The sequence below is a fragment of the Lucilia sericata genome, unplaced genomic scaffold (assembly GCF_015586225.1).
Source record: "Lucilia sericata isolate MDLA Ls3-8-SP2 unplaced genomic scaffold, ASM1558622v1 Contig002105F_arrow, whole genome shotgun sequence".
NCBI classification, from domain to species: Eukaryota; Metazoa; Arthropoda; class Insecta; order Diptera; family Calliphoridae; genus Lucilia; species Lucilia sericata.
Window position 1 is genome coordinate 1 of NW_023995955.1, and position 70,540 is coordinate 70,540.

At 28.5% G+C, this 70,540-nt stretch overlaps 1 protein-coding gene, 1 long non-coding RNA gene and 1 pseudogene across 2 annotated transcripts; all 3 read left to right on the forward strand.

The window, feature by feature from the left end:
* Positions 1 to 2,205: 2,205 nt before the first annotated feature.
* On the forward strand, positions 2,206 to 28,754 carry LOC119613395 (serine/arginine repetitive matrix protein 2-like; the record flags this gene model as incomplete). Its single annotated transcript, XM_037969427.1, has 8 exons — positions 2,206 to 2,544; positions 2,616 to 2,678; positions 18,791 to 18,941; positions 21,974 to 22,038; positions 22,099 to 25,365; positions 25,424 to 25,537; positions 28,379 to 28,474; positions 28,568 to 28,754. Coding segments are annotated over 8 exons (4,129 nt in total), but the record flags the coding sequence as incomplete, so codon positions are not given.
* Positions 28,755 to 37,655: 8,901 nt separating this feature from the next.
* LOC119613396 lies at positions 37,656 to 38,678 on the forward strand (annotated as a pseudogene).
* A 22,963-nt stretch (positions 38,679 to 61,641) lies between these two features.
* Positions 61,642 to 64,975, forward strand: LOC119613397. The gene is made up of 3 exons (XR_005232232.1): positions 61,642 to 61,840; positions 61,926 to 62,027; positions 62,203 to 64,975. It is a non-coding gene; the product is annotated as an uncharacterized LOC119613397 (long non-coding RNA).
* The last annotated feature ends 5,565 nt before the right edge of the window (positions 64,976 to 70,540 follow it).

A 70,540-nucleotide genomic window follows, 5' to 3' on the forward strand; every position in this document is an offset into this window, starting at 1 on the left:
AAGGCCCTATCTACAAAAATATTTAAATATATAAGGTAAAAAGTCCAATTTATTTATTTTTATATACGCCATTGTCAACTATCATAACAATTGATAGGTTTCACTATTAAACAATTTTTTTATTACTACAAATAAATCGCGTTGATAGAAACAAACTTTTCAATTTAAATAGTTTTTTGCTTCTCCTGTAAAATTTTAAAAATGTTAGATAGGGCCGTTTGCGTTGTAGGTGACGATATGTACTTATGAGGGTTTCGTCAAATTTTATTTGGTTAAACAAAGAGGGATGTTGGCCGTACATTCCGTACCGAAATAATTTTTTGTTTGGAAAGGAAAAAGAATATTAATTTATTTCGATAAAATATGTATTTTTTATTACGTGTGGCACATAAATGTGCAAGTCGGACTAAATTATTTTGAATGCAATGTTTTTTCAGCAAAATACAGAACATGAGAAAATAAAATACACTAACCACCATTTTCTAAACCAGGTTATTTTTAACCGTTAAAATTTGAATTGTCAATAAAGTTTTAAACATTATTATATTGATTGTTAGAAAAATAAAAATTTATTAATTAATAAAGTTCAAAAAGAAAGCAAATACCATATCGTTAGCTTAGTACGCAAACGTAACAAGTCCTCTTTTGTACATTTTATAGGAGAAGCAAAAAACTTCATAACTTTTCCTTTATTTCATATTTTTAAAATCTGTAAACGCAGTTTTTTTCTTAGATTTCTCCTTTTTTAATATCAGTTGTGAAACAATTTAAAAATAATGATGTTGAATACTTATGGCGTTTTTTTAGGACTTAGCACCTTTTCTATTTCTGAATTTTTATTTTTTGCTGGACATATCACATTTTCTTATAACTTTTTCCTTATGTACAGGTTCTATTTCGCAGATAATTTGATACAAATGTTTTGCTGTGTCTTTCGGACGAAGTGTATAAAATTTAATAAGTGTAGATTCACGATTTCTCATGATCCCCATACAAGTGGCTCCTCGGAAAAGATATTAAACAGAAATAAATATGATGAGTAGCTAGTAATCCTGATCAAATTTGGACCCAGTTATTTTTTGGTATTCAAAAAATATATAGTAAAGAATGGGGGACATCGGGCTTTATTTGATCCTAGCCCCCATATAAGATCCCCTTCAGCAAATTATTTTAATGCTCTTAAATGCATTAAACATACATATCAGTAAAGCTTTGAAATTCTATATAGACAAAACTTTAATGAACATAAATCGCTACACTAATTTTTATAAGTATCGGTCCATATTTGACCATCGCTCCCATATAAAGTACCCTTGAAAAAAATACTCTAACGCTTATAACTGTATTTAAAATAGCAGAATAGTGATGAAATCTGACATAAACAAGATTTATGGGACCACAAAAACGATTTACCACATTTTATGAGGATAGGGCAATGTTTTACCAAACGCCCATTGACTTTAAAGCGCACAACTGGCTTAAAATAACAATATGCTATTCAACTTTAACAAGTTTTAAATGAACCAAATTTCTTTACTAACTACTATGAGATTCGGTCCATAATTTACACTATTCACAATATCATCCCTCTTAAGTAAAATCAGTTTTTTGTCAATATTTACTTGTTTTATTTTATTTTAAAAAAGTATTCCATGATTTCGAACTCAATCGAAGATTTTACAAACTATAACTATTTTATAGACGTTGATGTACAAAATGTTTGATATTTTTTTACATGACTAATGAATGCCTTTATAATAGCAAATTGAAAGGACTTAGCACTTTTTCTTTGTATATTTTTATTGTTTTGAGGACTTAGCACGTTTGCATACCACAGCAAAAATACATGTTTAAAGTAAAAATAAGGTAATTTCTTGATTGTAACATGTGATTTTTTCTTTCGAATCGAGTTACAGAGTAATTCCCCAGTATATAATTGGGTCTTTAATAAAAACCAGCATAGACATTTTTTCAAAACTAAAAAAATCTTCCAAAATAAAAATTGTAATGCCTTCTTTGGAAAAAAATAAAAAATCAATTTTTTCATATAAATGCGTTTAAAAAATTTAATGATATTTTACATAACTCTATTTGAAGTTAAGACACAACCTAATTTCAATATTAAAAGTTTAACCGACCGAAATATATATTTTCGACCAACTCTATTGAATATAATATATTCTTTGAAATCTTTTTTGTTTGCAGAGTTCGCGATACCCATCAAATAGCTGAAGCTCAACAAGAAAAAAACGCAAAATTACGTGAAGCCTTTAATATATCTGAATATTTTGTTGAGGGCTCTAGCTTTGATTCCGATCGTAAAGCAAAAGAAGATTTAGCCAAAAGCTTGGCTTTACAAAAAGAGCTGGACGCTCAACGTGAACAAGCCGCCGCTGCGGCGGCAAATGAAAGAGAATCATCTAAGCGTTATGCATTAGTGCGTACACCGTCCATTGAAAGAGATATTTCTTCAGGTGGCGTTGGTGGTGGTGATAATGATGATCATATAAATAAAAAGAAAAAAAAGAAAAGAATGCGTGAGAGGTAAGTTTTTAATAAATGAACATTTACATCCTAATACTATAAATTAATTTTGATTTTGATTTACTTTTCAGTTCTGCAAGTCCAGAACGAAGAAAAGATAAAAAGAAGAAGTCGAAGAAACGGAAAAAAGAAAGGTAAGCCTTAAGCAAATTATTGACACGTAGCATCTCGTAAATCTTAGGTTTTCTAGGTCACATTAAAAATTAGTTTTTCTGTTTTCATATTTTTCGTTGTTTTTTGATACAAAAGAAAATAAACCTAGCATTATAATTTCTGTATTTATTTATGTAGTTTTTAGTTTTTAATTATCCTTATTTAATCATTTTATTTAAAATTTTTGTTAAAATAACTTTAACTTTTTGATGACAAAAAATTGTTAAATGAATTCTTTCTTCTTTATCAATTGCTTCATATTTTTATTCTCTACTTTCTCTGCATTTTTTTCAATTTACGAAACAAAATCTAATCAAATATATCAAACTTAAATCAACAAAACAGGAATTCTTACGAAAAAGAAATTAAAAAGAAGAGAAAAGATTAACTAATTTATTTATTTGTATTTTTTACAAATTGAAAAGTATCATAAGTTATTTTTACATTTACAATAATTTATTATTAAATAAATATCGAAAAAATAAAAAGACACGTACAAAGTATATAAAAACGACGTCTTACGAGAATAAACTTTATAAATCAACCAAGTTGTAACTATAATATAATGATAAAACATTAAAAAAATATAAATATAAAAACGTCATTAATACTCTCTATATATTTCTCCCCAAAAATATTTATTAATTCATTATATCTTTATTATCTTATTATATACATTAAAAATTTATTATACATACAAATATTTTTTACAATGTTTAAAATTTTTAAATACGAAAATCCTTGGCTTAAACCATTTTAAACATTAAAAAAATGGGTAAGTATTCAACTTTATTTGCAAATCCATTTTTATACTTTAATTTCATACTACACATACATATATTTAGTTTCCAAACACATATTTTAGATATATTTTTATTTTTATATTAAACAGTCATGCTTATTATATTAAAACAGATTTTCCACATTAAACTTCCTATTGTAACATCTGGGCCTATAAAGAATGATCGCTAATTACACTACTCATTAAAAATATTTATTATTTAAAAAACTTTGCAATATTTCGTACACTGAAAATAATGTTTAAGTTTACGAAAAACATTTTTCGTAAATTTTAGCGATATAAACATAATAATATTAATTACATTATCATTAAATAAAACTATAACAACACAAAATTTAAGAAAATGTATAATATTATTTTCATTATTTTCACAACAGAAGAAAAAAATCGTGTAGATGGTAATTTGTTAACTAAAATCAGACAAATTATTTTAAAATTATCAGAAATGTTTGCATAAATTAATATTTCGTAAATTTTACGATATTTATTCTAAATTTACATTTTACAATTTATGTAATTTAATTTTTCTAATATTATTTTGCATTATACTAAAATATTTCGTACAATTTCGTATATATTACGAAACAATTTTATGGTGCAAAACAGCGAAAGATTCATACAATTTACGACATTTTTGAGGATTGAGGAGTGTAATTTTGTAGATTTTGATTTTACTCTCTAGTTGTAACTATTTACTGGCAAAATAAACTTAAAAATGTATTGTTGTCTAACCCTAAAATTTTTTGTAGTTTAAAAAGCTGAAAAATTTTCAAGTTCTGCCATTTAAAAAATTGCTTTTTTAGATGGTAAAAATTTTATAACTGAATTTTCGACCAGTTCCCTTAGCGCGAAGAGATTCAAATTTTGCACATATTAAGACAATATTGTGTGCGAAAATTCAAAATTAAGTTCGAAAATTCGAAGTAGTATGTTATTATGATTAAAAATTTTTGTTGAATTTTGGCTTATTAGGGTCATAACTTAAGGCAGCTGACTTTTATTTGTTTATTAAAAAAGTGCTTGGGTTGTGTCAAAATAAATTAATTTATTTTTATTCTAAAAAAAATTATATTTGTGTTTTCAAACCAAAAAAATTTAAAATTTACATTTATGAATTAAAATGTTCATAAAAAGTTTTCAAATAAGAAAACTCTGATGAAGAAGCATTAAAACATTGTCCTGCTGCAGATACAAGCTAAATGTAACGACGGTTTTATAGGTAATATTGTGAAATACACAAAAAATATTTCTTTCCAATGTTTGTTATTTTTCAATTTTAGAAATTTCATTAACCCAACTCTAGGCAACAAAAAAATATTGTGTTTGTTGCCGAAACGCTCTCACCTTACTTATTACATCATGGTCATAACTTTTATACAATTTTTAAAAATTTTCTAATCGGCCGTATCTATTCTACATAGAGTATAAATAAGAACGTCGAAAAAGTTTATCACATTTTCCCGAGCTTTAAAAAAGTGTCCGCGATAAATGCTTTAAAGTTTTCGATATTACTTTTTTATATAAGCATGTGTCTGATTGTCCCTCGACATTCACAAGGATTAAAGCAAATAACTATAAAAATATTTTTTTTTTTTACATTAAAAATTTATTATGTACTGTATTAACTGTATGTATGATAGGTTTATATAAATTTTCGCGTTTGTGACCAATTACAATTTTGGAAGTATTTTTGAAATTTTTTATTTTTTAAGCAAAAATAAGCCCATTTTTAATTAAACGGGCAAGTTATGTAAAAATTAATTAATGGCAAATATTTCCCAACAAATTGGTCTAATTTAGATTTATTACGTTTTTCTCAACACTTTTAACCATTTTGTAAAAATTCGAACCAAAAAATTATATTTTTGAAAAAAAAAAAATTAAAGAGAAAATTATATTTAAAAATGAATATTTTAATTAAACGGGCAAGTTATAGCGAAATAAATTGATTGTAAATATTTCCCAATATTATGGCCCAATTTCTGGTTTTTATATTTTTCTCAACACTTTAAACCAATTTGTTTTAATCGTAACTGAAGTCTCTAAAAAAATTCAGATATTTTTTTAAAATGTAAATTTTTAACTAAACGGGAAAGTTATCTTAAAACTAATTGATGGTAAATATTTTTTCTATATTTTTCTCAACACTTGAACCATATTTGTTTTATTCTTAATTAAAGTCTATAAACAAATTCAGATCATATTTTTTTAATAATGTCGATATAAACGGGCAAGATATATTAAAATAAATTGGTCGCAAATATTTTCCAACCTATTGGTCTAATTTTAATTTTTTATATTTTTATCGACACTAACCATTTTTATTTTATTCTTAATTAAGGTATATAAAGAAATTCAGATCATATTATTTTTAAATAACGTAAGTTTTTAACTGAACGGACAAGATACATATATTAAAATAATTTGATGGCAAATATTTCCCAACATATTTGTCTAATTTTGATTTTTTATATTTTTCTGAACACTTTATCCATTTTTGATTTATTCTTAATTAACGTCTATAAAAAAATTCAAATCATATTAGTTTTAATTTAAAACTTTTAAATAATGTCAATTTTTAACTAAACGGGCAATATATATGAAAATAATTTGATGGCAAATACATATTTCCCAATATTATGGCCCAATTTCTGGTTTTTATATTTTTCTCAACACTTTAACCATTTTTGTTTTATTCTTAATTTAAGTCTGTATAAACTTGCCAGGAATGGTGCGATGAGAGGGGAAGATGAAATCGACGCATTTACTGATATCTGTCTTACTACCTGTGAGCTACTGGTTCAGACTGAACTATATGAAGTGGCTTAAATAGGTCTCGAATATAACGACTACTGTAGAAGTTGTAATAATGAGGAGGAAGAGGAAACAATACCTCACCTTCTCTGCTATTGCCCATCATCTTGTTTGGATGAGTTATCTGGAATATGCTTAAAGAATATCCTAAACTTTGTAAGTCAAACCGGTTGGTTTAAATCTGGAAGTAGAGACTAATAATCAAATGAACTCCTACGACCACTAGAGTAAAACAACGGGACCGCAACTAGGTGGACCCATGTGAGCCACTCTTGATTGATTGAGTGGCTGCCCTTCTTACCTAAACCTAAGTCTGTATAAAAATTGGAACCAAAGAAAATATGAAAAATCAAAATTAGACCAATGTGTTGGGAAATATTTTTAGTTTTCTTCAACATTTTTAAACATTTTGTTTAATTCCTTACTGAAGTCTATATCGTTACCTGATATGGCGTAACAACCAAAAAATATTATGTTCGAAATTTGTCATAAAATAATCTGCTAAAATTTTGTGTAGAAGATGGTATCAAGGCGAATTCAGATAAAATGGTGGCAGTTCTGCAAAAACAAAATTTTCCATGTAATTTGTTTTTGCATTTGTTACGCACTGATTTTGCAAATGAAAAATTTTACTCCGGCAGATAAATTTGCAAAACTTAAGTTTGTGTCTAAATACCTCATATGGGTTTTGTTATAAAAAGAGTTCTGGAACAGAACTTAGTTAGTTAATCACGTTATTTACACAGTGTAAATATTAAACAATTTATTAAAATTTAATAAATCTGAAAATTTCACCATAACGTCGAAGACAGCTGTCGCCGGTCGGGTAAATATTTGTTTACAAAATGTTTGGTATTTTCAGATATTTTACATAAATTATTCAAAATACTAACGAAGTTTTTCTCTGTTTTAAGGGAATTTTTAAATATAAAAATGTAAACAATAACAAACTCTGACATCAGTGCGTGAATAAAAAAATAGTCAACTGATTGAAATAACACTCCTTGGATGGGATCGTCTAATGGACTCTGATAATAATACAAAGTAATTTAGAATGCAAAATATTATTTGGAAAAAAATAAAACATAAATATTTTGAATTTTATTTGAAACGAACACTATTTTAGAGAACCGTCACACAGTGATTCGTTTTCGTATATTCATTGGACAAAAATAGAAGGACTTATTGTAGGGTTTCGAAATTTGTTGTAAATAGTTATGATGAAATAGTTAAGAAAAATTCGAAGTTTAGAAAAAATTGGTCCAAGGATCCATATACTTCCCATATATCCTAAAATGGAAAATAGCGATATTTTGCACAAAGTTTGCAATAAAATTCTTAAACTTTCTAGTAATAATATATAAATAATCAGGATTCAATATGTTGGTTTTTTCATAATTTGGAGCAAGGACTCTTATAGCTGTCATATATCCTTTTTACTAAAAACGCGTTAAAATCTTTAAACCCTAAAATTTTTGTGTATAATTATGTTTTTGTGTATAATTATGTTTATCGTAAAGTGTACGAATAATATGTAATTGTATATACAACTATTCGAATTTTTTAATAATTGTCATTGCATGTGTTAATTCGCTATTTTTATGAAAAATATTTATTTTCAAGTGGTCAGAAACGCCAGAAAACTTTCGCAAAAACTTATTTTCTTAATAATTTCGTTTGTGCAAAAATATTGTAAAAATCATGCGATCAGCTTTTAGTATTATTTTGACATTTTGATTTTAATTAACACCAAAAATAAATCGTTGACATGCAGTTTTCTTCCAAGAATGAAAAAAATAATTTATAAATAGAGTTTCAATATATTTATTTATTTTACTCGATATTGTAAGCACAATTCAAACTTATATATTAATATGTATTAATAATTATTTTATATAAATGATAATTATTCCCTAACACAAATTTGAGTCTATTCTAAATATAATTGTTAATAATTACATGTTGGTGATAACAATGAATCACATAGTCTAAATATGATCCATTACAAAACTAGAAAATTGTTTAACGGACTTGAAAAAATGTCTTTCGCTATATGGTATAATAGCATTCCATAACCGAGCCACTCTCAAATGAAATGATCTTCTCATAACCAACAAATTAAAACTTGGTATTTTAAGTGATGATGTTCTAGCTTCCCATATATCCTAAAATGGAAAATAGCGATATTTTGCACAAAGTTTGCAATAAAATTCTCAAACTTTCTAGTAATAATATATAAATAATCAGGATTCAATATGTTGGTTTTTTCATAATTTGGAGCAAGGACTCTTATAGCTGTCATATATCCTTTTTACTAAAAACGCGTTAAAATCTTTAAACCCTAAAATTTTTGTGTATAATTATGTTTTTGTGTATAATTATGTTTATCGTAAAGTGTACGAATAATATGTAATTGTATATACAACTATTCGAATTTTTTAATAATTGTCATTGCATGTGTTAATTCGCTATTTTTATGAAAAATATTTATTTTCAAGTGGTCAGAAACGCCAGAAAACTTTCGCAAAAACTTATTTTCTTAATAATTTCGTTTGTGCAAAAATATTGTAAAAATCATGCGATCAGCTTTTAGTATTATTTTGACATTTTGATTTTAATTAACACCAAAAATAAATCGTTGACATGCAGTTTTCTTCCAAGAATGAAAAAAATAATTTATAAATAGAGTTTCAATATATTTATTTATTTTACTCGATATTGTAAGCACAATTCAAACTTATATATTAATATGTATTAATAATTATTTTATATAAATGATAATTATTCCCTAACACAAATTTGAGTCTATTCTAAATATAATTGTTAATAATTACATGTTGGTGATAACAATGAATCACATAGTCTAAATATGATCCATTACAAAACTAGAAAATTGTTTAACGGACTTGAAAAAATGTCTTTCGCTATATGGTATAATAGCATTCCATAACCGAGCCACTCTCAAATGAAATGATCTTCTCATAACCAACAAATTAAAACTTGGTATTTTAAGTGATGATGTTCTAGCCGAATTCAAAAAATCAAATCTTGATGCAAGATATGAAGGTGTGTTACATTTCATTGTTTTATAAAACAGTGTAAGTAACTATACTTTAACAAAATCATCAAAAGTACAACTTAAAAAATCAATTACATGCGCTGTTACATGATCATGAGATCCAAGATGATACACATATCTCTCAATACTATTAAAACATTTCTTCAATCTGCAAAAGTTATTATCGCTTGTTAAGGAATATATCTCAATATCATATAACATTAAGGGCATAAGCAGTGCGTGTGCGATTCTCTTCCTCACTTTAATTGGCAAATGGTAACTAAAATGAAAAAAAAAAAAAAAATAATAATAATAAAGCATTTATCTTCTATTACCTTGTTCCGATACATTTAAGCAATTTATGGATGAAAAACTGTTTTTATTTTATATGGGGGCTAGGGTCAAATATGGACCAAGCCCTATAAAATTTTGTGAATATATTTATATTTATATAATATTTGTTTGTGCTGAATTTCATCGCGATATTTGTGTTTATAAGTTAATTTTGGACAATTAAGTAATTTTCTGAAGGTGACTTTGTATGGGGGCTAGGGTCAAATGAACGTGATTTGGTATATTTTTTTCAATTTTTCCTAAAAATATGTTCACTAACATGCTGTTACAAAATTTAAGATTTTGCAAAATGTAGGAAAAAGTTGGTTCTGTTCTCAATTTCAGCCTTCAATAATGAGTAAAAAAATTTAAAATATTTACTAATTTACTAACTTTTTTAAAAAAGTTAAATAATAGTGTTTGTAACAATTAAAAGATCATATTCAAATCAATGTTGCAGATGATATTATTTTGGAAAAGAAAATATTGAAAAATCTCCTATGGTTAATTTGTGAGAAATATTTTAGTGTTTGCATTTAAAAAACATAAAAAACTTTTTTTTGGTTAAATATTACTAGATTTCAGAGCCCTCTAGTGACCGCAATTCGTATTACAAAAATATAATTTGTACTTTTTTAAGAAAGAAATTTTATAAGTTTTCAGAAAAATCTACAATTTTTAATTTTACTCTCGATCATATATTTGTCGGAACTAGTTCTATGGAGGCTTTAGAGAACAAATACAGGAACAGCTCTAAAAACACTTTCATTTTATTGATTTTTGTTTGACGCACTGAAGATTATTATATTCGCCTCGAAGGATTATTAAGTTAATAAAAATTATCGTTTATGAACCTAGCCCAGAATATATGTGTAACAGTGTTAAAAAATCTAAATTTACTCAGTTGTTTAATATGACTAACTACTGTTACAAGAATTGTCTGGAGTGGTAGCAGTAGTATTTGTCTTGTTTAGTAGTCGTAAATTTTTAAAACTACATACATATGTATGTATTGATTAATACTTATAATAAAATACAAAAATAATGAATATTACTTATTATATTACTATTGGATATTAGGCACACATTTTTAGATCTATCGGTCAAGAGCTCCGGACTTAGAGGGGGTCAAAGTTGGACATTTTGGTCATTCAGGGTTTTATTCAAATGAGTCTAACTTTTCACCTATTGGTCCCAGCAAAAATTTTCCAAAGAAGTTCAGATAGCTATTTCTTCATTGTTTTCAAAACAAAAAAAAAATGTTTTAAAGTTTTTGCTCAGTTGAAAGCTTATAAAATTTCCTTTAAGGACTTAATAGTCCTATAATAGGATGCGAGTTGGATATCTATAAAAAAAGTATTTTTTATTAGATATATTGGAGGTCAAAGGTTACCAATATCAGTTTTTTTTACAAATATCTCGCTTATTTTGATCTACGACTACATTTCTTTATAACAAACAAATAACAAAGTTATCAAGCGAGATATTGTAAAACTCTGCCGCAAACCCCTTATTTTCATTTATTTAAATTTCTATTCATATTCGTAAATTATGGGAAAAAACGGTATGTATTATATTCATTAATTATATTATATTAAAAGGAGAGAAATGTGGAAAGAATTTTGGATCTATTTTGTCGAACGTTACTGCATATATACATTAGAGATGTTAAAAAATATCGTTTTTGTTTGAATGGGTCTTTTTTTGTTCATTAGTCTCTAAAACTAACTGGCGTTTAATTTTTGTCCATTCGGATAACGAGAACCCGAAAATCGATTGATAAACTGTATACTCAGTTTTCCACTTACTGATCTTTTTTAATTTATAAAGGACATCAAATTGTTAAGGGTAAAAACATTTAATGAAATATATTGTTTTCATTTTCAAGTTGAAAAATGGTAAATAATGACCTTTTATTATTCCTTCAAATTTCTGTGAACTTCCAATATACATATATACATACGGGTATGGGTAATTTCGTGTCAAGTGATCTAACTCAAAAAATCGATTTAAATGGAATTTGCACCAAGGTTAGCACTATTGGATCAAGAACTGCCGGAGTTAAAGGGGCCAAAGTTGAAAATTTTCGTCATACAGGGTTTTTTCAAATGACTGTCCTAGCTAAAATAGTCCAAAGAAGTTTAGGTAACTATTTCTTCACAGTTTAAAAAAAAAAAAAAAAAAAAAAAATTATTTTAAATTTTTTTGAATTGTTTTTTCATCCAAAAAAATCTTATACAATTTCCTTTAAGGCTTTATAGTCGCTTAATGGGATGGGACACGAAATTGCCCATATATTTTTGTAAAGAATTGAATTTTTAAATTTATCATTTGTTTCTATTTTTTAGGATGAATAAAAGTAATTTTAATTTTGTTTGTCCTGATAAATAAATAAATAAAATTATCAATTTAATAAGGATAACATTTTAAAGGGATATTTCCATTTTTAGAGATCTACTTAATTTCACGTCCAGTAACACAGGGATACAAATATTTGAATAAATATAAAAAATATTATATCTTTAAAAGTTTATGTCCTTTAATTTTTTTTGCTATTGTAATAAGCAGAAAATTTAAAACTGAGTATACAGTTTTTGTATATAAGAACTTTACTTTCAGTTGTATTTGGTTTTGTTAAAGTCTTAAAAGTAATGTCCAATATTTTTTCACGTTGATTACCGTAATTGACAAGAAATTATTTGTTTGATATTGGAGTAATAATATAATTTTTTCTAGGGGCTAAAGTTTAGCCACTTTAAATTTTCAAAGGACATTATTTAAAATATTTCGTAATGAATAATAAAAACAAAAAATAGATTTGATTTCCGGAGATTGTACCCATATTGACGAAAATTATTCAATAAATATATTTAATAAATATAAATATATTTAGATTTTTTTAGTAATGAGTTTATTACTTTTCAATATAAGTGTTTGCTGGGTAATGGGTAACACGCGTTGTACGCGGCAACGCGTTATAGGTTTCTTTCAAAAAAAGTTGAAATTGTGTAGTTTTATTTAACAAGTTACATATTGTAGTTTGTAACGAGTCTGCTGCGAAAAGTTCAGCAACTTTCAACTTTTGACGCGTCGGCAGTTGATCAGGGTTGTATTTTGTTTTGTGTATAAACTAAAATGAAATAAATTTCTACAAAAATGGAAGAAAAATATTAAAAAATATACAATAACTTAAAATTTTGATTTTTAAAACAGTAATAGTCTTAAAAAACATTAAAAGAAAGATCAAAATGACGCGTGGTGTGTAACTTGCCGCTTATAAAGCGCGAAAAGTTTAAAGTTTTAGTTTGTATGAGAATATTTATTTTTGTTTACAAAAATTAACAACAATGTGAAAGTACAAATTTATTTATTCACTATTCATTTATATGTGTAAATTATATTTAGATAAAAGTTATTTATATAGAAGTGGTTAATAATATCAATTGTTTATTAATTCATTACATTCGATAACAAATATTACAACAAAACGTTTGTTCAAACTGTTGCAATAAAAATATTCAATTTCAAACATATATTACCATGCAACCATTAATATATATGATCAGAAACAAAGTATAACAAGTAGTCCGACTCTCATGTACACGAAATTCCACCTCCACATTTACGGGTGCTGTGTGAATTCAACACCTTGGTGAGAAATATTATTGTGTCAAAATACTTCAAATCTCTACTTATATTTTCGAATTAATAGCGGGTTCTACGCGATATTTCACCTATCCACATAAAAAGTAAATTTTTTTAAAATACTTTTACGAAATTTTTTCTTTAAAATTCCGTTTATTTTGAGCAAACTGAAAATTTTATTTTTTATTTATTATTGACATTTATTTTTTGTTGTGGTAGAATTTTAATTTAGAAGCAGAGTTACATTTTTTTGTATTGAAAATTCAAACAAATAAAATTTTATGAATTTTTATAAAACTCTGTATGTCTGGTGAAAATTTTAAATGCTCAAATACATGTACATTTTTGTTACTAATATCATACTAACACATGCTTAGAGTTAGGTACTACTGTCAAAGAGTCGGACTACTTGTTATACTTTGATCAGAAATATTGTCAAAATTATTGGTGTAAAATTTTAGGCATTTATCTCTAACAGATAAAAAGTTACAGATTTATGATCAGAAAATGACAAAAAAATCCCCACGGTACACTGCTTTGAAGCCGGTAATGAGCTTTAGAGTAACTTTCTGAAGGTTGGTAGGGTCAATTATAGACCGATCCACATAAAATTTGGTTAAGAGAATTTGGCTTGCAAGGAACCTACTTCAGTCGAATTTCATCGCTATACTCGTATTTTTATGCCAGTAATGAGCGTTAACAACATTTTCTCAAGGGGATCTTTTATGGCGGGTAGGGTCAATTATGGACCGATCCACATAAAATTTGGTTAAGAGATTTTGGCTAGTAAGACACTTATGTCAAATTTCATCGCTATACTCGCATTTTTAAGCCAGTAATGAGCGTTAAAGTCATTTTCTAAAGGGGACCTTATATGGGGGGTAGGGTCAATTATGGACCGATCCTCATAAAATTTGGTAGGGAGATTTTGGCTCATATGAAACTTATTTATGTTGAATTTCATCGTTAAAACATTTATGATCGTTAAGACAATTTTTCGGGATGGCTATCGGAAAACGTGGATCTTTATAGCCCATTTTCAATACCAAACAAACCTTACCTATAGAAAATATTTGTGGATAATTTCAACCCTCTAGCTCATTCCGTTCGGACTCTATCGTGTTTTCAACAGACAGACGGACGGGTCTATGACCAACATTTCGATGTGTTACAAACGGAATGACAAAATCAATATTCCTTCCATCTTTTTTGATGGAGGGTATAAGAACATTAAAATGGCAGCTAACTCTCAGCTTAAATCGTAATCTATGTTATAATTAGTGTGCATGATATGTTGGATTACGCATACATTGCACTCTAAAGGTGGAAGTACACAACACGCGTTGTACGCGGCAACGCGTTATAGGTTTCTGTTGAAAAAAGTTGAAATTGTGTAGTTTTATTTAACAAGTTACACATTGTAGTTTGTAACGCGTCTGCTGCGAAAAGTTCAGCAACTTTCAACTTTTGACGCGTCGGCATTTGATCAGGGTTGTATTTTGTTTTGTGTAGAAACTAAAATAAAACAACAACAATGGAAGAAAAATATTAAAAAATATACAATAACTTAAAATTTTGATTTTTAAAACATTAAAAGAAAGATCAAAATGACGCGTGGTGTGTAACTTGCCGCTTATAAAGCGGGAAAAGTTTAAAGTTTTAGTTTGTGTGAGAATATTTATTTTTGTTTACAAAAATTAACAGCAATGTGAAAGTACAAAATGTATCAGAATACATCATACCCTACAACGTTGCGAGTAAACTGCAATAAGTTATACATTAGTTTTTAATGTATAAGTTACTTTTAAGAGATTGATGTCTGATTAAGTGTATAAATACAATATTGCGGCTGCGGAGACGGTTATTTTTTATATTGAGTTTTGACAACTTAAATTGCAGAAGAAACCCGCAACAAATTAAAATTTATTTTAATTTGTTTACGAATTTTCTCTCTTTTACATTTATTGTTACCATGCTATTCATACTTTCTATGAACAAAAACCATGTGTTGAATAAATATACTATGAAATACAAAAACAAAAAACATTTAATTTATATTTTCTCTTGAAACCAGAAAACACATTCGCATCCATAATCTTTGAATACAAAGCAAAGAAAATTATTCGAAACCGGTTCTTAAAAAGTGAAAAAACTGGTTATTCGATATTCGAAAAATCAACATTTAGAAAAAAACCGACACTGGTAATGCAGAAAATTTTCGAGTCTATCGAATAAACACTCAAATTGATTAGAATGAATTAAGCAATGATTTTATTCATAAAACAAAATGTACAAATTTGATTTATTTAAAAGCAAATTTGAACTCTTTTGCTGAAACATTTTTAAACATTTAAATAAAAATACACAAAAATACAATAATTTTTAAGGTGTGAATATTTGTCAATCACCCATTGCAGTTCTCTGTTAGATACTGAAAATTTAAGTAGGCTTCAAATTAAAATCAAATTTTGGTACTGTGCAAAAAATCGTTCCTAGTTTATTATATAATGTAAATAAATTGCGTTAGTCGAAGTAATCTGTAAAAAAAGTTTATGGTTATTGGTAAAAACCGAAAAGAAAATAATTTTAATTTAAAAATTATTGTACGTTTTAAAAATGTTAATAAATGTAAAAAATTTGATACCCGGGGAATTTCAAAAATTTTCGAACAGGTTTTAGACCTTACCCTTTCCGATTTTGATGAAACTTGGCACACACTTTATCTGTATAAATACGAAGTTTAAAGTTCCCCAAAATTATCAACAAGCATTAAATTTGACATCGTGTATTTTCTAAACTATTTATCCGATCTTAATCGATTTAGTCCCTTGCTAAAGCCTATGTCTTGTAGTTTGACAATATTTTATTTAAAATAGCATAGTTTTAACATAAGGATAATGATATCAAAAAACGTCCTTAAGTCAAGGATATATCAAAAAAGGTACCTTCCATTTTCTTTATTCCTTCTCATAAGATTGTTTATAGTGTACTCAACAATTGATAAAAAATTCAGAATGGGAGGAAATCTCAAGTAAATCAACTTTTAGTAAAATTATCTACATTATTTCCATAGACATGCATCATAGTGCCAAAACAAAATAAAATGAAAATGGTATGATTACACTGTGTTACAAAAGTGAAGAAGAAAAATGCAGGGGTTCTTATATACCAATTCCATTTCGTTATAGTCCATAGAGTACGAATATATTTTTCCCTTCGTTAACTTACTTTTTAAAAGCAAAAGATGTGGAAAATAGCCTTTTTTGAAGTTTTAACTTTGAAAAATCATAGTTAGTTAGTTAGTTAGTTAGTTAGTTAGTTAGTTAGTTAGTTAGTTAGTTAGTTAGTTAGTTAGTTAGTTAGTTAGTTAGTTAGTTAGTTAGTTAGTTAGTTAGTTAGTTAGTTAGTTTGAAAGGAGGATGTATATACATCAAATCCGAAGAAATACACCTAGGCCTCTATCGGGCCTGTTGTGCGCTCCTTAACCAGTGCCTCAGGTGGGAATCGAACCCACCACCTCCGGTCTACCAGACTAGAACACTAACCACTAACCTACCGGAGGCCACTTGAAAAATCATAAGTTTGGTAGTTTTCAACCGATTTTCAAATCTGATATTTTGTTTTAAGGATACAAGTCTTGTCTTTTAATCCAAAATTTATGGTCAAATGTCTGATGTCAAATGCCGTTTAAGTAAAAAAACTCAAACTTTTTTCATTATCATCATGCTCTACTTTAGCAATGAGGCAGTAAGTTCACCTTTTATTACCTTCGTAAAGAATCACATAAAGGATGTTTTCCAAAACTTGTCATTTCAAAATAACGTAGAAAAATTGGATGATTTATCCTAAGTTTTCTCATGTACAGTGTCTGTCATAAGTATTCGAATTTAGGTAAATTATGAAAAGAAACCAAATTTAATAATATATTTTGTGTGCAAAAAAAAAAATAATAAATTAATTTGTTATATTGTCTAGACAGTCCTTAGATTTGATATCACGCTTTTTAAAACTTGAAAAATTTACATTTACTTAAATTAAATTAGCTTTTTTTTTAAAAAAAAAGTCCATAAAATGGCGATTTTTTGTAATTTTTTTCCAGAGATAAAACCAAAATTTGATATTGGGATTTACCCTTGGAGTATCTAAAAATTTTATTTTTTGTTACAAGAATCTGTATTTATACGATCCAAGATATATTATTGATATCATTATTCTGTCGCTAATTCAATATATTGGAACTTAAGTCCATTTTCATAACACTAGGGTCAAAAATTTTCGGGGAAAGTTTTCTTGTATATATTCTTTTAGATATCAGCTTTTATATATTTTAAGTTTTCAATGTATTGTGGAAGTGTACAACTCCAAAACATGCCTCGAAGAAACACCATTCAATATGGTAGTATCATTATTTTTATATACCAATGACCTCCAGGCTGCATGCCACTATATCATTATGGTCTAACTCAAAAATATCGATATCTGTTTAAATATTGATTACTATGATCAAACATAAGCGTGAAAGTTACGAATAGTAAAAACTGAAATCTACTGTATAGGATGACGTTTTGTAAAGGCATGTTTTGGAATTGTATACCGATATAATGTATTGAAAATACATGGGAAGATATTGAGTGTTAAAGTATGAACTTTTATGAAGTAATTTTTTTTTTTTAATTTTGAAAAAAGTTTTCATGCATAGATATACGAACTAATTATGAAAAACTATATATATATGCATAATCATTCAAATGGACTCTAGTTTCATGTATTTATTTACTTTTCTATGCGCGAGAGTTTTTTTAAATTTGCAATATCTCCCGATTTTGATCCAACGTTTCAAAACGGAGTATGCCACTAGATTCTACGATCGAAAATTAAGTTCACGTGTTTCGCCGTTTTTCTGTGTCTTTTTGAAAGTTGAAATTTTACGTACAGTGTAATTAATAAATAAACAAACTGATATGTAGTTATAAAGAATGTATATTTCTTTACTAAAAATTAGGTGAAATTTGAAACATAATACATACATTTTTTCAGCTAGATTTATGAGAGTGATTTCTGTTTAAAATATTTGGGATAGTTAAACATAAATTAGCATGGCTTTATAATTCACATCCATACCTTTAGATTAGTATGTATAAATTAAAATGCAAATTATTGCAATGAAATAGGTATTACGTGGATATATTTTAAAACCAATATTAAAAAGTAAATATGTATTATTAACAATATTGGACATTTATTTAAGAGTTATTAAAATTCATAATTCGATTATGATAGATATTTTCTAATATAGTAAAAATTTCTTATATATTTAAAATCTGTATGGCCTAATACAAAAATATTTATAAAGTTTCTTATATCAATATTTTTCTAAGAGCATATAATTTAAGCAAAGATGTAATATAATTCTAATAATTTAAACAAAATTCTATTTGTAGTAAATCGAGGAAATCAAAGAAATTGCGTAAACGTAAAAATAGCGGTTCGGAAAGTAATGTTGAAAATGATAAAGATAGTATTGTTGATGACTCGGACTCAGATAGTGAAGCTGATAAAAGGAAAAGTCATAAAAAATCTAAAAAGGATAAGGTGAGTTCCTGAATTTGTTTCTTATAAAAAAACAACATACTAAAAATTATACATGAAAATTATAAAAAGAAATTTAAAGCATGCACCCTTTTTAAAAAATTAATAAATAAAATATTGAACTTTTTTATTACCATCTGTTTGTAAATCCATCAAAATTATATTAAATATCAAAATTAATTAAATACCATAATACCATTTCTTTTTCTCTTGCTTGATTTATTTTCTTTCACTCCTCCAATGAATTTGTTTTAATGATGAAACATATTTTTTATAAAATAAAATAAAAAACATTTATTTCTTGTTTTTTTTTTTTCTCGAAAAGAAGGTAATCATTTCATTTAAATTTTATTAAGTCTATTTTTATTTGAATTGTCTTAAATATTTGCTCTGTTCTTGTACTTGTTAGATATATATATCTTTTAGCCAGAATTTGATGGAAATAATTTTTATTTTCACAATCATTAACATATTAATTAAACTTACGTCCATTATCTCAATGTCTGGTTATATTTTATCGTAAGGTTAAATTGACAGTTTTCATAGAAAATATATTTTAACCGCAGAATATCTACAGGTTAAACGATAACCGGAGGTGGAGTTAACGGGGCTTAGTCTGTTTTTATTTGAATTGACTTAAATGTTTCTATTCCCAGCAAAAGTGATGACGAAGTGGTTCGATTTAGGTGAAACATGCATAATTTTAACATTAGCGTGTCATTGGAGATCATGTGTTTATGCGAAAATTTTGAATAATTGAACGATGATTCGAAAACGATGTTTCATTGGTTCAAGCTATTTGTTTTGTATGTATGTTTGGAAGATATTTAAAATATTTTTAAGGAAAATATTATAATAAATATGGGAAAATACATAAAATAATATTAATAATCAAAAATATTTCTAATAACATAAATTTTCTTTGATTAAATCAACAATCTGAATTAATTTTTGAAGTTTTAAAGAAATTTTTTAACTGCGAAATAGGTTGAATTTAGGAAGGCGTTTAGAATGAGTTGTATTAGCACTGTTATTAAAGAAGTCATGAAGCATGCTTTCACTTTGCAGTACTGCAAAATTTTTTTGCTGGGTTCTTGTACTTGTTAGATATACATATATGGGCGTTTCCACTTCTAAAATCGACATATTTTAAATTTATATGACCCAAATTCGCACTGCTAACTTTTGTAATGATCGTTATGACAATATTGTCTAAACAATTGTTAAGACAACTTTGTCTTGACAACAAACATCATTTTATTGTAAATTTTGTATAAAATTTTGTTTTTATGCAATTAAAATAGATTTTTAACATAAGTTTTAGTAAAATTAGTGTTTATTTACAAAATTTGCATTTAATATTAATTGTTTTTATAAAATATATAGAATTATTTCAGTAAAATTATCTGTGAGTTGTAGTGATAAAATCAGTATTTTGTTACCCCTATGCATTAACATAAACAAAAAATTGACAATTGTTCTGCCGATATTTGGTTAAGTGTTGTGATAAATATTTGTCTAATATAGACACGTGATAAGAGTTCAATATTCGCCTTTGCCAAATCTTATATACCCTTTCACCATAGTGTGCTTAAAATAAGTTTTATTTTGTAACATTTCAATTTATTTCGTATTTTCCAACTCTACCGTTATTTTAGCAATAACAAAACACAACAACAAAGCGCTTTTCTCTTTTATTGATGAAATTTTCAGAGGTTGTCTCAGATTTTTGCTCATATCTCCGCTATATATAAGGATCTATACTTTATAGGGTCGGAAAATTATATTGTGGAAATTACAAACGGAATAACAAAGTTAACATATAAATAGTATAGTTTTTTTATTAAATTAAAAATATTTTAAAGAGACAAAAATGAACAAGTTTTATAAATTATTTGCATTGAAAAACGTCTAATGAAAAAAAAAAACTTTTTAAAATTTTGTATGATTGCAAAATTTAATTGGGGACGCGACGCTCTAATTAAGGTATGGCCGTAAGATTTTTTTGCAACTGGCAACCAATTAGGGGTACAAGTAGTAGACGACAATAAAAGTTCATGTTAAAACAAATAATAAGATGTACGGCATAAATTAATAACATAATGAATACTGAATACAAATTTTAATGTATTATGGACACTACATACCATTCATATAAAACTGACTTCAATTCTCATATTGCTCAATAGTGTCATAACTTAAAATTCGTATTTTTTCAACTAATTAGTTAGTTTGAAAGGAGGCCACTACTACTACAAAACAACTAACAACTACAAATAGTTTTATATGTTTATAATTAACTTTTATGTATTATTTCCAGAGAGAATTTGCTGAATAAGCGGAAATAGTTATTTATTTAATATTTCATTATACATTGAATTAGAAAAGTTAATGTTAAAATCGTATGTCCTATTTATTTTCAAGCAGTAACTCAAAAATAATGTTTTTTTTTTAAATTCTGTATAAAATCTATCAATCTTACTAGTAAAGGAACAAGTAATTATTTATGTATGTTTGTAAGAGCATTATTTAGAAAAATAGTTGTTATATTTTGTTTATTTTTGACATTCTTACAAAGAATTATGACAAAGAATAATTATTATAAAGAAAAATTTTGTTTATATACAAAAAACAAAAAAAAAAAACAATCCTTGGCGCTTCATTTTAAATAGGATAGCTTTCGAAAGGCTCTCTTGTAGTTTTGTAAGTACTTTTATTTTAGTCTTGATTCTTTGTTTATTTTTTTAATTTAAATTCATCAAAAATATTAAATATTATTTAACAAATTTTATTTTCTAAAGAATATAAGTAAATTTTTTAGAGATTTTTTAATATAATAAAATCATTTATTATAACAATTTTAACGATTCACCAAATATTTCTCAATAGTTTTTAAAAGTATACATTCTTTAAAAATCATCTTTATTAACTGAATGATTGTAATTAATAATAATAATAATAATAATAGGAATATATTTAATAATAATATTGTTATATTTAAACATGTTTTATATCCTTTTGTTTATATTATTTAGAAAAAACGTGAAAAGAAAAGTAAGAAAAAGGAAAGATCCTCTTCGCCAGACAAATCAAGATCAAGGTAGGTTTGTGTTTTTTATTGTTAAATTATTTTAAATACAATTAATTATTCTTTCTAAAGATCCCCTGTAGATAAACTTACAGAAATTAAGAAGGAATCATTAAAATATGAAACTACAATCGAAAAGACGTCGTCTAGCAATCCGTTTAGAAGTCGTTCAACAGAGAAATCCCATAAACAAAAAGAGACTCAAAGAAGTTATTACGAATCCTCACAAGAGAATAGCAACAGACGAAGTCACACTCGAAAAGATAAAGATTTAAGCAAATGCCGAAGTCACAGTCGTACTGACAAAGACTTATCCAGACGGCACAGTCGCGGACGTGTTGAAAAAGAATCAAGACATGATCGTCGTCGTGAGGACATTCGATATTCTAGTATGAAACGTGCAAATAGCCCTTCAGATTGTACAAATCGTGAACGCAATGAAATAGATTACAGTAGTAATGGTAAAATTGATGAAAATCGTAGATCTCGATCACGTCAAAGAACTAGGCGTGTTGATATGGCTGAATGTTTAAGAGACCTTAAACGCAAATACTCTGAAGAACGTTTATCAAGAAAGAGGGATAGTCGTAGCATAGAAAAACGCAAAAAATTGTCATGTTCATCTTCACCATCACGTTCAAGAAAAAGTCGAGATAATAAGTCTTATTCTAGAACTTCGCATAGAGTATGTTACCAATCTAGAACACGTTCTAGAACGCCAAGACACAAATCACCAGACGACGAAAAATGTGAAGTAAGAAATGATAAATCCAGATCAAGATCATCTATAAATGTAAATGTGCATAATAAATCATTAACTCCCCCGCCACTAACATCTAAGATGGTTGATTCAAAAGGCCCGGAGAAAACTAATTATAATTTGAATAATCAAGGAAAATCTAACAAAGATTCGTCTACATCAAGCCTTAAAGATACGAAAAATTATGGTCGATCTAGAACTACTTCATCCTCGTCATCAAATTCGGCATCCTCAACAGATACGGAATCATCTAGGTCAAGGACCCCTTCACCTATAAAAGAACAATTAGAAAAACCTTCTGTATCAAGGAACATTGAAATACATAAATTGCCATCTCGAAAAACAAAATCACCAAGTGTTAGAAGAACACCTTCACCAACTGCAACAAGATCCATGTCCAGATCTAAGTCTAAAAAGCTCGTAAGTGAAAAGAGCACTACAGAAAAACAAAGTCGCAACTCTAGATCACAAGAATCGTATGAAAAATCAAAAGAAATGCCAGAAGAGCATATAAAACTTACATCTAGAACTCCACCCCCTTCCAAAGTAGAGAAAAAGGCGTCGAGTCCCAGATCTTCAAGGGATTCGTCTGAATTAAGTTATTCTCCCGCTAGACGTAATCCGGAACGATATCGTGATATTTTAGAAAATGCTAAAAATCAAAAAACAGAGAAACGCAAACCAGCTGATAAGGACGCAGCCAAACCATCAAAGCTAAGTGAAGAACGTGAAAAAGACCGTAAAGACAAAGGAGGAAGAAGTGATAGGAATACAGCGAAGCCGGTAGTACGCTTGCAGTCCCAAAGCGAAGACGAGAGTGATGCCACAGAACGAAATGCAGAAAAAATATTAGATGAATTTCAGGAATCTAAACGTGAACGAGAACTAAAGGATTTAAAAATGTTGGAACAACTTAAAACTGGAATAGCGGCCAAAGCCAAGGAAAAAATTAAGACAATTGAAAAAATGGCAGCTTTCACTTCGACAAGCTCATCTTCAAATACCGGCGGAGAAGTAAGTGATAAATCTTATAAACGTACAATACGTAACTCGCTTAATGATTTTTTGGCTGCAAATAATGTGGCCCCCGCCGTGGTGGCTACTTGTTCTTCAACTGCTCATAGCAGCATACAGAACTCACCACCCGGAGCTATTTATCCACAAACTCTTGAAGAAATTAAAAAAGAACAGGAGACTATCCTACCATTAAACGAAACTTCCAGTTACATAGAAAACAATAACAGTAACAGTAATAAGGACAATGAAACGCAGGCTAATTGCAAAAAGTCCCCCGTGGCTGCAAATGGTCATGCGATGCTTTTGAGTCCAAGAGCAAGTCCACTACGTAATAATGTTAATGTAATAAATAAAGACAGAGATCGTAAACGTGAACGTGACCATCGTGAACGTGAACGAGAAAAAGATAGGGATATAAAACCTACTAGAGAAAATAATAATTTTATCAAAGAAAGACATATGGAAAGAAGACAAAGATCATCACCAAATATTTATATTACTGGTGGAGGTAGTGGTTGCGTCGGTGGCGGAGGTGTGGATGTTGGTAATGGTGGTAATAGACGTAATAACAGCAATTTACACCATATAAATCACAGACAGCAACGTTTAAATGTTAATTTTTTGGGCAATACTGGTAGTGTTGGTGCACATCATCATCACCATCCACATCCGCATCATCATCACCCAAATCATCAAATAATAAACAACCATCATAATACTACGTCCTCCTCTTCTACTTATATTGCTAATAACTCTTCTACTAATCCTCATAATTTAATGTGTAACCATGCTAACAACTCCACTAATATTTTATTTAATCGTCCTAGTCGTATTAACAATACACCTCTTATAACCGCAACCCAATTTAACAATCAAATGCTAAGTAAACAATCAAATAGTATTTTAGTAAATCGTCGCGATCATCGTACCGCCTTAAATTTGGGTTTGAGTGGAACACCCTGTACTAATTTTTCCAATAGTAATTTGTTATTAACAAAAGCCAATACTAACCCACATCATTTTCATGCTGCGGCTGTAGGCCATGGCATTGGCGGTGGTCATCATCATCATCATCACCACCATCATCATCATCACAGTCAGAATTCAAGTACGAACAGTGGTGGTATAAATCCAACTACTCAAATAACAGATCGTATATTAATGGCTGCTTCGATAGCGGCAGCACAACGTCACAGTTTAGGTGTTGTACACTCCGCTGCATCGAGTGCGGCTGCAGTGGCTGCTGCTAATAATTTAAATTTTCTACAACAACAAAATAAAGCCAAACTTGTTATTAAGCCATTTAAAATTAATGATTCACAGCCTCTAGTTGCCGCGTTAGCAGATTCGTCATTGGTGGATGCCATTGTATCAAAAGTATCAACGGCGACGGTAGCTGCTGCCGAGAGTGCTGCTAGACGTAGTAGAAGTCGTTCGAGACGTAGTCGCAGTCGCAATCGTCGTGAAGATAAAACAAGTGATGCCTGTAGGAGTAATAGCGCTGGGGGAGGTGGTGAACGAGAAGAAACTCGTCGACGTTCAACTAGTCATTCGAGGTCATCGTAAGTTTTTGTTGTGTATTAAAATTAAATAAAAAATCTAATGTTATAATTTTTACAGAAGATCCTCATCATCTAGCCGTAGTAGAAGTCGTAGTCACAGTCGTCGAAGCTCACGATCGCATTCTTCACAATCCAGTTCGTCTTCACGAAGTTCATCGCGTAGTTCATCTAGGTAATTTAAAAATCAAGTTTTTTACTATAGTGTCTATCGGCCATACCTAAATAAAAGCGTTGACTCAACGTAAATAAAATATAAATTTTATTTAGGTAAGTTCAGTCGCTTTTGATGTTACGGCCATAAATCCTGAATGTTTTACTTTCATGTTTTCACAAGTAAAGTAAAAGAAGTAAAACTCTCTCAGTATTTGATAAAAGTCCGGGAACAGAAAAAAAAATACTAAATCTATGTATTTTAAATAGGGAAATGAAAATTGATCATCTCCTTAGCATTTTTAAGAAGGCGTCATTATAAAAATAATTTGAAAAAAAAAAAATAGTGGACATGATCTAGGACTATTTCCTCTAAATTTCATCGAAATCAGACTACGGCTTCAAATTGCTCTAATAAAGACAAACGGCTTTAATTTATTTCCAATATTAATATATATCATAGTGTTTTTAAATTTTTGAAAATTCAAGAAAATTCCAAAATGTTTAAAGCTGAAGTTTGATTTTAATAAAATTTGGTGGGTAAATACTCTAAATACATATATGGATTATGACCACTATTTTTTTCAAATTGTATTCATAATTATGACCTATGAAACTATCTGAAATTATGGATAGATAGACATTGCTCTATGACCACTATTTTTTTTTTTTCAAATTGTATTCATAATTATGACCTGTGAAACTATCTGAAATTATGGATAGACAAACATTGCACTATGAGCCGTATTAATATATGTATATCATAGTGTTTTTAAATTTTTGCAAATACAAAAATGGCTCCAAAATGTTTAAAACTGAAATTTGATTTTAATAAAATATGTTGGGAATATACTCTAAATCAGTGTTGCCCATACACACACTGTTACACATTCATTTGTATTGGTAAAGCAGCAGAGAACAAAATGTAACCCAAAATAAAACTGTACTAATAAAATGACTGCTTACTAAAAAGTATATTCTAACTGTCAAATTGATATTATGGATTTTGACAGACAGCGTACATTAAAGTTCATATATAAAAAACTATCAGCTGTGCTCTCTCATTCACCTACATAAATTCGGCTTTTTAAAAATTTTGTTGTTGTATTTCTGTGCTCTCTCATTCACCTACATAAATTCGGCTTTTTAAAAATTTTGTTGTTGTATTTCTGTGTGGATTTTAAAAAAGTTGCGTACAGATCTTACTTCGACAAATGGTGATCAGCAACTGAGTTGATTTTGTTTTGCAAGTTGAGAGATAATCAACTAGCACATGCTCAAATAAGAAAATACACAAGTAAGCTTATAGTGTAGGTGAGTCAACGCAACGTCAGCAGAATATTCTTGCCCTATCTCGCGTGATAGGGAATAGTGATTTTGGGCACCATTGCTCTAAATACATATCGTCACCTGAAATGCAAAAGGGCGTAACAACACTTTTCAAAATTTTATAGGAGAGACAAAAAACTAAATAAAATTAAAACTATTGTTGTAAAAATGATATTATCTTACATGTATTATATCTTAACATCAATAATCCCCTTTCAATAAACATAAATCTGCCGCCAGATATTTCTATTATGTTGTTTTTTAAGACTTTCTGGCGGATAGAAATGACTAATTTGTAGTTACGCCCTTTTGAATTCCATGTTAATAATGTCGGTGTTTTTGACAATAGAGTTCTAAAAATATGCGAATACATGTATTTTGATGCAGTGGACCATTTTCTCTCAAAAAGTCGATTTTCAATTTTTGGGTTGTTACGCCTTTTTGAATTTCAGGTGACGATATATGGGTTATGACCACTATATAATTTTTTCAAATTGTATTCATAATTATGACCTGTGAAACTATCTGAAATTATGGGACATTTTTCGAAACATGTAGCAGAAAGGGAAAAAGGGGAAAAACTAGCACTTTATACTCTAAGAGCGGGTTTTTGAGATGCCAATCAAATGCACTTTACACTTTTGCATTTCGTGCTTAAGTTTAAACCACCTCCATTGGGCGCTTAAACTTGCAAATAAAATTAACTAATTGAGTACTCAAAAACATCTTTCGAGGATTAATTTTAATTTAATCGCTAATCTTTTACCTAAAGATTGGCTCTAAGTGAACGAAATAAGATAATCAAAAATATTTTCTTATGAAATGCATACATATTTCTCCAGGTTATTTAAGCATCATATACATACATATGTCATTATAAAGGCCTAATCTTCTTCTTTCTAAATCCATTGGGAAACTAAAAGTCGGTTGAGATTCAACTAAGCTACTGACTTATAAGTGCTTAAATGTACATAAACCCGGTTTTTTACCCGTACCTCAAGATTTTGGAGGTGTTTGGCAAATTTCAAAAAAATATTCTTCTTGTACATGGAAACATCTCTCAGAAAAATGCTATCACTTCCCAGTTATTTATTTTTGTCGCATAGTATAATTTATTGACAATTTTTTTATATTTATATTCGGAAAAAATGTTTTGGTTAAAACCTGCTAGTTCTGGTGCAGAACATGATGTAACCATAACCAGATAGAATCAGTAGAAAGAGTTGTAATTTTTCTGCTTGTTGAGTTAAACAAAAAAACTGCAAAATATCCAAATAAAAAACCACGCAAAAAATGTGAAATGTTTCTTGAATGACACAACCCAGCAAGCAGCACTCCACTTTCGTATTGATTTTTAATGGCTTTACGATTTTATATAATCTTCACAGCAATAAATAATATGAATAATGTAAAAATCTTAAGAATGCAATGTACAATATTTTCGAATATAATAACTTTGATATTTTTATATTATTGATGTATGTTCTAATAAAGCATCTCAGTGTATTGCATAATTATGTTTTCTAAATTGCAGCAGTAGTTTTGGTTCTTCGCGTTCTGGTACCCGTTCTCCTTCAATACCTCGACGTCGTGGGTCTCCTAGTTTCCTGGATCGTCGCCGTATTACTAGGTAAAATTATGTAGAACTGTTGTAAGATTAATATAAAAGAACATATATTTTTATCCTTAATTTTATTAATTTGTTTATTATTTTTTATTGTAGCAGATATTCATCAAATCGTGATCGAAGACATTAATTATTCAATGATTTATTATCAATATGATTTTGCTTATAATATGTTTTTTTATATTTTGAACCATGAAATTGCACAATGTTTTAGAGCAATTATGAGTTTTAATTCATTATTATTTGTATAATTAATAAATAAAATATGCAGTATATTTAAAAATTATTTTTTATTTTATTTGTACACAAAAATACTTTTTCTTTTTTAATTTGCTGTAGATTTTGAGTTATGTTCTCTTTTTAGTTATGTTGGTAAGTTTCGTTCAATTTTTATTTCTTTGGAATCCTAATGACTGCAATTTAAAAATTAAATAATTGAATTTTAATAAAACCATTTTCTTTTTTAAATTAGCGCCCGGAAACGTCCTATACCATATCATCGCAAATTACCATCCGATGTTTCCAGCTGCTACTGTTCCAGTTGCTGTAGTCGTGATAGTTCTCCCCGATCCCGTTCACCTTCGCGCGATAGCCGAAGTCCTTCAAGAAATTTTTAATATTGATGTCACTATTCAGTCAGAGGCGATTTTCTTTAAATGCTTATCATTAAAAAACTCTTAAATTAAATTGTTTAAAAAACTCTTAAGTCGCAATTAATAATCACTAAATTTAAGTTTTTGAAAAATTATTGCCCTTGTCATTTCAATTATAATACTTATTATACTTTGCATTTAATTGTGTAAAACTAATTATTTATGTAAATTTAAAATTTTAACTTAATTATTCAATTATTAAATAATTATTGATACTTTATAAAATACTCCTATTTTAGTGCAATAATTTTATTCTAATTTTAATGTATTTATATTTTTATAAAATTTATTTTGAAAAAATTTAGATCGATAATAAATACATAAATTTGTTGCAATTTAATTATATTTTTAATTATAATGTTGTCAACCAGTGATTTAAATCGGAGAGGCACTCATATATGTATTAGTAAATGCATGGGTTCAACTGATAATGAACTGGTTTATATTTAGGTGAAACATGCATGATTTTGACATTACCGTGTCATTGACGATCATGGGTTCGTATTTGGAAAATAGTTCGTCATTAAAATGAGTGCTTTTCATGGATGCACTATATTTAATTTAAAATGCATTATTGAAGGTAAATACTATGAATTAATTTTTATTATTTGAATTAATTTTTTAGCGTGATATTGATAAAAATTATTTATGATAACAAAATAAAACATTAAAAACTGATTTTGAATTATATTAAAATTCATTCAGAGTAAAAATACCCATTATATTTTAAAATCCGTTAAGCAGTCACTCAACTTGGTTTTTTTCTTCTTTTATAAAATAAGATGTTAAAATGGACTTAATATTATTAATTATATTAATAAATAAATATTAAATACAAAAATCTAATAAAATTTATGTTATTTTTGATATTTATTGTATGAAATGCATATTTCCTTTAAATCGTAATAGAATACCAAATTATTGTCAAATATTACAATTCCTACAGTAGAGTTACATAAGTGAATTGGCTGCAATTTTTTATGCCTTCACTTATGACAAATTTTTTAGAATTTAGACATGTATTTAAAACGCATTAAATAGAATACGTACTAAAGAAATCATGAAAACATCCCTTCTTCTGAAACAACTTCAGATGTTGAATAGTGAATATTTCAACTTCAACGATCTACAACTCACTTAAATTCGCCTCCGTTATTGGTTTGAACTTAAAAAAACAAAAAGCTTATACTCCCACTGAACCACCATGGAAATTGAAAAAGGATAGCTTTATTACAGTTCTTATAACCCTACCTAAAGAATCTACATCCAATTTTATATACATTTCACTTTTTAATGAAATTTCTACAACATGCAAAAACAAAAATTGGTACTTATAGTAGACTTAACAACTCTGCTATTTGGCACTTGACATTTAAGGTGCTGAAGATTTGAAAGAGTATTTTGATCAGGTTGTAGAGTCATTAAATAGTCACATTAGAAAAATACAAATCAAGAACTGTACCACTGGAATTTAGGTCTCGTCTGAATGTGAGCAAACCAACATTTATCAGTAAAAATTAGAGGTATCAACAAGTTCAGCAAACCTCCTTCTCCTTTACGTGTCAACAGAATCTCCACATTGACATTAAAATCACCACATATTAAAACATAAAAGCTTTTGCATTTCACAAGCAAAATCAGGTAAAGATATGGAAGGTTTAAAATATACTTAGCAGATGACAAATTTTTTAGATAAGTTGAGGGTACGGACAATAAAAATATCATAATTATTCTTCTTAAAACGGATGGATTTATGGAGTGCAATGGCCACACCACCATATCCATCCGATCTGGTTTTCTTGACAAGCTTATAATACAAAACTTCAGATTACTTATGTGAATCAAAATATGAAAAAATTTACTTAAAATAGCAATATCAATTTCTCTGTTATTCAAAAAATATTTTAAGTTCTTGAAGTTAGCTCTGAGAGACTGACAATTATATTGCAGTATTTTCATTATACGGATTATCCATGGCAGTATTTGTGATAATGTAACACTTGATATCTCTATATATGTTATTCAGACGGTCTCTAAAGTGTGAAACAGCATTAAGACCATGCATATTTTGTTCCTTATTAAAAATTCCTTCATAAAGGTAAGAAATTCCGTCATCGTTTCCTCCAAAATTGAGACCTTGTTAACATTCGGTTTTCCAAAAAGCTTTCCACCTTAAGCAGCAACCCAGGCACAGGACCAACTCTTGGTGATGGTCTAGGTCTCTTGAGAACACTACACATCCTCGGAGTGAAAATACTGTTGACCTCTAAAACATTGTTCTTAAAAGTACGGTTTCTTTGAAGCTGCATTGAGGAAAAATTACCATTATAGTTTTCTAAAACAGAAAATCTATTCCGGTTACGTGGATTATAAGATTCAACAACTTCCATTCGAGAGAGCCTTTTAATTGTCATGGCCTAAACGACCACAGATTCTACACAATCTGTAAACAGGATAAAAATGATTGTTGTTGATTGTTGTAACAGCTTAAACTATACAATTTTTGATCCGGGGGTTCTGTATTTAGCTCCAAGCCAAGAAATTGGGCTACTTCTTCAGGGTTAGTCCATAAATCCATTGGGCTAAGTAAAATAAGGTGCGCTGGACGGTTGGATATGTCGTGGGTATCATGGGGATCCTGTACACATGCTCACCATATGTTGTGGACGGCACGGTCTATGCGGGACCAGTAGGCGTTAAGCATGTTCCTCCATCCCGATCTCAGTTGTGCCAGAGCAACTCTTGATTTCCACGGCAGGTTATTTTCTATTTCTGCAATAGGCGGTGGGCGACTTCCAAGAACGACATTCATGCGGTAACCTGAAACCGTGGTATTGATGGCGTCTTTGTGAATGTCGTTAAAAGCTGCTATATACGAGCTACGATCCAAGGGATCCGTTTCCTCGTGTAGGTCCTGTTTCATCCTGTGCTTCATTACTCTTCATGAAGCGATAAGCAGATGCAACTTTCAACGAAGAGATAATATTTTTCTTAATTTCATCAACCTACAAATTCAGGGGAATGTTTTTTATAACACTAAAAGTCTACAAAAATGTTCTAGGAATAAATGCCCATATATTCTTGGATTTTATAATTGTGTTCCAAAGACAAAGGTTGGCATTAACAATACTATCAAAAAAAATCTTATAGTGAGTCGTACCAATGACCTTGATCGACTTTATACCATTTCAATATCTCTAATTTTCTCCCATAAATATAGACTATTCTTAATACTTTTATTCAAAATTATCTCCGCACGAAACGTATCAATAAGAACAAATACTTCACAAACATGATCATCAGAATAGAAAATCGTCTCATCAGAATTGGCAAAAGTGGGCACATTAGGTGTTAAAGTCATATTAGGCGATAAGGACACATTAGTTCCATTGGGTATTAAATTCAAAGAATTGTCGTGATTAGTCGGAGTTTTATCAACAGATGACACAGTCATTTACAAAATTTGAACATTGTTCGAAGACACCGAGCCAGCAGGCACATCGTCAAAATTGTGGTTATGTAGAACATTTTCTTTTACGTTAGATATGTTAAAGTCACATCATTTATTAATGAGGTTTAAAATCAACATCGGAGTCATCAGTAGGACTAAGACTGGTCAAAAATATTTAACATTGTGTCAACTTCAAAAGAGATTGACAGTCGTTGTTAAGCATTCGTAAAGAACGGATGTAAATGTTTTTGTTCTTTGAAGTAACAGGAAAAAGAAGAAAATTTTCGAGAATACGCTTGTTTTTTTTGTGAAGTAGTAAAAAGGAAAGTAATTATTGTGCAATAAGTTTGAGAAATATAACGAAAAGAACGTAAAATTAAAGTGATGTTCTTTGAATAAATTGTCGAAGTCTATGAAACTGGCATTCGGTCCCGGTGAAAAAACAAAATGTTATGCCTGTGGTCAAAGAGCAGTTATCGTTATTGTTTGGAAATAATTACTTCACCACACTGGATATGACATCTGTCTATAATAAGAAACCGTTACATGCTTTTATAAATCCAGAAACATTGTATAAAAACAACGTAATGCCGTTTGGCTTGATAAATGCGCCAATGGTTTTTCAGGAAATGATAATCAGAAAGTTGAAACACTGAAAGCATATTGTGAGCTATGTAGTTGAGGTGATAATTTCAAGTAAGACGGTTGATAAAATGTAGATGTGCTAAGGGAGTTTTTATCGGTCATGAAGGAGAAGGGTTAACTTTGAGACCATCCTAGAGTTCTTTTGTAAAATCAACTGTAATGTTTCTGGGCCATATTGTAAGTTCTGATGGTGAAAAGTGAAAGTGCGAAAGTTTTTGGAGATAACAGACTTCTTCCGTAAATTTGTTCCAGGATATAGCCTAATAGCAATACCATTAAGGAAACTCTTGAAGAATGAAAGTGCGAGCCGGTGCTAAAATATCACATGTAGATGGCATGAGTAGAAGTCTGATTTTACCCCCTGACGAGACACAAACAGTTGCCAAGGAAGAATGGCTTTATCGAGCGAGAGTAGCGTTGAAAACGTTGAAAAGACTACAGCGTGATTTTTTGTTTCAACGAATGAGGAGTTATATAAAGTCGTACATATCATCATGCCCGGAATGCTGTTTCAATAAAGTTAAAGGAGCTAGAGTAGCGATTGGGTTTATGAACTTCAAATGTCGGACGAAAATTTAAAGAATATGTTCAGTGGACTTAAGGATCAAAACGTTGAAAGGACTACAGCAAGATTTTTGATTTCTACGAATGAGGAGTTATGTAAAGTCATTTGTAAACAAGTAAAAAAGTATGGTTGGTAATATCCGACCATATGATACCTTACACCAGTTATGAGTATATGTTTTTAAAATGTTTTTGATATAAAAAAACGATTTCATTGCTTATCATTTATTCCTGGTACTATGCCGGGTTTTACCTACATATATTTATGATATTTATTTAATACACATGACGAATATTGTTTAATCGATTCTGAAAATTATTCTAAGCCGGTTGGTATATGTACTTTAAGGTGAACAATATTGTTTTTAAAAATCTTAAATTCGAAAATATCGATAACAGTTTTTTTTAATAGTCTAGTTGTCATACACCGGTATTAATTTGGATATAAATGTGATTTTCGTAAGAGTATCTTCAATGGTCAATTAATGACCAATATCTACATAATTTAACACAGTGATTAAGTTATTGTTATAACATTTTCATTCTTTGGGTGCCCTGGTAGGCTAGTTGTAGGTTCAATTCCCACCAGAGACTCTGGTCTGCTTTACTACAACGGACGTATGATCGTCGTCACCCTGCTCGATAAATTAGGTTATGATATAATTAGTAATGGTATTGTAATGGATAAATAAACCAAAAAATGTTTGTCAAATTTTATCTTAATAAAATCGAATATTTAGAAGGAAATAGTTTACTTAATGACAATCAATATGCTTATAGAAAAGGGTATAACACTTACCTACTTTTGACGGAGATGACCGAATTTATAAGAAACGATCTAAATAGGGGAAAGTTGGATTTGTTAGTATCTCTAGATCTATCTATCTAGAGCATTTGACTGTATTGACCGTGGTAGAGTCGCGAAAAAGCTTCACGATAAATTTAAATTCTCTAGGCATGCGTGTAAACTTATATATTCATATTTGTCAGAACGTTCTCAGTTTGTTGATATTGATTATAGTATCTCTAGGACTTGTGATATGAACTTAGGTGTGCCACAGGGCTCAGTCATTGGCCCACTTATTTTCATTTTATATAGCAGATGATGTGCATATTATATTAGGGAATGAAAGGCAATTTTTAGATGTCTTAGAAGTTAATACCAATTTCTGCCTAGATAATATATCATCTTGGATGATAAGGAATGGTTTTACCATTAATCCTTCAAAGCCCAAGTATATTATTTTTGGTAATACTAACCATAACTTTAATATTCAAATAAATAACTGTAGTATAATATGTGTTGACCAATTACGTTGTTTAGGAATAATTATTGATAATAAATTAGATTTTGGTAGTCATATTGCACGTTTGCAGGCGAGCATTATTTATACACTTCGTCGCTTATACAATTCGCATATTTTTCTACCGCTACATGTCAGGCGTAAAGTTGCTTTCGCACTGTTAATGTCGAAACTAGAATACGGTTTAGAAATAATATCAGGCACTAATTTAATTAATTTAAATAGACTTGAAAATATATTCAATATGATAGTGCGTTTCCTTTCCCCTTATGTAATTCAGTTTTTGGGCTGCACATTTAGGAAATTTTTAAATTTTTAGATTACCGTTTATTGTTTTTCTTTTATAAGATAATTTTTAATTCATCACCACCAAACCTGCGAAACCTTTTTAACTTTTCTAGATCCACCAGAAATGTTTAAATTTTAATTCCCCGAATATTTAAATCTATATTTGAACACTCTTTTCTTGTGAGAGTTGCCCGTCTCTGGAACTGCCTACCACCAGATCTTAGGGTGTTTGCAAATTCGGCTAACATATTTAAACATAAACTATATTTGCATATGTGTGAGTCGTCAAAATCTCCTTTCATCTATTTTTAATATAAACATTGCTGTTACTATCATGGACCTTACTTTATTGTTATTTATTCTTTACAATTTTGGCCGGGGGGCCTTCTATATTTAATTCCAACTTATTTTAAGTAATTAAATTGTAAAATTTGAATTTTTTTAGATGTAAGCTCTGTAATAATGTTTTTTGGCGAAATATGGCTTCTTATTATTACCTGAATTGAAATAAATAAAAATAAAATAAAAAAATAAATAGTTTTAAAACATGATTACGTAAAACTTTATCGCTGTACTAGTACTTTGAACCTAGCTGTGAACGTTAGAGACTTAATACTGCCCACTTTCAATACCATTAATTATACAGGCCAACAAAATGAAGGTTTGTGATTTTAATGTAGTTTAAAGTGCTGAAACCGATATGATATTTGTTTTTCTCTATCACCCAACATTTTCTCGCAAAATGGTATCGAATACTTTGTACATATATTACGGGCATTTTATATAATTATAAAAATATATTTACGTTAAAGGGTTAATTTCGATTTTTTCGATGTCATCTTAACTTCATTCTATATTTTTTCTAATTTTCATTTAAATCGGTTGAAAATAAATTAATATTTCACTATGTTTTCAAGAAAATCTCACAATGTTGCATAGCTTGAGTTTGACATTCACAGTTTATGGGTTAACATTATTCGAATTTACTAAAACCTCAAATCAATGCTTTTTATTATTTTGAATTTTATATTTTGCAAATTTTTATATGAAATGTATAACAGTAAGGAATAAAGCCCGTTTTTCAAAAATTTTACCAATATATTATTTTCTAGTAAATTCTCGAAATTAAAGTCGCAGGTACCGCTAATCTGTGAGAGATATCGACCTAATTTCTTTACTATTTAATTACCTTCTTTATTGTCCATAAGTCACATGGAAATCTTCTTAAAATTTTAAAATTACCTTAACAAAATTGTTTAAAGTTTAAAACTGGAGTTTTGAAACTACCGTCTAAAGGGTTTCTCATACCCCAAATACGGTTTACGCTATCTGTTGAGGATAAAAACTCACATTTAATTTAATACGAATATATGTATTTAATGTAATGACATGGTTTATTAAAATATTTCTAAAAATTTGCAAGTTTTTTTTAACATTTCACAGTTAAGCATTTTGTGACACTAAATGATCGGAGGAATTTGTAATAACATTTACAATTTTTAACCGATTTTTATGCTTTATATCTTATTGGAACGATAATTGCACACACATTCCAATTATTTGGTGTTAAGTGCCAAAATTTTTGTAAAAATCGTTTTTCCCTTCAGAGCCGTGCTGCCACCAGTTAAAGTAGTCATATTGTGCAAAATTTTTCCAGAATGCATTTTCATAACTCAAAGTGTATAAGTATAATGCAAGGATGGTCAATATTCGCAACTTCTGTAATATTACAGAATTTTATATTTGGGACTCAAGTATACAGTCAAAAGTATAAAAGGATGAAATTGTGAAAAATTGGTAGGTGATACGAATTTTTTATTTCCATATTCGGAATCAGCATACGAAATAACACTGGTATTAGTGAAAATTATTTGCAAAGTTTTTTCATCGTTGTCTGTGTTATTAGAAAGATTTGCAATAGGGTATATAAATAAGTCGCACAAATTCGATAAGTCGGTAAAGTCGGATAACGTCTATACAAAAAATTTTAAAATCGAAAAGTCAACTTCTCAAAAATAGCAAAATAGTGAATGGTCGACTTTTTGTTTCAACTATATAAACGTAACCCGAATCATCAAGCAACTATGCCTCTGACACTGATGATGGCAAATTTTTATTTTGGCGCAAAAAAAAAAACGACAACGCTCAAAAGGAAAGAACATTTTTGTGTAAGAAAGCTCTGCTAAAGTTTCAGAAAAACAAACTGAAGACATTAATTGCATAGAAGAAACTAAAAAAATTGCTTCTGATAACAATAAACAAATTACAAGCAAAGTAAAATGGTTCTAAAACAAACTGAACAATCAAGTGTGTCAATAGTCAAAGGTATTGGAGCTCACGATTCGCAAGTGAGAATATCGCATTTACAATCTAACGTTTTTTCTATTCAATTATATTATTGACCATTTAACGTTAAGCATAGATTTTGTTTGATGCGTCGGATCCTGATACTGTGGATGGTTGTGACTCTGCAATGATATTCCATCTGTATGAATTAAGATAAATGTCTAATCTCGGTCCTTGTCGCGCTATTGTTCTATGATATACCGGCAGGAGTGTATTCCCTACAAACATGTTGACAACGACAATATCTGTGTTGATTTTGGTTCAAATACAAAGAGCATTTTCCGTAAATGAAGCATTATATCTGGCCCTACCGAAATATCTGCAGCTGGATTACAGGAACATTTTAATATAAAGACAAAAAGCAGTTCAAAGTTTGAGTGTCGATATGAATTCAAAAAAGTAAAGAACTCTGCTGCCATTTCAATTTATAAATGAAGAATTTACATCAAGACTAGGTCGAAAAAGTTCAGTGCTAAAACAAGGTTGAAACAAACTTCTTCAAACTGAACGTTCATCGGTAGTGGCTAGTCGGAATACGCATTCCTTCAAACGATGTGCATCACTAAGTACTGAAAATAGTGTGGAATTAATTGACTTCAACTACTTTAATGCCAAAAACCAAATATCCCCCATAATAATTGTCATTGCAAATTATTTTCTTGCATAGCCCTTGGAAGAACGAAATGATTAAGTAACACCACGACCAAGAGCAGCAGCTGCCAAAAGAAAGCTAAATTTGAGTTTAAGTAATGGTGGATAATAATAATTGTAAATGCTAATTATTTGCTCGCCCAGTCATTGGCAGAATGAAATTTTTAGGTAACACCACGACCAAAAGAAACCTTAATTTGAGCTTAGACAATGGTCGAACTGATGCCACTGCAGGTTCGGATTGTCTCAATTATTCAATTGTTAAAGGTACCACGGATCCACTACTGCCGCCAAACGACATTTAAATCAAATTGATATTGTCGAAAGGTAATCAAATGTAAATGTATTGCTAAATATTTGTTTATATCATGTTCATATATAATTTATATATATTTATTTGAGCTTAGACAATGGTCGAACTGATGTCACTGCAGGTTCGGATTGTCTCAATTATTCAATTGTTAAAGGTACCACGGATCCACTACTGCCGCCAAACGACATTTAAATCAAATTGATATTGTCGAAAGGTAATCAAATGTAAATGTATTGCTAAATATTTGTTTATATCATGTTCATATATAATTTAACTTTAAAGGCGTCGTTCCTCACGACTTCCTTCCTTGGACGAAGATCTACTCGCTATAGCACAGCATGAACGGCATATTTCTCCTGGCAAAGGTGTAGTATATAAAACAAAACTCTAACGAAAAAAAGGAATCATCTGAAAGTACTTCTTGAATAGCAAAAAAGTATATAAAAATCAGCAACGTCAAAAATGGGTAAGAAAAAAAGTTGTGTTGACTATTAATAAACTTATATAAAATAGCGGAAGGTACTACGAAATGAAGCATTTAGTTATCAAGTATTGTGGAGAAGTGCATATTTGAAGACAATGAAATAATCAATCCCAAACGTACTAAAGTAAGATAATCTATAATGGAATAGAAAGAAGAAAAAGAAACAAAAAATATTTAAGAAAATCCCACCAAAGGTAGAAGAAGTACTACAAAGTCGACAAAAGGGGAAACGTCTAGACAATTGACACGCAAAACATTGTCTTGGAAACATGCACATTGATTGTTGGAAAAGCTTTTCACTACTCCCGCGCTTTGGAGAGTACATATTGGAAATTCATCTTCCATTTTATGCAGTAGGAGACAATATAACGTTTTTAGTTTACTTGATTGGCCTACAAAATCTTCAGCTCGTTTGGTTGTAGTAACTTTTGCCAACACAATGGATTTGCCAGAGCGATTGTTAATGGGTAAATTCACTTCTCGTTTGGGTTTATCTCGATTAACCTTTCAACCTTATACGCATTTATAAGAAATTGTGACTGGACGATCAGAAGCGTAAAAATGATATGCCATACAGTTAGTTGCGAGGTAAGTCTAAAATATATCGAAATGTAAAGTATAGACAAAAATATTTCTTTCCGTTATTTTACAAGTAGAGTATTCTTTAACCGAAATCGACTTTTTTTTCTTGTTTATAGACCTATCGTTTTTGAATAGTTTATATTTTTGGTCTCTTTTTAAATTTTTGGAAAATAAAATATTTAAATATTGTTGCAAAATGTCTGTCTAAATATTTTATGTTTTATTACAAGTTTACAAATTAATATTTTTTGTTTGCTCATGGAATGAAACATATATTTTTGGAAAGGGCTATGTCTGGTGGTTAATTAACAATTTTTATTTTTTTCCTATAAGTCGAAATTTTGAGATAAAGTGGTTTTTATTAAGCATCCTTCTTCAGTAGTGCTGGAAAAATATTTGAAAATGAGAATTGTTTTTTGGTGCTTGCACCTGTTTTGGGAACCTATCAACCAACTCAGAAAAAAAAATCAATAATATAAAAAATGAGAATTGTTTTTTGGTGCTTGCACCTGTTTTGGGAACCTATCAACCAACTCAAAAAAAAAATCAATAATATAAAATTTAGGTCTTTCTTAACCCATTTTTACCACTTTTGTTTTTTACCCGATTTTTAGTAATAGTTTTGTTACGTTTTTTAAAAATTAAAAAAAATAATTTCGAAAAAATTATTGACATTTTATTCCCTTGGTAATGTTGTTAGTTAGTGTTGTAAGAACGACCAGTAAAATTTTTTATATAAAAAATAACTACAACTCTAAATATTCAATTTTTTCCTCCTAATTTAACCCCTTTTTTAGCATTTTCTTCCTTTATGAATAATTCAAAAATTCTACGTCCTAGATTTTTTAATATTTTTTCTGGACTTATACGGTCAAAATAAAGAAATTCATATAGGTTTTATATCATGAGCAAAATCGTTGTAAACTAGTGTTATTTAAGCCTTACTATTTTTCAAAATTTTAAATTAGAATTTTTTTTTTTAAATTAGAATTTATTCTTAGGTTTAAGTTGAAATAAATAAATAAATAATATTTTTCAAAATTTTAAATATTTTTGTGCAAATAATCCAATTTTTTTAAAAACAATTGTTAACCAATATTGATCGTGTAAAAATAACAAGTACATATACGGACTTTGTATCGAATTTAATTTATTTTTACATAAAGTAAGGGTAGGCACGAAAAATGTAGTGCGCACGTTTAACTTAAAAAAGTTAATTTAATAAGTGAAAATATACGACTTTCTTGTTTTTTTATTATATTAAATTCTTTTTCACTTTACAGTGTTATTAAATTATTGGACTTTTAATGAATATTGGCATAATTTTCAAAACTACTTTTTATGTTGTCCTGAATTACATTTTTAAAGTTTTAATAAATGACACGTTACGAAAAAGTCTGAAATTTGAAGCAGTTTGAAAATATAACGACGTCGGTCGAAATATAGTAGTAATACCGGGCTAAAAAAATTATATATTATTTTTTACGCCGTTTTAATTTCCAAAAATTGTACTTATTTTTTATGAAAGGTAGTGAGAAATGTTTTCTAATTTTAGGTATTTCGTAGTAGAATGGTATGTAATATTTTGTATCAGTACATTTTCCAATGGACTACTAATTAAATAATAGTACGGTATATATTTCCAAAAATTGTACTTATTTTTTATGAAAGGTAGTGAGAAATGTTTTCTAATTTTAGGTATTTCGCAGTAGAATGGTATGTAATATTTTGTATCAGTACATTTTCCAATGGACTACTAATTAAATAATAGTACATAAAAAATGAACTTATAAATAATTTAGCGTAGGTTTTATATCATGGTCAAAATTTATGATTTTATACTTTCAATAATTTGATCATATCCAGTGAGAATATTTTTTTAGGAATAAACAAATACGTGCTTAATTTCAAATATATATTGCACAATCATTTATCTTTGGTTTCTAGTATGAGGGATTGTGGTTTTTAAATTTTATTTTTATTTTAATTTCAATAGAAATAGTCTTCGTAAATACTATTCCTTTACAAAATTTTACTATCAACTTAACCCATTTACAGCCAATCAAAAAACACAAGTTAAATGTTCGAAACTTCAATGTATATTTTTTTTTCCAACAATGCAAAAAACAGAAACGTTTCCGTTTTTATGTAGCTGGTGTTTTTTAACGGTTTGGAGCTGTTACAAAAACTAGAAACAGAGTGAAATGGCAGACACGGGCATTACTATGTTATATGATTATTTTAAGACCGTTTGTTTCAAATTAATAACTAGCATACTTTGTTTAAAAAATTATAAAAAAAGTATTTTATAACTTGTTTTTAGTATATTTAATAGATTATTACAACAATATAAAAAAATTTAGTTAAATTGTTTGATTCAATATTTATTCGGAGCACTTTCCTCTACTCATTAATGCAAGAATAAATAAACCAGAGATAACCGTTTTTAATACAGCCTTAAAAACTAATTGTTCCCAAATTGGCAGAGCGACCGTAAAAATACTAATGCATTATTTTCCCTATAGAATTAAGTCGTCACTAGGAAGGTCGTATCAATTGGAGTAAACCACAATAATTCCAAATTAAATGCAAATATAAAAATATAAATAAAATGTAGAATTTACTAAAATTAGAAATATACTAAAGTAGTTTATTTTGTTTCAGATTAAAACAGCTATGGCGACAGGCGCAAATATTTGTAACTGATTATGGCCAATAGGCTAAGTTTATTTTGAAAATAAATTAAATTAAATTAAAAATACGTTCCCACGACAATCTCTTCTTCGCACCGGAACGACTTGGAGTTCAACGAACAACGACGAAGGATTGTCAACTCAGCCACACCGACTTTACACGTGTCGCTGCTACAACAACAACAATATAGTAGCTGAAATATCCGGGTGAGTGTAAATTTAAATTTAAATTAAAACAGAAAATAAGAACAGTAGATCGTGACTGGACAGATAGTTTAAATAAGTTAGTTAGGACTCGAAAGAAACATCTTTACATAAATCATGGTGAATTCGTTCGTAATAATAAATATTAAACCAATCAATAACATCAAAGCCAATTTCGGCTTACAATGTATTTCAGATAGACACGGTATTACATTTACTAATTTCGAAAGATAACCCGGCCTTTTTTTTTAATTTTTTTTTTACTTGAGTGGCAGAGATTTTTTAAGCAATAACGCCAGGTTATCCCACGTTGTTTTAAGGAAATCCTCCAAGTCGGCCTACATATATCTTCATATACGAAGCAGGGAACTTTCAAACAGTAAGTAAATCTTGAGTTTTCGGTGGTACTCCAAAGTTGAAGAGTTTTAATGAACTCCACCAGGTTAAAAACGCTTCTAGTATTAAATGGTCCCAACCAGCCTGACCGTCCTTAAAAAATTAATAGTGATGACGCGCAAGTTGTTCACCAACTCAGACTCGAATTGCGAATGCCATTATTTTTTATATATAATCCTGAAAACATATATTTTATATTATATGAAACAGTTCGTTAACAATTAAAAAAATCGGAGATCAAAGAGTCGACTTTTCATAAATGCAAAAATTTCATAAATGCAAAAAGTCGACTTTTTATTTCAACATTTTATGTTTCACAGTTTTTATATTTTCTACTTTAAGCAACACTAATATGAAAACGTTTTACAACACTAATTAAAACGGTATTATCAAAGTGTGTGTAAATCATCGAAACGCAATTAGCTTTCAAATATTTGTGTCCAAAATATAAATATAATTTGTAAACGGATTTTTTTGTCCAATTGTTTAGCTGCTAATTATTAGAAAAAATATAACTTCGTGGCTAAACAGCAGTAATGCCAAGAAGAATGTTAAACTAAAAAACTAAGAAAAATAAGTCGTGGGATAATTCTTTCTAATACGGCCAACGGCAGTAACGTAGTAGCTGGTGATTCTTAACAATCTGGGAGAAATAATGTAAGTTGTTTTGTATTTTTAAAAAGCTTATTTGATTTGCTAAGGAGTTTTACAAGATTTACTTTAGTTTTGCAATCATTTGCATACCTTAAACCCAGGTTGTAGCCAAGTTTTTAATACGCATTCATACATGGAAAGAGAGTGGATCAAGCGTTGAAAATTAAAATTTTAAAATAGTACCAACATACCTATGGATTAGATTATGAACTAGGATATTCAACCCTACTCTGCATATCGATTAAGTTTCCGCATTCAGTTACCCTACGATCGAAAATTGGTATTCCAACAAAAAACGGAATCGTAGGAAAAAGAAGAAGCAATTCCAATTTATTTCATCGCTATACGATTGTGTGTATTCTGCATTACGATCGTAACTACGTTTTTGTAAGTAGTTATTTTAGCGACGGAGCTTCAAATCGAAATGCAGAATAGGGGTGATTAACTAGTATACTGACTAGTCTATTGACTGGACCACGGACTGGTCTATGTATGACTTTATATACTAGTCTATTGTTTAGTGTATTGTCTAGTTTACTGTCGTGTAGTCTCTGGACTAACAGCTAAAATTTTACCCATTCTTTTCCCTTTAAAAAGAAGGAAATTGCATTCCATTAAGACAATACCATTTAAATTCATTATCAATATTTGTTGTTTAAAATGTACCAACATACTCTTTAAAAAGAAGGAAATTGCATTCCATTAAGACAATACCTTTTAAATTCATTAGCAATATTTGCTCTTTATTAAATTACATAAATTATCCATTGAAAATTTAAATTTTAAAATGTACCAACATACCTATGGATTAGAATATGGACTAGACTATGAACTAGAATATTAAATAGTATAAAGACTAGTCTATTGGTTTGTCCATGCACAAGTTAATATACTAGTCTATTGTTTAATGTGTTGTGTAGTTTATTGTCGTTTAGTTCCTGGACTAACACGTCTATGTTGTGAACATTTACACCTAAGCTGCTGGCTACCTTGCTGTCTGGAGTTTTATTTGCCATATAGTTACCGTATGACATATTGATTGGTTTTGACTGTTTATTTTAATAAACTTTTAGTGGAATAAACATTTCTGTTGTATGTAGGAATTTATTTATAATCAATGCAGTACAATTTAATTGTCCTATAGTTATTTTATATAGTTTATTATCTTTTTTAATAATAGTTGTGTTTTGTTGCTAACGTTCAAAGGCAATTTCATACAGTTGTACACACGAAGTATGCTCTTCGCAAGTTATTTCGAAAATTTAGAGCACTTCGTGTCATCTTTTTACTCTAATTTAAATTTGTTTTCATCAATATCCAGCATATCTCATTCACTACAAGAATTGCATAATCCAAAATTCTGGCCTTTTGAACTGAGTATTAGAAAATATAGTCTTGCATATAGTTTTTCCTATTTTCAAAAATAAGTTTGAAAGATATTTAAAGAAATTTTATAAAACGGTTAACGCTGTTTTACTTAAAACGAAGTTTTTTAATTTATGCAGGTCTTGTAGTAAATTAACGATATGAATGTATTTTGTTTGTATCACACCACTATGTTGTTACATTTGTATAGTGAATGAATTCTATATTTGACCAAACTAGCACGGTATTTTTTAAGAAAATATTTTAAGGAACTTTCAAGCCATTTCTCGATTTTCAATTTCGAATTTAATAAACACATCTCGAAATTAAATTGTATGGTTTAAATATATATTTTGCTTTTTTTGTTGCTGAGGCCACTTTTTCTTCCCGAACCTATCAATATTCGGACTGGTAATTTTCCTTTGTAATACCCACTACACCGACTTAACCATAATTATTGAAAATTTTAGGTACGGAACCAAAATCAGTATACCTTGCTTTGCGATTTTGAAGCATTTTGAGCAAAATCGTTTTTGGAATTAAAATTTGGACGTGCTTTGACATAAAATTTGCTATAAATAAGATACGTTTCGCTTCTATCGCACTTATAGCTCATGAGCAATATAAACAAAAATGTAAATTTTTTAGTGGGCAAACATTATGTACATATTTTACATTAATTTGTTTCAGAATATCATGATTCATTTAATTTTAAAGTCGTGGGAACAAACTTTTATATTAATTTTAAAGATGATTCAATACATCTTGGTAGAACATAAATAATTTCTTGAATCCTTAGAAGCTTTAAGACTTAGAATGTTGTGATTATTTCGAGTCGAATTGAATAAAAGGTCAGTTGAGTTTAAATAATAAAGGTATTTAAAAAACTATTTATTGAAATTGATTTATAATACGCTGTTTTTTAGGGAAATCAAGATTAACTTTTTTATTAAATGAAAACAAATTTTGTTGCAATTTTAAGTACCATATTTTAAACATCAGTGGAGAACAGTGAGTGCAAGCCTACTTAAATAGATCTTGTAAATTGTAGTTTCCCAATAAACCAAACGAATTCGCTTAGGTGATATAATAATTCATAGATCACACAAAAGGATTTATACTTCTTTAATTAATCTCTCAAGAACGAAGGGAAATTACACTCCATAAAATTTGGAGATAAATACCTAACACATATGAAATTCATTTGGTGCATAGGTTAGTTTTTTTTTTGGAAGATTGGCTTTTTAACTGTTTTTATCTCTTCACCAAGTGTATATGTATATTGTAATTTTTTCATTGGTTAAGCTGAAGTTTGGAGCTTGTAGCTGAAAGTTTTTCAAAAACGACTTTGGTTTTATCTTAAATGTTTTTGAAATAGAAAAAATCGTGCAGTCAATAGCGAGTGAACAAATTTATGTTAATTGGTTATAAAAAGTTGTTCTTTATTCTTCATCTTCAAAGTAAAATTTCAAAATAATTTTTCTGACATTTATAACACAAAATAATACAGTTTTTATTTTACTCTGATGTACTAAATAAGGCAAAATTATGTTTGAATGCCTTTTAGACATTCGATATTATAAGATTTTGTTATCTGGTATACGGATGTGTACAAAATAAACATGATTTTCTCCCTGAATTGACGTGCAGCCTTAACACATCTGCTCAATCCTTCAATGACAATACAAACTCTTCAAGTTTTATAAAATACGAGTAGTGTCCGGTCCTCATTTCAGACACTTGATTGGTCATATGGACTCTCCACGTAAAGATCTATATAACGCTCAAATGTTACAATAATAATTTCGGCGGTTGCTTAAAATGTAATACTGCGACGCAATTTAATGTTTTTTAGCATTCCGTGCAGTTATTCCTAAGTTTATCGATTACGAACAAAAATATTACTCTTTTATTTATATAGATAGAAGATAGATTAAAACTTATGTGATAAAGGTGTACTTAAGAGATTAACTGCCTGTTTCACAATATCGAAACAACATTTTCTTTCTTATAAATATATTGAAAACAAAATTTTAAATTTATTTGTTGTTTTCAATATATTTGTAAGAAAGAAAATGTTCTTTCGCATTTAGAGAAATCGGCAGTAATAGTCAAATAATAATTTATTTTTTCAAAATTAATGTAATATGCAGTACAGCATTTTCCAAATAATATAAAATTAGAATAATAATTTATATTCAAATATTTATTTACATATAAATATTTCGCTCTATTGATTTTATTTATACAAAATGTATATATTCATATGAAAAAACTTAAGACCCTTTCTCCAAAGCAACAATTGTAATAGAGATACTTCATCCTTTACTAAATACGTTTTTATTTTAGAGTCAAATCTCAGCTTACATTGCAAGATATTTTGAAATACATACTGCTAATGTTTGCTGTTACTATATTTTCACATTCATCTAATATTATTTAAAGCTTTTGCAAAAACTTGGTTGACAAAGAGTATATTTCAAGGTTTTGAAGATACCCACTTTTTGATTTGCAAAATTGTTTATTTCAAATCCTATTGTTAAGCTACTTTCACAATTATAGAGTACTCTACTCTGTAGTCAATTAAAGCTAAATAGTCGAATTTAAAACATTGTTGATAAAAGGAAACACAACTTGCTGGAGTTCTATATCATTGTAAAATTAGATTTACTAAGAATCACTAAACTCATCGTGATCATGGTCCATTTCAAATGGTCCCAAAGATAATAGAAAAGAGTTAATTGCCAACAAATCCTGCAGATAATGCGATAAATATGCCAAGATTGCTATTAAAGAATATATTCAAAGCTTCAGGACTGGGTATCAAATTTAGTGGTGGATTCTATTTACTAGTCAGACATATAGTTAAAGTTTGATATTACCGTCATTTACTTTTCCGCGTCCTCCGTAATTTTTTTTATAAATTGTGTTAGTATTTTAAAAATTGGTCACAAAAATATTTTCAAAGGGTGTTTCCAATTTTGAATATAAAATTGTAAGTGAAAAATCATTAATATGACTTAAAATTAGAATTAAGAAGAGAAGTCAACATTTCTAGCAAAATTCCACTAAATTACTATAAGTTAAATTAATGAAACTGTATATTTTGTAAAAATGCAAATTTTTGTAAATTACTATAAATTAAATTAATGAAATCGTATATTTTGTAAAAATGCAAATTTTTGTCTAGGTGAATAGTATTTAAATAAAATGTTCATCGATAAAACTTTTACTTGAAACTAATCGACGATTTGATTACTGTTATAACAGAAAATCAATTTAATCTAAGTTTAAACTGAAAAACGGTATAATAACTGCACAATATAGGACATAAAGTGGAGTCAATATATACTGAGAATTCGTAAAATAAAGGTTTAATTTTTAATTATTGATGCGACAATTATAACATTATTTACAATTGTTACTTTCTAAGATCCAATATATACATACTAAGAATTCTCAAAGAAAGAAAATTGTATATGTTATATTATCATTTTTGTTCTGACGGCTTATGATTAACGTGTCTATTTTTATTTAGATCTGGAAATGTTTAGCTTGAATATAAAAATCAATATCTGTAACATTTATTCAATGTTAATCAATACAATATACTCTTTATTACCTATTCTTAGTAAAACAATACTTAGACATTTAAAGAAAAAAACGAGACGAGTGTTAAAAATATTTAAGAGATGTGTTATTTGCTTATTTGCTAATTACTTTAGAAATTATTGTAGCCGTGGTTACTTTGGCAAAATAAATTTTCATCTGCACTTGCTTTTCAAGTCGGACCTTCAATGCATTTTTATTTATTTATTTATTTATTTATTTATTTATTTATTTTATTCTTGAGAATTTTATTAATAAACGAGTTCACAGAGCCATATATGGTTAACAATTCTGCTAATGTGTGTAGACAAAGTATACACAATTTTACAATTCTGTTCACTTTAGGTTAAATGCTCAACAAACATTTCATTAATGACCGAAACATTTTTTAAATCATTCCCATCTAATGAGATGTGGCATTTGTTATAAATTGTTGCAGCAATAATTAAAAATATTTTAAACTGTAGGTCTAGACTTCTATGGGAAAAAGGAACAATTTGTCCAGAATCTTCTTTTTGCATTTGAAATAAAAAACGGCAAAAGCGTCGAGTCTTTAAAAAAAGTGATGTGGTCTTTACATATTATTCCACAAATTAATGTTGTCATAGGGTTTACCTCTTGCCTAAAGAAGTTTCAAGTATCTATCAAACAACAGAAGAGTTATCGAAGATATATTTTTAAATGTACTTCGACTTTTTGAATTTGTGTAGAATTCGTAATAATTGTTATTCAATATAATCAATAATTGAAGGACTTATTGCAGTAACTCGGTTGGCCACAATATCAAAATATTTAGAGAAACGATTTTAAAGTTTTGAAATTTGGACAAGTAGTAAGAAAAGTTATCAATACATATTAATTTCCTGCACAAGACATATCTTGTACCAAAATTTGACGATCTTTTATGATAGCGCACACGACATTTATAACAAATTGTTGTCTTGTGCAGGACTTTAATACATATGTATTTAGATATAAAGTCATTAGAATCCTCATTCGATTTTTTAATTTCATATCAATTGCAGAATTTACGATGTAAAAGTCGAAGAATCTGAAATCCTTTATATTTTTGAACAAGTTAAAAACTGATAATAGGCAGGATGGCGAATACCAAAAGTGTATTAATTGCTTCTTTAAACTTTCTTACTTATTTTCTTAAACCAATTACCATTTTGGTCTCCAGTTTGTAATAAGTCCAAATAATCCAAAAAGCATACAGCGACCTTTATGAGCATTTAAATTAATATCTATTATTAACAGCATATACATAATTTACTTATTCATTTGTCGTAATTCCTTTGTTACTGTATAAAAGTTAAATGTTTACCGTAGCGTCTTTTGATTACTTAGCGAAAGTATCTCAATTTTCTAACATTCGCCAGGATACCGGGCTGATTTTTATAAGTTGGCAACTGCAGACTTGCAATTCTACTAATTCCATTGGAAATGTTGCTAGATCATCTCGTTGGGGTAAATAGTCTTAGAGATCATAACGAAGTTTATACAATTCCTACTTTAGTAAATACGGGACGTATTAAATTCACAAGCATGGTTTTTATAATTTCGGTTCGTTTCAAAAAAGTCTCAATAAATTTAACTTTAACTAAATTCACAAGCGTCCGCAGTAGAAAAATTATTGGAAGTACATATTATATCTGTTCCCGTACTTGTCTGTATTGCAGATTTTTACAATAAGTCGTTCCTTTAAACAAATTTGAAAGTATTTTGTTGTTTTTCTGATTACTTCTGAACATTTCGCATTAAAACTGACGAATGTGGGAAAAGACATATTGTTATTTTAATTCTTAAAGAATTAATATGCTGCTAAAAGTTTTTTTAGAATTGAAACAATGTACAGAAGGATTCAAATTTCAAATATATTTCTACACTGAAGAGTGTCCCTAGAACCTTTGTCTTTGTTTTAGATCTTAATCAATTATGCCTCAACCTTGTTTTGAAAATTATTGATATTATATTCCTTATACAAAATACTATAGGTCAAAACTTTTAAGAAAACGTGATAAGGAAATAAGATTGTTTTAGCATTTTACTGTGTTAGTGTTTTTGTGCGTAATAAAAGAGTTTATACTAATAGTTTAGAGTCTTATTTGTAGTTCAATAACGCCGGAATTATAATCTGGTCTTATTATTTCGAGGTAACCGTCATTATAACTCCTGGCAGTAGATGAATTGGGAATATAATCATTATATCAGTTATAAAAATTGTATTCCAATAAATATTTTACTCACGTTTAATGAAAAAGTAAATCGTCAATTTTTTTTAAAAAATTGTAATAGATATAGAAAAATTATGATGAAAAGAAAACGATGGTATTTTATTGAAGTTAAATTGTATAAATTACCCAGCAAAAAAAGACGTGCAAAAAAAGTAGTAAATGCATGGGTTGAACTGATAATGAACTGGTTCATATTTAGGGGAAACATGCATGATTTTAACATTAGCGTGTCATTGGCATGCATGGGTTCGTATTTGCAAAAATAGTTCGTCATTTAAATGAGTTCTTATAACCAATGAATATTCGATGATTCTCAAGCGAATTTTCATTTGTGCACTATATTTATTTAAAAATGCATTAATGGTATTTCGATTTAATTATCAATATTTAAATAATTTTTTTTGAGTGATATTGACAAAAATAGAATAAGATAAAACATAACTAACTGATTTTGATTGGATTTAAATTCATGCAGAGGAAAAATACCCATTGTGTTTTAAAATCCGTTAAGCAGGCTTGGTTTTTTCCTTCTCTTATTAATGGACTTAATATTACTAATTTTAATGGACTTAATATTACTAATTTTAACAAAAATCTAATAAAAAAATGAATGTCATTTTTAATCTTTATTGTATGAAATGCACGTTTTCGTTAAATCTCCTAAGAGAAGAGAGGGTGCATTTTTCATGCCTTCACTGATGACATATTTATTAGTATTTAGGCATGTATTTAAAACGCATTAAATAGAATACTTACTAAAGAAATCATGAAAATATCCCTTCTTCTTTAACAACTTCCAAATTTTTTTTGCTGGGTAGTAGATTCTCTTTTCGTGCAATTAATTTGTCAGAATTATATGAAGCATTATATTATATTAAATCAAAAGCCATTGGATGTGATGGATTCTCTATTAAGTTTTTAAAATTAGTTTTTCCCATTATTGACAAATATATTCTTTATTTTGTCAATAGTATTATTACCACTTTTCCTTGTGGTTTGAAAATTGGTAAAGTTGTCCCCATTAAAAAGACTAATGAGTCTGTTGATATTGATAATCTAAGACCAATGTCTATTCTCCCGGCTATATCGAAAATTATTGAAGTTTTGCTTAAAGATCAACTGGATTGTTACATTGATGACAAATCACTTTTAAGTGATTCTCAATATGGTTTCAGGCGTGGAAGATGTACAGCATCTCTTCTTCTTGGTTTAACTGACACGATTCGCCAATCCGTTAGTAGTGGTAATACCAGTGTCCTAATATCCATTGACCTTACCCGGGCATTTGACAAGGTGGATCACAAGACGTTGATTAATAAACTTTTTTATAACTTTGGTTTATCTACAACTGCGTGTAGGCTTATTTCTTCCTATCTATTTGGTAGAAGTCAATACGTTGTGATAAATAATAGAACCTCTTATATTTTGCCAGTAAAGAGTGGTGTTCCTCAATTCTTGGTCCACTTCTTTTTAATATGTATATTAATGATATTTTTAGTTATTTTGATCCTGCAACTTGTGCTCCATTTGGCTATGCCGATGATTTGTTGTTTTTATTTAGAGGAGAGAGACAATTTGTTGATGTTCTACAGCAAGTTATTAATTACAATGTCTGCAATATATCCAAATAGATGGTCAATAACTTACTCGCTGTAAATGCACTTAAAACCAAGGCTATTATCTTTGGGACTAACTTATCCGAGCTTTTCATAAATTTCGATGGCGTTGGAATTGATTTTGTTGATCGTATATGTTGCTTGGGTATATTATTAGATAATAAGTTGAATTTTGAAGCACATATAAATTCCATTGTTTCTAAAGTAAATTATTCCTTACGTCGTTTATACAGCATAAATTTAATCTTACCAATGCACATTAAAATTATGGTTGTACACTCTCTCATTATGCCCATTTTTTTGTATGTAATGGAAGTATATAGTGGCACAACATGTAGTAACAAAAATTTAAATAAACTATTTAACAGAGTTGTTCGATACCTATTCCATGTTGGTATTCGAAGCCACATTTCTGGATACGTTTCCAAATTTCTTGGGTGCACATTTTATAGTTTTGTGCAACTTAGAGTTTTGATTTTCTTTTATAAGACATTCATTCATGGTAATATTTCATATTTGCTATCATTTTTCAAGTTTAGTAGATCCAAACGCAATGTACAAATTCTCATGTTAACCTGTCCTTCTCTATTTTCTTTCTCTTTTAAACTTGTTAACACGTTTATTTAGAGGGAGACTGTTTCAACTTTTAATTACAATGTTTTTATTGTTTTGTTTCCAGTACAATGAGAAACAAAATTAATTGGTAAACATAGACTTTTCTTTTTGATACACTTTTACTTAAGTTGGAATTTATGGCAGGATACCTTATTTTTTATATAATACTACTTTTTGACTTTATTATCTTGTGACTTGTTATCGTTTTATTATCGCTGAATTCCACACATACACATGTGTTGAAATAATTAAAGTAACTTATGTCTTAACTCACATTTTAACAATGTTTTAAAGCTGCAATTGTGATTTAATTGTTTTGTAGAGTCTACTTTTTTATTTATTTTTGTATCCTTCGTTATAATTTGTATCAACGATGTATTTATTTATACTTATAATTTTACTTAACTTTTGTGCCTATTATAATTAATTATTTTTGTTTTAAAATGTTTATTTTTAAGATTCTTTTGTTGTATTGATTGTAGAATTGTCAACCATATATGGCTCTATGAGCTCGGTTGTTAATAAAGATTTCATTAAAATAAAAAAATTGTTGAGCCTTTTATACTTTTATAATCTAAATTTTATTTTAATTTAACTTCGAATAGGGTAGCGAAGTACTCAGGGTATGCTAGTACACTTATAAATACGGTGACCATATTTTTTCAGCAAAATACAGAACAGGAGAAAATAAAATACACTAATCACCATTTTCTAAATCTAATTATTTTTATCACCATCAGTGGTGATAGAGGGTATATATAACTTTGTCATTCCGTCTGTAACACCAAGAAATATTCATCTGAGAACCAACAAATTATATATATTCTGGGTCATCAAATTCTGAGTCGATTTAGTTACGACAGTCTGTAAGTGTGAAACACGCTTACGATCAAACAAAGCAATAGAATTTAACCAAATTTTGTGTTAGAGTGGCACGTGTATACAATAAATTATCGAAAACTTTGAGAAACTTTGATGTTTCTGTTGAAACTTATAAGAAAAAGCTTTTTCGTGAAATTTCTGAAAACAATTTATCCTTGTAGGTTTGAGTAGAACTGTGGAATGTTCTTATAGAATCGATGATTTTGGGTATATACATATATGTTTTCTACACAAGGTAATTTATTCTTTATTGTGTCAATATGGTGTAGTTAGCTGTTTTTTATATTGGATTTGGGAGATTTGCTGACTGTATATTGAGGAATTTGTCATTTATATTGACTTGTTTAATTGTATTAATTTCTGTATTTATGTAATTCTGTAAATAAAATTTTTTGGGATTTTATGGCATATATTGGGATATGTGCTTTAATTCTATGTGTAATTAAGTTTCCTGTAACTCCATTGTATTGTTTTAGTTTTGCTTCTTTATAACGTATTCTTGGATAATGTGGAGGTGTGGTTGTAAAGTTTTGGATATTCTTGTCTTTGTGTTGAGGAAACATTTCATTCTTGTTTGTGCTGTTTTTTAAGCTGTAGTTAATTTTTTATGTTTTTTTGTTATTTCTATGATTTTGGAAGCCTGGTTTCTTGTGTAGGATTTTACTAGGGCATTTAAGTTTTTCTTTGCTTAATTTTGTTTTATTCAGGTAACTGAGATTCTATTTTGCTACATTAAGAATTAACTTTTTTTTGGTTTTGTTCTTATATTTACATGCTGGTTTTTGTAATGAATTAACTGATAATGATCTGGCAGTATCATTAATTTGTAATTTTTAGGAGACTTTTTGTTACTGTTAAATAATGGTTGATAATCATTTTTTAAGTGGAGGGTTGCTGTATTATATATTTATTCTGTATAATAGGTATATTTTTTAACATATTGTAAAGTTGATGTCTTTTGACTGGATTTTTTGAGAATTGTTTACTGAGTGGGTAGTAGTCTTGTAATACTATAACTTTATATGCATTTTGCTTTCTTCTGATAAATGAGCTGGAGTTTGTTTATAATTGAAATTAGAGATTGTATTCTGTTGTATATTTTCTATTATGTGAATGGTTTATCATTATTGAAATATTGTAAGTTTTATTGATATTAACATGCATATTCCCTTTGCTGGTTATTACCTTTTTGATATTAGTATCACTTGACTGAGTTGTGGTGTTATTATTGCATTTGATGGTACTTTGGTAATGTTGAGGAATTAACTATGTTGATTTGCTTTTGCAGTTGGAAATTTGTTGATGAAATAATACTGTTTTTGGTAGGTTGGAATGTTTAGATTGGTTTTGGAATTGTGTTGTCATTCATACCCAGCAAAAAAGGTGAGGAAAAAGAAGTAGAATTTTCACCACAAATAACATACTTGAAGTACTTCAAATTTTGGTGAAAAACCTATGAATTTTACATTAGCGTGTCATTGGAGGGATGTTGTTCATTTTTGACAACTTTCAACTACATCTAATCTTGTTCATAGATGCAGTAAAAATCCGATATTTGGATGTCAAAAATAAACCACATTCTTTCAATGACACGCTTATGTAAATTTCATTAGTTTTTCACCAAAATTTGATGTACTTCGAATATGTTATTTGTAGTGACCTTTCAACATCTCTTTCCTCACTTTTAACTCGGTTTTTATTTGTAAGGAAATATTTGGTTTATAGAAGCGAAAAATATGCAATCGCATTTTTAGATGTGATTAAGATGTCGTTTGTAAAGTATGACATCAATTATTTTTTGCTGGGTATTGTTATTGCTATTCTAGAGTAACTGTCTTTGTGATTATCCAATATGATGAATTACTGATATTGTCATAATTGTGTTTATGGTTTGTTTTATGTAGTTCCCAGCAAAAAAAGTGTGGAAAAAGATGTAGAATTTTCATCACAACTAGTAACCCGAAGTGCTTCAAATTCGGGTGTAAAACCTATGAATTTTACATTAGCGTGTCATTGGAGGGATGTTGTTCATTTTTGGCAGCTTCGAACTACATCTGATCTTATTTTTAGAAGCAGTAAAAATCCGATATTTGGATGTCAAAAATAAAACACATTCTCTTAATGACACGCTTATGTAAATTTCGCTACTCTTTCACCAAATGATGTACTTCAAATATGTTATTTGTAATGACTTTTCCACATCTCTTTCCTCACTTTTAACTGGGGTTTCATTTGTAAGGAAATATTTGGTTTATAAAAGTGAAAAATATGAAATCGCATTTTAAGATGTGATTAAGATGTGGTTTGTAAAGTATGACATCAAATATTTTTTGCTGGGTTATTGATATTTGTATTGAAATTTTAAATGATTTTGCTGAATACATTATTTTCAATTGTCAATTACTTGTAATTTCATATGTGGGTGCATCATTGAATATCTGTTGACTGATAAAAATTTGCTGGGTATATGTAAATGAGGTATCATTAGTGTTTTTCTTGTAATTGCTTGGATGAGGATTATTTGTGTTGTTTGGATTAATACTTCGAACATTGTTGATGTTGTCTGCTTCATTGTTTTTTTTATTATTCAAGATTATTTTTAATATTTTATTGTTATATTATTAGAAGTTGGAACTTTGTATTTTCTTTTACTTTCTTTAAATGATTATTTTATTTAACATGCAGGGTTTCTTAAATTGGTATTTTTCTTGTAGTTCATTGTGTTCTTTATGTGAGACCTTTTTTTGATAAGATTTTGATTTATGTTGTATTAGTCCCTCATATTACTCACTAAATACTGTTATTTGTTTCTTTTTAAGGTATGTTATAATGCAAGTATTTTAGACCGTTGCTTTGGTATTATTGGCTGCCAAATTATTGTTGTTGGTTCATATCATTTTAATTGCAAGTAATATGCATAGGTTTTTTATCTAGTATTGACTGATTTGTGATATGATTTTTTTTGAGATTGTTTGCCAATTTTGGAAAATTTCTGTTAGCTTTGAAATGGGGGAATGTTGTGTGGTTTAAGGATGTTGTGATTGCTCAGTCAATATTGCTGATTTGGATGAATTTACTTGTGACTGTTTTGATGGAAGGTGATTTGCGACTGTCATTGTATGCATGGAGTTTTGTGTTTGTGAGGATTTTTTCTGCTATTATATATTTTTGCTCTTAAGGAATTGTCTTTCACTTTGTTCTTTTAAAGTTAGTATTGAAATTTTTATTATGTAATTGATTGGTAATTTTGGTATTTAAATTCTTTTACATGAGTTGATATTTTTTGGGGTAGTTTAAAACTTTCTTACAATTGACTTATATTTCTTCACAGAAGGTTCAACTGATAGGTGTTTTATAGCTTCATGTTTCTGTCTGATTTGTATTACCTATGTCCTTTACAGTCTGGAGTGTTATTTGCCATATAGTTCCTGTATGACATATTGATTGGTTCTGTGAGTTCATTGGGATTGTTTATGATTTCTACATATACTTTTCTTTATTTTAACCTGTTTTGCTTCTTTGAATTACATTTGTTTGATTGCAAATTATGTAGGAATTTATTTATGATCAATGCGGTACATTTTAATTGTCCTATCGTTATTTTATATAGTATATTATCTTTTTTAAAAAAATTAGGTGTAATTTTATTTATATATAATTATGTATTTTGTATTGGAGGAATTATTGTGAAGTAGAAATTTGTAACCGCTTATGGCCTATAGGCTAGGTTATTGAATATTGTTAAATAAAATAAATAAAATAAAATAAATTAACCCAAAATGTTCTTCATTTTTCTAAATTGTTGAAATGAAAATGAGAAAAAACGGTTCACATCGGGAAAAGTTATGAATAAAAATTTAAAAATACTGCGAAAAATAAGCCAATTTTGCACATTCTGATGGAATTTTTACGAAAACTATGCAATATAGTTCCATGAAAATCATCATACATTCGTTTCTATACGAGAGCTTGATTTGGCAGAAATATTAGTTTTATACACAGAATAATTTTGAGCTACGACCAAGGTGCCCTTCCTTAGCCAAAATTTTGCCTTTATGTACATACATACATATGTATATATTAATGTTAATGTAAAACGATCGGCCCATAATTGGTCTTAGCTCCCATACAAGGTCCTCTTCCGAAAATCTCTTGAACGCACATTACTCATTACCAAATAATGATATCCTTATCCTGTTTTGTATACAAAAATATTGGTGCAATTTCCCCGTCCGAAAATCACTTAAACACACATTATTTATATATATTATAAAGATATAGATGCAAAATTTTACTGAAATATAGCTTTAATATACAGAAATGTTACTGTAAGAATTTTTTACGATCGGTCTATAATTAGTCGTGCTCCCATACTAGATCCTTTCCCGAAATTCACTTTAACCATTTAACAAATTACATTATCTTTACAAAAAATTATTTTAGTATTAACAATTTGTATACAACAATATATTTAAAATTCCTTAAATCTTTGACACGCATCCATACATGCATGTAGATCATGCAAAGATCCACTAAGAAGGGATTTTTGGAAATTCAAATTTTTAGGAGGTAAAAACGGGTAAATTTGTAAATATCTCCTAAACTAAAAGAGATAAAACAAAAACGTTACACTTGTCGTTGTTTATTAAAAAAATAAGCGGGCAGGTGTCTGGTACTTTTTCGAAATTCGGTTCATTTTAGGAGTAAATCGGTAAAAACTATATTTTGGTAGTTTTTGGTTTTTACAAACTGTTTTATATAAGAAAATCGTACTATTTATTAATGTATTATAAACAGGCTACTATCGGGCCTGTTGTGCGCTGCTTTCCATGAAAGAAAAAGTTTTGTTGGTAATAAAAACAACATAGTGTCCACTGAATGTATTATCTTTCAATATTCTGAAACTCAAACTGGCCGTAATTCCTAAGAATTTCCCAATCAGTGTTCGTGAAAAATGTTCCACTTGGCTCAGTGTTTCAAAGTTTCCTACATATTCTGTGTCTGGTATGCGATCAGGCACGCCCGACGATTGTTTACAGCCTTCCAATGTATCCAGTATACATTGATGATGTGTCCCATAACCGCTTTTGACAAGTTCACCTAAAGTTATGAGTCGTTGAGTTGTAAGTGCCGCCTCATATCTTAAATATTTTTCAATAGGTGGAATATCAAGCAATGTTTTTAGAGCCTTGCTTGACGATGTGCTTGTGACATCACTTGTACCCAAGCAGCATATTCGCTGAACTCCCTGTTGTTACTCTTTTTGTCCAAAGAAGTCAACCGTATTATTGGATTAAACTTTTATAAAACCAATATGTCATAGTAGAACTAAGACCCCATTTCATGCCAACAGTTCTCCTACATATCGCCCAGCGCCGATGTGCCTTTTTGATCCTATACATATTAATTTTCGGTGAAGGGTTACACTCTATCTATCACCGGTATCTTCTTGCCCATAAAACAGGCTTCAGTATATTTAGAAATTGATGACTTTCTTATGAAAAGACAGACACTTATAGAACCAAATTAATTAATGTTTATCTGTTTCACTTATTGCAAACATTTAAAAAAATTAAGAGAATCACTTTCAAAACTAGAACCATTTTATTTTTAACATTGTAAAACTAAAATTTTTATTATTTGCAAAAAGTAGTAAAAGTTTTGTTTCAATTATAACATATCTTTTTATTTAGGTTTGTTTTACAAAATATTAACATAATTTCAATGCTATGTATAATAAAATATTCGTAAAATGTAACATTCAAATATTTGATCAATCGACAAAAATTGTTCGAATTATTCTTTATTCTACATTGTAAATTTTTTATTCGTTCGAAGAAAGGTTCAAGGTTTTAGCAAAAGACTGGGTCTTATGTATGTACATGTACCTTACCGATTCGCTATTATTTAATAATTTTGTCCGGTTTTGTGGGGAGTTGAGGGAAGGCAGAATCTACATCGGTTTCTTCTAGAATCTCGAATCTGTTACCGCCAATTATGCCTGCGTATTTGGTTCTTGCCTCTCTTATGCTTAGGTTTTCTAATACCATAATTCTATTCAATGCCAGCGCTTTCTCCCAAGCCGGACATTTTCTGTCCATTAGGGAAAGATTGTTCCTATAGTTTGTATACCCATTTCCTCTGGTAGGGAACTGAGGACCATTCCAAAAAAATAATTTTTATTTTTCTCGTGTTCAGTACATTAATACGCATCGATTGAGTGGAATTCCTACATGAAATTCTTTAACGTACATGGCTTAATCTACTCCGCTATCAATAAGGATCCGGAATATATATGGGATAGTAGGTCAGGCACAAATTTTCAGCTGCATCGGTCAAGAACTGCCAAACTCAAAGTGGGACATTTTGGTCATACAGGGTTTTATTCAAATGAGTGTAACTTTTCACCTGTTGGTCTTAGCAAAAATTGTCCAAACGAGTTCCGACAGCTATTTTTATTTATTTATTTCATTTATTCAACTAATAATACCATAATTCTATTCAATGCCAGCGCTTTCTCCCAAGCCGGACATTTTCTGTCCATTAGGGAAAGATTGTTCCTATAGTTTGTACACCCATTTCCTCTGGTAGGGAACTGAGGACCATTCCAAAAAAATAATTTTTATTTTTCTCGTGTTCAGTACATTAATACGCATCGATTGAGTGGAATTCCTACATGAAATTCTTTAACGTACATGGCTTAATCTACTCCGCTATCAATAAGGATCCGGAATATATATGGGATAGTAGGTCAGGCACAAATTTTCAGCTGCATCGGTCAAGAACTGCCAAACTCAAAGTGGGACATTTTGGTCATACAGGGTTTTATTCAAATGAGTGTAACTTTTCACCTGTTGGTCTTAGCAAAAATTGTCCAAACGAGTTCCGACAGCTATTTTTATTTATTTATTTCATTTATTCAACTAATAATACAAAAGCCTTCTGGCCAAATTAAGTATTACAAGTAAGTACTATGTCAAATTCATAGATATTTATATTACAAAATTAAATATAAAAAAATATGTATAAATAAAAAAAGTTCCCCACCAAAACAACATCATCTCTTTAATAATTAAATGCTTAGAGCATCAAAAAGTAAAAACATTAAAAGTGTATTTCTTCATTGTTTCAAAAAAAATTTCTTTTTTTGGCATTTTTAAATTTTTTTCTTCAAAATTTGTGTCTGGCCAACTATCCAATAGTACTAACCTCCATCATATTTTTGTCTATGGAATGAATCACTGTGGGTCTTTAGATTGTTTTGGTAAAGTTTTATATTATTACGTGGACAGTGATATAGGTCAAATTTGGGGCCAGTAACGCGGCACAAAGAACGTTATTATTTGTTTCTCTAAAATGAGTTGTAAGATTTCTTTCCAGCTAAATTTATTTATTTTTTTGATATTACTTCCCCTAAAATGAACTGTTCACTTTCATTCGCCTTTCGCTTATTTGTAAACAAATTTCCATTTTTCTCCCCCTCCACCATTAAAAAAAAAAACAAATTTCAAACAAACATTATTTCTCCTAAGGGTTGAATAGTGCAATATGGTCTCTCTTTGTATATTTGTGCTTTCGATTGCATGTTTACAACACTATAATACATAAAATAGTCAACACACCTCATAATCGATAGAAACGTTCAACGAAGAACATTTAAAAAAAATATATTAGAAAATATTTTATTAGATATTGCTAGTATTAAAACAAAGAAATCGAACCGAACTATAACAAATAAATTTAAATACCAATTTTAAGTATAAAACAACACAGCTTTTTTTTAACAATATACATATATTTATAAAAATTGTTTAAAAGTAAGTTGAATAGCAGTTTATAAATTAAAAAAACGTTGTTTTTTGTTAACACCAAATTGAATGTTATAATTTTTGTGTTTTATAGTTTATCATCGGATGAAATCAAGGCCAAAGTAGATTCCTACAGGCAAAAATTAATGGGACAAGGAAAAACGGACTTGCCAAAAGATGAATTTGGTAGAATAACGTGAGTATTATTTTTTACACAGATTTTTAAAATTTCAATAAAAATTGGCATTATCTAATGTTTTTTAAAGAAATAGTGATAGTTATTAAAGAAAAGTTGTTCTTGATTTTATTTACTTTATATTTTTATTATATAATTTAAACTGTTTAAATGTTTTAATTTTCATTTCAAATAGTTTTCACTGAAATAATCAATATTCTTATAAAGCTAGTCCCTGTTTGAGAATTTTGCAAATAAACTTGATACTTTTTGTACGGCGTTTAAATATTAACAGGTACGAAATTTCTTAAAACACTGAAATAATCAATATTGAAATAAAGCTAGTCTTTGTTTAAGAATTTTGCAAAAAAAATTATACTTTTTGTACGGCGTTTAAATAATAATAGGTACGAAAATAGATTAAAACAATTCTAATTTTTTATTTTTTACTTATGTAAATTCAATCAACATTGATTTGAAATTATAATAATAAAATTGTGCATTATGCCCGTTAAACAAGTCTTCTGAGCTTTACGACAAAAACTGCTCTCAGAGAGTATTGTATAATGGACTAGACAGGATACGTATTACCTTTAAATAACTTATTGAAATAAAACAACCACGATATACAAGAAAATATCTCTCGAACATTTTTATGTATTTTGCAACATCCTTTAAAACACACAATTGAGAACTCGAAGGTATGGTGAGTTTAGAGAAAAGTGTATATTTGATGAATAGACAGAATTTTTTTCGCAGTTATAACATGTCTTCCAAAAGCAAAAGATTAAAATGCGAAAAATAAAAATACTTTTTAAGGAATTATAAGAATAATTAAATGAGCAATAAATACTATAAGAAGATTAATATAAAAAATATAAAAAAGTTATAAAAAATACTAAAAATATATATAAATGTGAAAAATCAATAATTAGCATACTACAGTCTGACGGGGCTAAATCATTACTATTGAAAAATATTTATGTATCAAAAAATGTGTTTAATAAAAAATTAAATTGTTAAAACTATGAAAATAAATGTTAATTTAGAATATATGATATGTATATTCTAAAAAAATGAACACAATTTTAAATGCGCCGTGTTTAATACAATATATAATTTTTAGTTATTGTTTGTACCTTCGCCCGTTTTAAACCACCCTTGAATTAAATACAATAAGAAAAGAACAGCAAATATGTAAAATGGATTATTGCTGTGAACAGCAAATATAACTATGCTTATAATGGCAAAATAATAATAAAAGAAAATATTTTAAATGCAAAATGTAACTCCTATAACTTATGTGACAAATCTGTACACAAGTCTTCCATATATTGAATAAAATTATAAAATTAGTAATAATGACAAAGATTATAAATTTTCTTTAATGGAATATAAACCATCAATTTACAACAAATAATTTAAAAAATAATGTAATTCATTCAAACATTATTTAACCATAAACAAACTGGAAACGAATTAAATACTATGAAATACATTAATATGAAATTATTGTATCTATAATTTATAAATCCAATATTATTGGAACAATAAAACATCCAATAAAAAACCAAATTCATTAAAAAATATAAAATTAAAAGTTGATATTAAAAACTGACATTTACATACAAAAAAACTTATTTAAATAACTAAGTGTCCTTGAAAATACTATATAATAAACTTTTTAAAGGATATATACGTATGTATGAAAACTTAACATTTTAAAAAATATGAAAAATAGACAATTATAACCAAATAAGATATTCTTTGATAAAACGTTAAAGAATTCAAACCAAAATTTAAAAATAAGTAATCATTAATCTTCATGCGAAGTTTCGTGCTATGACAAATTACAAAGAGTGAATTAGCAATTGTTAATTTTGCATCAACAATTATTTAAACAAACTATTATGTAATAAATAAATGATAGCATTAATATTAATGTTTTGCAAATTGGTAAAAATTATGATAAAAAAATTCAACTTATTAATAAATATAATATGAAATTTAACATCTAACATATATATATATATAAAAAAAAGAAACAAATAAAATATTAATAATCACAAATTTAATGTAATACATAAAACATACAATTAATCCAAAGTCTTCCAAAAAGTATTTAAAATACTTGAAAATAAAATTACCATAAGATAAAAAAAATTAATAATTCAACATCAACAAATTCGCGTCTTCCATTTCACGATATTAAAAAATAATTCGAGAAAGTAATAAAATTGTACCCGATATTTTTAATGAAGATTTTTATATTCTAATATTCACAATCGACCGAAGTTAATAATAACTGCATTCAAAGATATAGAACAAAAACTGTCATGTAGATTCTTAGTAAAATATTAATAATCACTAATTTAATGTAATACATAAAATATATAATTAATCCAAAGTCTTCCAAAATAAGTATTGAAAATACTTAAAAATAAAAATACTATAACATAAAAAAAATTAATAATTCAACGTCTTCCTAACAATGTAATTTAAAAAACAATAAAAAATTAATAATATAACACTGTATAACATTGTTATACGCAATTTAATTTAAAATCTACTAAAAAACTATAACTATGCTGTCATCTTTACAACAAAAATTTCAATCCGTCATAACTCAAAATTATCATGCTACTGCGAAGCCTAAAAAGCGTCGTAAAAGACGTAAGAAGTCACATAGAAATGAGGCTTGTTCATCATCTTTGTCCACTTCAACAACCACTCAAGTCTTAAAACACAAAACGATAGCAAAAACTAAACAATATTTTCAGCATGATAACCGTTTGGGGCTGAAGGAAACAAAAATGAAACAAACTTTGTTCTCTGCCTCTTCTACTTTCAACAAATACACTGAAAGTGATATACTTTACGGCGAAGTTGCCAAGAAATTTAAACCCTTAAATACTAAAACAAGTAAAAAAAAATCTCAAAAGTCTATGAAAGCTTTTCCGAAGTATCATACTCAGAGAAACTAAATGCAGGTCAGAAAATAAAAATGAGCATGCCTTTCAAAACAACGCTTTCCAATTACATCAGCAACCCTAACATTAACAAATCACCGACTCTTGCTCTTTCACAACCACAATATTGCACATGTTCTTGTCAAGATAAAAAAAGGAAATTATATAATAACAATAAATACTTAAAATCAAAAAGAGCTGCAATTTGCGATGATAATAAAAATGTATTTACATGTTCTACTGCTAACCCCACTGCTACTGCATCCGGCACGTCCCATTTAGCAATAATTGAAAATAGTGTTCCAAAAATTCTTGAATTCTTACAAAATCAAACACCAAATTTGCTTTTGGAGACACTATTAAATAATGCTAAACTGGAAGAATATATGGAGAAACATAAAAGGTACAACAAAATTATTTTATTATACGGAATTAATTTACCTTTCCAATGACATTTTGTGAAATAGCTTCAAATTATAAAGAGTTCATAATCTTAATGTAAATCATATATTTCTTTATAGGAAATGTTCATAACTATATAAAATAAATATAATTTTATTTCATAAAAACTAAATATAATTTTTACCACTTTCTAATGATACAGAAATATCGAAAACTTAAGATAAAATACAATATTTCTTTAAAATGTTGCAGGTTATTATGTATTGAAAAATTTTATAAATTTCCCGGGAATTCCAGGTAATAAATATTTTTTTTAAATCAATTCCCGGGAATGAAAAAAGTCCGGGAAATTAGAAACTCTAAGAGCGAGTTTTTGAGATGACAATCAAATGTCAATTAATAATCAGATTAGTTAATCAAAAAATAAATTTAATCTTATGTTAATCCTCTTTGATGTTTTTGAATGCAAGATTAAACTTCGCAGTTTTGCCATACAAAACAACAGAAAACGTCACTGTTTGTTATCAAAACAATGCATATTTTATAAAAAAGAAGAAGACAATAATAATTTATACTAATAATTTATACTAATCAAAAATAGAACATTTTAATGTTTATATTTGTAAAAATAGTATTAATTTTTTGCATCAGCTGTTTACACTTTTGCATTTCGTGCTTAAGTTTAAACCACCTCCATTGGGCGCTTAAACTTGCAAACAAAATTAACTAATTGAGTACTCAAAAACATCTTTCGAGGATTAATTTTAATTTAATCGCTAATCTTTCACCTAAAGATTGGCCCTAAGAATAAGATATCCTGCCATAACATAAGTTCAACTTGAGCAAAAGTATATCAAAAGAGTCTATGGTTACCAATTAATTTTGTTTTTCATTGCACCAGAAACAAAACAATAAAAACATAGTAATTAAAAGCCAAAACAGTTTCTTTCTAAATAAACATCTTAACAAGCTTACACGAGAAAGAAAGTTAAGGATAAGTTTACAATTAAGTCAGTAATAGATACAAAACAAAAAATTCGTTATAAAAAGGCCTTTTTAATGTGAGGGTATAATTATATATTATTTTCCTGAATATATTCCTGAATATTTTCATATAATTAAGTAATGAGTTGAAAATATGTGCTACCCTGGATGTATGTATGTATGTATGTATGTATGTATGTATGTATGTATGTATGTATGTATGTATGTATGTATGTATGTATGTATGTATGTATGTATGTATGTATGTATGTATGTATGTATGTATGTATGTATTGTATGTATGTATGTATGTATGTATGTATGTATGTATGTATGTATGTATGTATGTATGTATGTATGTATGTATGTATGTATGTATGTATGTATGTATGTATGTAGTTGATAGAGAGTTGATCAATTCAAATTAAAAATTAATATAATCAAGGCCGATCAATTAAATACATATAGGAAATGTTTGATATATTCCCGTCAACAATATATTTTGTCATTACACGCATGGAACAAAGAATTCCATCGAGTATTTACCATTATCAAGTCGTCCAAAACTGCTGTGAATACAGGACGACAGAGAAATACTGAGGAAATACCGAAGGAACGTTCATCTGTCAGCTCCAAAAATTAACAACGAACTCAGAACAGTCCTGTGAATAAAAATGAGTGTCGAAATTGTGCGCAAAGTACTAGGAAGCAATAATTTGCATGGTCAAGTACCAAGGTGGAAACCGCTCATATCGAAGTTAATCGATGTTAAGTGTCTTGACTCCGCAAATAGACTCATAAGTAAGAATATTGGATTCTGGAAGGAGGTTACCTTCGACGATTAGAACAAATATAATATTTTTGGCTCAGATGGTCGTCAAATGATATGGCGAAAGCTTGGAGATGCCTTGGAATTATCTAACTTAAAACCAACTGTAAAAGGCCCACGTTGCTCTGCAATATTTTGGGGTTCTGTGTCCGTCCATGGTGTTGGACTGCTAAAATTTATTATTGTAATTATAGACTAGAAAAATGTAAATGATAATGTAACAAATTAATTATGAGAAATATAGTCAAATCCGTAAGTTTGTAAATATTTTACCAACACTCCTGGAGGATGATGCAAAATTAAAACCTCTTTATCTCAAAATTTTGACGTACAGGAAAATAAATAAACATTTTTAATTAACTACTGGACGTAGCTATTTTCAAAAATGTAATATATTTTTGAAAATTTTCTTTTTTTAATTAAATGAATTATGAGGAATATAGTCAAATCTGTAATTTTGTAATTCTGAAAGAAATTGTGATTAATATTTTCGAAATTATTTCTTTAAATTTTTTAAAAATACTCATTTTCAAATATTTTACCAACACTCCTGGAGGATAATGTAAAATTAAAACCTCTTTATCTCAAAATTTTTGTTAATTAACTACTGTACGTAGCCATTTCCAAAAATTTATAATATTTTCGAAAATTGTCTTCTTTTATTAAAAAAAAAAAAACGTAACAAAAACATTACTAAAAATTTGGTAAAAATAAAAATAAGTAAAAAAGTGGATTAAGAAAGTCCCTAAAATTTATATTATTGCATTTCTTTGCTTCACTTTTAAATATTTTAACAGCACTACACTCTGCGCCAGAAATCCAATATTTTGGCAATAATTAGGGCGGTGGATCTACGTAATAAATAAATAGATTTAGTAAGAAAAAATAAAAGTTCAAAATGGCGGTTAAAAATTTCTAAAATTCTTAATGAAATTTTTAATGAACACGTTTTGTAGATCTTTTCAAAATCTAATAACTGAATCCAATATGGCGGATCAAAAATAGCATAAAATGAAATTTTTGGACAATAAGTAGACCATTGGATCTACGTAATAAATAAATATCACATATAAGGTTTTCGGGGACACAAATTAAGATTTTGCAAGAAATCTAAAATGGCGGTCAACATTTTTAAAAATTGACCGACTGGAATATCTGATGAACACGTATTGTAGATTTTTTATCACTGATAACAAACGCGAATTAAGATTTTTAAAATTTAATAAACTAAATCCAATATGGCGGATCAAACATAGCCAAATATTTGTTTTTGGCAATAAGTAGAGCAGTGTATCTACGTAGTAAATAAATATTACATACATATAAATAAGGCTTTGTTTAGTTTGAAAGACTATTTTTATATTACCGACAATTTATAAATGGTCGCAAAATTCTAGACAGAGAACATCTCAAGGAACACATTGGTTCTATTATCATTAAAATATCCTTTGTTTGGCACTAGGTGTTGAAAGTTTAAGTTTTTGGAAAAATTCATATTTTTGAGGTTTAAATAACAAATTTTTACTAATAATATTTAAAAAGCTAACCAATTTTACTTTTGTTTTAAGCACCAGTTTGTTATTTTTAATTCCCTATATATATAGTTTTTGGACATTTGTGACCTCATGCCATTTGAAAACAGTAACTCATGAGTAAAAACAGTAACTCATGATAAAAAAATTTACAAGTATAAACTCGAAAGTCTCCAGATTAAGAATTCAAAACTAATTTTCCTCCCTACCTGAATTGGACTTTTGGCCAAAAAATTTGATTTCTGGCCCAGAATGCACTCCTGAAGGATGATGCAAAATTAGAACCTCTTTATTTCGAAATTTTTACATATAGGAAAAGATAAAAATTGTTAATTAATCATCGAATATAGCCCTTTCCAAAAGTATGTGTTTCATTCTAATTTGTAAACTAGTGTTATCATTAAATACCTAAAAAAATATTTCAAGATTTGGGACGACATAAATCTTGAAAAAATGTAATTAATACACTTTAAAGTAGTGTAGTCACTACACTAAAAAATTTTACAAACTTTTCTTTTTTTTAGTGCATGGACAGCAAAAACACATAATGATTGGAAAGAAAATATTACTTTCTGCTGTATGGTTTATAGTCAACAAATCTGCAAGAACTATTTGTTCTTTGAAAATAATCACTCGTTTAAATTCTAGAGACCTCGGACCATAAAATCACTCAGGTGTCCATATTAATATCCATATATGATAATATGTACAATTCAGCGAAAATTTAATAAATGAGTAAATTCTGGTAGTATTGATTCATAAAGAGTCCATATACAGGACCCGACTTCCGAAATTCACAAAATTTAACTATTATACTCACATAATAAAATAATGCATCTATAGCTACGAAATTTTCAGAGATGAAAATGATTTCTAAATAAACGAAATATAAAAATTATTATCATATTTGCGAAAAGGGCTCAATATGCATTTTATTGTAACAAAATGTTTACCATATTAATATTTCTTAATTCATTAGGACTAAACTTTTCACAAACTTATTTAATACATGAACTGTTTCTAGAATTCTGTCAAATTAGGAATGCTTAATGAGAGATATGGAAAAACTCTTAATTTCTAACTATAATATGCATACACTAGCTGAAGTCAGCTTAAGCAACTGTGCGATAAATGTACATTAGGGTAATGACTTTTTGCAAATATCAAAAATACCATAGCAAGACCTTGTAGGGCGTGAACAGATGTTAAGGAATATGATATTATTTTTTTCGCGATCGTGGAAAAAGTTCCCGCATTAAAGGCGTATAATGCGGGAACTTTTATAAATTTTACTTTTTCTATATGAGAAAAATATATGTATATTTTTGCCATCATTTTTGCATATGTGTTACATTATCTTAAAGAGAACATTGTTTATTGTTCCTTGTTAGGGAAATTTTAACAAATCACGATAATATTGCATGTTATAAAAAATAGTATACTTTTATATGAAAATTATTAAAATAATTTTTGAAAAATAACGAACAAAAGCATTTTAGAAATTGCTTTCGGTGCGGGAAGTTTTTTGACCGAATTGACTTAAAAAATAGCCTTATATTATCGGGAAAGTATTGGCTATAAGGCAGTGCTATGGTATTTTGTCGCCCAAAAAAGTCATAACCCTAATGTACATGCGATATATGTATATGTTACAAACTATAATGTACATATCGTCGCCTGAAACGCAAACGGCCCTAACTAACCAAAAATTCAAAAACGATTTTATTGTTGATTCTAATGTATTGCATCAAAACAAATGTCCTCACAAAAAATTGTACTCCTCCGACCAAAATGAGCGATTTTATTGACAAAAAACGA